Below are 72,089 nucleotides of genomic sequence, written 5' to 3' on the forward strand. Positions count from 1 at the left end.
ATCTGGGCCATTAACAGTTCGTAAGCCCAATTTAGAGCAACAAAAGTTTAAAAGAAATAAGTAAAACTACGTCGTATTGATGGTAATGGCATGATTATGTAATTTTTGTGCAACTCTAAGGGGTAAATACTATTTGTACTTCAGCCTTAATAGTTTAGATACATTTTACTATGTACATCGCCCATTTTGTTAGTCATTAAAAACATTTTAAGACCCATAAAGAAAAATGATAGGATGAAATAAAAAACATTATCATTGATCACAAAAATTTCAATGTGAGATTTTTACCATTTTTAGTAATTTATAGTCATTTAAAAAAATGTAGCATAATTTATACTTAATTTGATTTTTTTAATAATACAAAATCAAACAAAAAGTATAGAGGATAATAAAATTGTTATTAATTTTTATTATTCATAATCATTAATTGTGATATATATGTTAATAATATTTGGTAGTTCCGTATTTTATTTAAGAAAAAATAGATAATATTCTTTTGTGCACTACTAGTTAATTTGAAATTTTTGTTTTAAACACTGTTTTCATTCAATCCAAAAAAGTTTCAGAGTTTACAACCTATGAGAGCAAACAAACCAGACCAAAAGATCGGTTAAGACTGCTGCCACCAGGGCAAAGAAAAAACAACATAGGAAAAAAAAACAAAACAAGACACCACCAATATGCAGCATTCCAAGACGTCTTATCCAAAAAGGATGAAAAAGATAATAGGTCACTTTATTGCAGACTGTGGCAAAGAGTAAGGCAATGGTACCACATACCCTTTGGAGCTGAGAAGAGGTTAGCTTGTTGCTGCTTCTTGAACAAGCAAGTGGTGTAGCCAAAAGGATTTCCTGAATAACCACACGACTGCTAAGAAAGTCCTTAATAATATTCAAGGCAAACAGATGACGCAGTCAGATTCTTCTCACACTTAACATATTCCGTTCTCCAATTTTTGAAGTCCATAAGACTCTGGAGGTTCTGAAGAGCGAGAGTACCAGATGAAGGGAGGCAGTAAGACGCTTAATTTGAACTCAAGGGATGAATGAAAATTCATGAGTTAAAATCCTGAAAACTGCAAACTCTGCTTTTATCCACAGTAGCACGCAACATGATTCGACACCAAGTAATGAATTCCTACCCATTCAGATCAACGACACTAAAAACAGCTCCTCACAGAAATATCAGTCTCCAATAACACTACCATCAATCTCTGATAACAAAACCATCAATCTTAACACCCAAAACTTACTCTAGAACACCGACTTGAGAAGCATACTGCACGGAGGATAAACAAGAAACCCTTGTGAAGAAACTTCACCACCGTCAAACCCAACAAGAGATACGACGAACCAGCGAACAAACCGAGAAAAAACGCTGCAGTAACCAGCATGACGAACCATCGAACAAAACAAACATATAGAGAAACAGAACAGCAACACCATCTCCACTTGAAACACATAAAATCAGAGAGAAGGAAAAAAAAACTACCGTCGATCGAAAGGATCCGGAGCTCCAGACATCAGTTCAAATAGAAGATGAATGGATCGGAGACCCTAAGCCTCTCCTAATCCCATAGCAGCAACAAAACGTCAGACTCTGACTAACAAGAGAAGAAGACCATACTATCCACATCAAACAACGAAGAATAATAAGGAACAAGAAAAGAGAGACCAGCTCTGATGCTATTGAAGCCATCGGAGCCGGTCTCAAACAAGACCAGCTCTGATGCTATTGATCCCATGCTATTGACGGCTGTCTAGGGTTTTCGATGATGATTAACTTATTTATGTATATAATACGCAACAAAACACATAGTTGGTTTTTATATTAATTTGATAGTTAGTTTAATAAAAACATAATATATATTTAGATAGACCAACATATTTCTCTAGAATTCTGAGAATCATTATTATGATGACACGTGACTATAAAAAATGTTGTAATTCTCCAAAATTAATATATAGAAGATATATTTTGATCCGCACTTTTATTGCATGAGAGTTTTTGTTAGTTGATTAAATCTTTCATCAAATAAAATGGAACCGCTTGGATTTTATAAATCTAGTCTGCCCAGAAGAACGTAATATGTCATCGGTGCAAAAACAATCTTGAACTCTATCGTACTCTGAAAAGGTCCAACGCTGTAATTGGCTCTACCATATCAGTCCTAAAAAAATGATTTGACAATTATATGAACTCTAATAATATCTCTGAAAAGTGTTGTTTTTGTATGATTTAGAAAATTTTGTTCAAATCAACATGTATTCAAGACTTTGAATTCCCGTTTGACGGGTAGTTTATATATATAGAGTAATTAAAATATATATATATATACTTCGAGAAGTGCTCCTCCAATCTTTTTCTTTCGGAATGTCTAGTGGAGATAGATATGAGATTGACTATGGAGTCATGATCAACCCACCCCCACCTCTCTCCCCGAATCAAGTGGCAATTTGATAAATCGTTTATCTTTTAAGTTTTATACATGATTCATATTTAAATATATGTATAAAACTAGTCTTAGTTGTTTTTAGTGAACTAAATTATTGGCAGAGTTCATACATATTCCATGTATAAATTTTCTTTCTAATTCAATTATTTAATTTAAATAGAAATTGTTTTTATAACACTTGGATCCTCTCATTCTAATATATTGCTACGAACTAGAAGAGTTCATAGAGAAATTTAGATTTTGATTTAAAATTTGTAAATAATTTTTTTATTTTATTTTGGATGTCAAATATATGTTCGGTGCTAAACCGTATTATAACACATAATCATATTTGTTTTAAAAAAATTAAATATTATATTAGTTATCAGTATTATAAATTTTCATTTTATAATATCATGTTTCTTAAAATTTAACTATATTGCAAATTAATTTAATTTTCTTTATTGGTGTGTATATTTACTTAACTTTAGTTTTATTGTTTAGTAAAAACTAGTGTATCAGACTCTATTCTTACATTTTTAATAATAACTCTTTTATGGCTGAAATATGTTAAGTACATAAAACGAAAATTTCAAAATGATAAATTTGAATAATATGTAATCTAAAAAGAATCTGTGCATATCATGGTGAAGGATTAGCAGAACATGAAAATATATCATGTTAGCCATTTATCTATACTAATAAAAAAGGATCATCATAAAAATCTAGTTACAGAGGTTGTTACATTACACCTATTCATTAATACAATAATCTATAACTTGTTCTTAATATTTAAGTTATCAAAACATGAGCCGAAGCACTATTGCCTAATAATTAAGATTTAAAGGCCTTCTACATCTAGGTATGAAATTCAAAACCTAAACTATGTAATTTCTTGCAGATTACAGGAGATCTATGTTTCAAATCTCAGAAAAAAAGATTTATTAAATAATTATGCAGAAACGGAAGAAAAACTTACAACGATCTTCAACATGATACAAGTAAATCTGATTACCAGTGGATCTTAATAGGACGTAGGACGGCTTAATGTAGGCATAGATCCTCATAACAGATAGTATTATCGGTTGTCGAATCGTATATGTAATCTTTTTCATAATTGCAATATTACAATAAATCTGCGTTAATAAAAAAAGTTATCAAATAATTATTTTCCATTCATACCACAATTAACTCGAGATTTATTTTGTACTATTCTAATTTAATCAATATATTTTAGTTCACTATGTATTTTCGTTGGCTACATTAGATAACTAACATTGTTTTTGTTATTATTTTAATCTCACAATCTTCATTAAGTTTTAAATAAAACCTAAACCCACTACCAAAACGCCTAAACCCTATATAGGTTATATGTAATCTCGAACTATAATTTTGAAACTTAATATATCGATATATTTTCAGATTTATGAAATATTAGAGATTATACTTATTAGTTCTCATAGATTATTAATTCCTCAAAATAAATTATACTTTAAAATAAAAATATAATATAGAAATAAAATAAAAACATATATTTTCGTGATTATTATCTTTTTAAAAAATTAATCTACCGAATTGATTTTGTATCATATTAAGATTTTCATAAGCAAAATATTTTAATCTTTTTTAAGAAAAATAAATTTTATCTCTATCTAACAGCTTAAAAGTATCCAATCATATTTTGTAGAAAATATATATTAATAATATAATATTCTATATTTTCACTCAAATATCTATCAACCACATTATTTTAAGTGATTTCCACATGCAAATTGAACCGAAATTACTTTTAGAAGAAAGGTTTTTATTTTATATCGTAACTGTTTCGGATTTTCAATTGAAAAGAGAGAATTTGCCAAAGCGGAACAAAAACACATAATGGTTATTCCTTTGGTATAATATCATTTTGAGCTGTTCCTTTAATATAATTTTTTGATAATTCTAAAACTAACCCTTTATTAATCAAATTAGACAGAGTAAACATAATTAAAAAGTTAAATTGAATTTTAAACATTTTAAAAACTTTAAAACTTAAAAGCAAAAAACATTTATAAAACTTTAAAATTTAAAAGTTTTATTTTTTTTATCAAAAATTTTAATAAAAAACGTTTTACAAAGTTTTTTTTTATCAAAAACATTTTACAAAGTTTTATTTTTATCTTCTTACAAACGTTTTAAAAATGTTAAAATTAAAACATTTAATAAAAAGGAAAAAACGTCTAAATTTTTTAATAAAAATAAAAAACGTTTTTAATATATTGACAAGGAAAATGGATTAAAACACGTTTTAGAAAGATATAATATTTTTTAACTGAAACTTCCTTAATTTTCACAAAAACAGATTTTCTTGCTCGTAGAATGCATCTTCTACATTGTGTAGAACCATGACAAAACTCCCGAATGTAATTTCTATCTCATGTAGACGTTCGAGTAGTGTCTAAATCTCGCATTCCGAGAATTTTAGAATATTTCATAAAAGTAGAAACTGCACTCGAGAAGAAAGTAACAATTAATAGAATTTTAATTAAAAGTAGATGGTTCGTTCTAAAAAAATTAGATGAACTTGTTTAGTATAGATCCGTTTTCTGCTATCTTATTTTCCGTAGAAGACGAAATCTACTTTTAGTAAAACGTAATTTAATAATTTTATTTATCAAGTTTTTCAACCAAAAAAATATCACTTTATGTATATGGCTGTTTTATTTATTGTTTATATTTTGAGACCCCATAATTTTTTTGATTCATAAAACTATTTATTTAATTAAGTTTCAGAAATGAAAAAGGTAAAAAAGGAGAAAATTAGACAAATATTTTTTTATACCAAAAAGACAACCATGCTGAATATTTGTTCCGTTTTAGAAAATTTCTCATTAAGAAATGGGTAACAACATATACACTTTTACAACTAATCTATAAAATTAAAATGGTATCATGTTGATAGACATTTACCATTTATTTTCTGTCTAACAACTTACAAATATACCTACTTATTGTTAGATGCCGTTTAGACATGAGAATTGGCATGACAAATTCTTTCATTCTGCTGTAAAGTATATGAGGTTATAGCGATTGGATCATTGTCTGATCCTAGCTGACATTCTCAGAAAACCAATAAAAATACAAATTTGACAAAAGGTGATTGATAACGAGGAACTAAGGCAAATCAACATGATAGGTTTTTGGTTTTTTACCAAGTTTTATGAGGTTATTAATATCAGGTTTTAACTTATTCCAGAACGGATTATACACGGATCACCAGATTTACCTAGGGGTGGGCGTTCGGTTCTTTGGCTTGGTTCGGGTCGGTTCTCTCGGTTCTCGGTTCTTGAAATTTGGTAACCATTAAAAACCATGAAAATTTTGGGTCAGATTGGGTCGGTTCTTTCGGTTCCTGAATATTAAATTAGCCCAAACTACCAAGTAAATCTTATGTCTCGCTAACTATTACAAAATATACACAAAATATAAAGATGACAAAAAATGTATATACAAAATTTCAAATAAACTAATTAATAAATTTATAATTTTAATCAAAAATTCATTTACTTTCTCTATATAATACAACTTTCTCGATATAATACAAATTTCTCGATATACAGTTTTAACCAAAAATTCATTTATAATTTATTTTCTCATAAATCATAAGTCAGATTAATTTAAACAAAAATAATAATTTGCGGTGAGCGTGGATCGAACACGCGACCTTCAGATCTTCAGTCTGACGCTCTCCCAACTGAGCTATCCCCGCTTGATGTTTATTATGTTTAATTATGGTACTTGATCGCATTTTACATATTACTGACATAAACAATGCTAAGCAAAGATATCTGATATCAAATATATTTCCTCATTGATCATTGATCAACAACAAAACTCAAAAAGAGCACGATAAAAAGAGTACACTACAAAATTCTTACTACACATTTCACAAAGACTCATTAGCATTTGGTTGCTCTTTTCTTGGCGTGAGAATTCGCTACAAAAGAAAAAATATAAAGCTTCGTTGTGAGCTGGGACCAGGGCCGGCTTAGGTGGGGGACAAACGGTGCGACCGCCACGGGTCCAGTACGATATCCCCCATTTCTTAATAGTCAAGGGAGTCCGGAATTTAAAATATATATGTAGTTTTATGTTAAAGATATCTATAAAGGGGTTAAAATTGTGTATATATAAATATTTGGTTTCATCACAATTTTCTGAAAATATACTCATAATTTTTGGTTTTAAAAATAGAAATTATCAAAAACTTTGAACTAATATTAATTGAAGGATCCAACTTTTTTTTTTGCACTAGGGTCCGTAAAACTGTTGAGCCGGCCATGGCTGGGACGTCAGAGAACTTGCCATTTTATCTTCTTAGAGCTCCATAGTTCCTTGTAACCTACGTTTACAAATCATACAACTAAGTGAGCAAATATCATATGGTAAACAGGAACTTGAACTCACTAACGAGCCCGAAACAGCAAAGAAAATGGAAAAAATAGTATGTGATTATTCCGAGGCTGACATCTGTTTAGCTTCTTTTCAATATCTTCATCATCTTCGTCCTAGTCTTCGTCTTTGCTACTGAGTAGCCTATGAAGTGAACAAGAGCTTTCGTTTTATCTACCACGTTTTGATGTCCCGGTACCTCTACCTCTGCCTCTCTTACTAGTAGCTTGTCTTTTACGTCCTTTGCCTCTAGTGTTCTCCTCCTCCTCCTTTAATTGTTATAGAAACAAGAATCATGATGAGACGAACTAATTGCAGTGCACAAATGAATGACAATGTAGGAATTGTTCATACCGAACTGCTGTAACCTTTGTTAAGATCTTCAGGCTCTGCTTCTTCACTTGAAGGAGAATCTCTATCGTCTTCTACAATGGTAGAAGCACTTTTGAAGGAAGCTGAAGAAGATCTAACGAAAGACAGGTTTGTATACCTTATTCAGTTTCTTTGCTTTCTAGTTTACAAAAAAAACACCATTCATAGCATGAGAATAAGCTAGTTGAATGAATTACGTACGGAATTAGCATAATGGAAAGATTTCAGACTTTCAATACGTCACCAAGTCCTTTTTGGGTTATTACAAACTTCATGCTTTTTCTTCCAATGTTTGCTTCTTGTCCTTTCTCGCTACCAAAGTTTCATCAGGATCTAAGGCAGCTACGAGAGCGACTATGGCGTGGTGGCCTGACGGCGGTTTTGGATGATGATGACGATGACCATCATTTCTTTTGTTCAAGCTGAAGAGCCCTACCGCTTCTTCGACTTTAGGGTCACTTACGGCAAGGTCGCAATGTTTGAAAACGTTCCTCCATTTAGGGTACATTATCAACAAATGGCTACTTCTATTTTCTTATTATTATGTATATGTGTGTATTTATTTAAATTACACATGCAAATGGACATGCAGGTAATTCTAATAAACAGAAAATTTCCTGGACCGGAGCTTCGCTTAGTCACCAATGATAATTTGATCATCAATGTTCGCAATGATCTGGACGAGCCTTTTCTCTTGTCTTGGTATCTATTTCTTTACCTCTTTAGGTTAACCTTCTCGTAAAACATCATTTTTAACCCATTTCTCTTGTTCTTTTTAATTTGAACCCAATCCATATGAAATATTTCTACATTCATTTAAAAAGCAATGCAATTTTAACACACACACACACATATATATATATATATATATATATATATATATATATATATATATAAATGCATGTATATAAGTAATGGTAGAAGAAGGCCATTTGCATGCACATGTGCCGTTTGTCTTTTAAATTTCTCGGGTAATATACTACACGTCAATGTTTTCATCCTAATTACAATATCATAAAAAAATATCATAAATATGATAAACACAAACTTTTTTTTTTGATAAATGGAGGAACGGCTTGCATCTAAAGGGAAACTCTTACCAAGATGGAGTGTATGGGACGACTTGTCCAATCCCACCCGGAAAGAATTACACTTATGCCTTCCATGTCGGGGACCAGGTCGGAAGTTTCTTCTACTTCCCTTCGCTGGCCGTTCAAAAAGCCGCCGGTGGTTGTGGTGCCATCCGCATCCTCAGTCGCCCTGGCATTCCCGTCCCTTTCCCGCAACCCGCGGTAGACTTCACCCTCCTCATCGGGGATTGGTACAATGGGGACCACAAGGTATATATCTTAATTATTAACTAATCATGTTTGCTTAGCACAACGGCTGCAGGCTCAAGATTATTGTGGGTTAACACGGCGATTTTTAATTTTTTTTTGGATTCACATTTGATTTCTAGACCGTTTTATTAAATAATGTTTGTTATTTAAAAAGTATTACTATTAATCCACATGTAGAATTTAAAGGCACATTTGGATGGAGGACGCATGATACCTAGGCCTTATGGTGTTGTGGTCAATGGCGATGGAAACTCCGCCTCTACTTCTTTAACTGTCGAGAAAGGTTCATCTTTAAAACTCCAAACTTTAATACGTTAGTTACAAAGAAGAGCACATCTTCGCGATCTCATCACTTTCATGGGTTAATTAACAGGTAAAACGTACAGATTCAGGATATCAAACGTGGGGTTTCAACTGTCCCTAAACTTCAAAATACTATATCATATGTTGAAGCTTGTTGAGGTCGAGGGAACCTACGCAATCCAATCCATGTACACGTCACTTGACATTCACGTGGGTCAATCTCTTTCTGTCCTGGTCACCATGGACCAGCCTCCCGAAAATTATTCAGTTGTCGTCGACACGAGATTCGTCGACGTAGTATCTACATATATACTAATTCTTAAGTACTCCAACCCAAACAAAAGCTCTAGAACTAACCCTAATAGAGAACCAGACAATGATGTAGACTTATCTATTAAACAGGCTCGGTCCATTAAGACTAACCTGACTGCGTCCGGGCAAAGGAAAAATGCTCAGGGCTCATCCCATTATGGTCGAGTCAAGATTTCCAGGACATTAATACTTGAAAGCTCAGCAGGCGTTGTGAATAGGAAGCAACGATATGGCATAAATGGCGTATCATTCGTTCCTGCTGATACACCACTGAAGCTAGCAGATTACTTTAAGATCAAAGGTGTTTACAAAGTAGGAAGCATCCCTGATAAGCCTGGAAGAGAAGGGATGAGACTAGAAACAGCAGTGATGGGAGTGCACCACAAAGATTTTATTGAGATTGTCTTTCAAAACCGCGAGAAGATCGTCCAGACTTACCACCTTGATGGATACAACTTCTGGGTTGTCGGGTGAGAACAATAATGTAATCATATATACATTACGGCAATCTATTAAGACTTGAAGGTCATTGACGTACGTATGTGACTTCTCAACAGGATTGGTAATAGATGGTCTAAATGGTCACAGGCGAGCAGACGAGATTATAACCTCAAGGATGCTATTTCTCGCTCCACTACTCAGGTGACGTAAACTCTCTCCATATATCTATACGTTTTTGGATTTTTTTTGTCATACCACTCCCCGCGGGGAACGTACCCTCCCAAATGAAATTCGCACTAGAGAATCTAAGCAGCAGACCCTTTGGCATTCCTAAATAGTACCACCAGACTGGAATCATTCACTTGGTTCTTAATCAAAGTTGGAAATGTGTGTATATTATTATAGGTCTTTCCAAAATCTTGGACAGCTGTATATGTGGCATTAGATAATGTCGGGATGTGGAACTTCAGAACTGAGTTTTGGGCAAGACAATACCTAGGTCAACAATTCTACATCCGAGTTTACACTCCAGCTAACTCTATCAGAGATGAATATCCTTTGCCTAAAAATGCTTTGTTGTGTGGCCGAGCCTCCAACAGACACAGGCGCGACTTAACTCCCTAGCTCCTATTGACATGATGCCATTCATACCATCTTGAAGGAATTAACCAATATATTCTAATCAGTAATATGATATATCCACACTTTAGTTTACAAAACAAAAAATATCCACACCAAAAAGATAAAAGTTTACCTTTATTTTACACCCATAATCTTCAAAGTACATAGCTTCTGTCTATGTACTTCAAAATACAATTCACATTATGTTTGTAATCATTCTTATTGTATAACTAGATGATAATATGCTCCCTGTGTGGAGTGAGTTTTTTAAAGTATGTTGTATTTAAATACTATAAACAATATTAAACAATATGTATTTTGTTATCCGGTACCATTTTATTCGGTTAGGTTTTGTTCAGTTCGGATCTTTACGGATTTGACTCGAATCTTTGCAAGTTCGGTTTGGGTTTAGGTCCTGATAACTATCTAAAAAGAAACTTTAAATTTCTCAAAATTTAGAAAATAAAAATAATATATAACATATAAATTTTTAAAAATGTATGCCAAAATACTTAAACTTAACATTAAAATTGGTTTAGTTTAAATATTTGAATAGATAATCAAAACAAATTTTAAGTGTTTTGGTATTTTGAGTATCTTATAGCTATTTTAAACATGTATTTTTTACTATTTTTATATATTTTTAAGTATTTTTGATCATTTAAAAACATCTTATGCATTTTGTATATTCCCTTATATATTAAACTGAAACAAAATTAATATATTTAAGTATATAAATTTGGTTCGAATAAACTCGGATACCCGAAATATTTCAATTAGGATCAGATCAGGTTCATGTTCTCTAGATACCAAATTTTTAAATCCGTTCGGATTATCTAACCCTATTTTGGTTAAAGTTATATAATACTTTTTGGGATTGAATTTGGTTTGGTTATTTGCATTCGGATCTTTTTCCTAACCCTATTTTTTGTCACAAATTTTTAAACGAAAGTGATGATAGAATTCATATTTATTTGGGTATTGAAAATTTTTAAAACCAAAATACATTCTACTATGTACGTCGCTCATTTATTTATTATTATTAGAGATTGTTTAAGATCCATTAAAGAAAAAGATGCGATGAATTAAAAAACGTTACCATTGATCACAAAAATTTCAATGTGAGACTTTTACCATTTTTAGTAATTTATAGTTGTTTAAAAAAGTTAAAATATAACATAAAAGAAAAATTCTAAAACTTTTTACTATATGCTTAATTTGATTTTTTTTTAATAATATAAAATCAAACAAAGGGTATGGAGGATAATAAAATTGTTATCAAATCTTTATGGCAATTCTCTCAAATAGCACTTTTTAACTTTTTGTCACAAAAATAGCACTCAAAAAATAAAATGACCAAAATAGCACCTTTTTGTTTTGAAATTTTAAATTTTAAGTTTTTATTTTAAAAAATTTGAACACATTCCTAAAATCCAACCCTTAACTCTAAACCCTAAGTTTTAGATTAATTAACCCAATGATTATAAATGCATATTTAACTTTTAATAAAACTTCTTTTGATCATTTTTTCTCTTTGTGATGCTATTTTTAACACAAAAACTTAGTTTGGTGCTATTTTGGTCTTTTCAATTTTATAATTCATAATTATTAATTATGATATATATATTAATCTTATTAGGTAGTTCTGTAGATTTTATTTAATAAAAGAATAGAGAATATTTTTTGTGCACTACTAATTAATTTGATAGTTAATTTAATAAAAACATAATATCTGCTTAGATAGACCAATATATTTCTCTAGAATTCTGAGAATCATTTTCATGATGATATGTGATTATCAAAAAATATTGTAGGGCTCTAAAATTAATATATAGAGGATATATTTTGATCTGTCCGGAATAACGTAATTTGTCGTTGGTGCAAAAACAATATGGAACTCTATCGTACTCTGAAAAGGTCTAACGCTGTAATTGACTCTGACCATATCATTCTTAAAAAGTTGATTTGACAATATATGAATATACCTCGAGAGAAGTGTTCTTCCTATCTTTTCTTCTGGAATGCCTAGTGGAGATAGACAGGTATGAGATTGACTGTGGATTCAGGATCAACCCACCCCCTCCCCCATCAAGTGGCAATTTTATAAATTGTTTATCTTTTAAGTTTTGTACATGATTCATATCTAAATATATGTATAAAATTAGTATTAGCTGTTTTTAGTGAACTAAATTTTTGGCGGAGTTCATACATATGCCATGTGTAAATTTTCTTTCTAATTCAATTATTTAGTTTAAATAGAAATTGTTTTATAACACCTGGATCCTCTCATTCTAATCCATTGCTACGAACTAGAAGAGTTCGTAGAGAAATTTAGATTTTGATTTAAAATTTGCAAATATTTTTTGTTGGATGTCAAATATATGTTAGGTGCTAAACCGTATTATAACACATAATCATATTTGTAAAAAAAAAAAAAATTTATATATTATATTAGTTATCAGTAATATAAATTATCATTTCATAATTTTATGTTTCTTAAACCTGAACTTTAATTTTTGTTATTTGGTGTGTATATTTACTTAACTTTAATTTTTATTGTTTAGTAAAAACTAGTATATCAAAAAAAAAACTAGTGTATCAGACTATATCTTTACATTTTTTTTATAATAACTCTTTTTATGGCTGAAATATGTTAGTACATAAAACGAAAAACTTCAAAATGATAAATTTGAATAATATGTAATCTAAAAAGAATATGTGCATATCATGGTGAAAGATTAGCAAAAACATTAAAATATATCATGTATTGCCATTTATCTATACTACTATAAAAAGATCATCCTAAAAATCTAGTTACAGATATTATTACATTACACCTATTCATAAATACAATGATCTATATATAACTTGTTCTCGTTATTTAAGTTATCAAACACATGAGTGGAAGCACCGTAACTTAGCAATTAAGATTTAAAAATTTCTACATCTGGGTTTGGAATTCGAGATCCAAACTATGCAATTTCTTTTAGATTACGGAAGATTCATATTTCAAATCCTCATAACATATAGTGTTTGCGGTTGTCGAATTGTTTATGTAATTTTTCTTATAATTGTAATATCATAATAAATCAGCGTTAATAAAAAAAGTTATCAAATAATTATTTTAAATACATACCACAACTAACTCGCGATTTATTTTGTACTATTATAATTTAATCAACATATTTTAATTCACTACTAGATTTTGACCCGCGCAACCGCGCAAATGTTTATTTTCAGTTTACATAAATATATATTTATTTTATACTTTAGTGGTATACACTTTTACATTAATCATATATATAAATGTTTATATAACTATTTCAAATACAATAATTTTATCTTTTACATGTTTTAATTAATTAATTGTTTAAAACTGTGAACTGTATTTTTTGCTTCTTATTATATACTTATCTTATTGTATTTACATTTATTTATAGAACAAACTAATATATGTTTTAAACAACATATTCAAAATTATCTTGTATTAAATTTATGCTCATTTTGACCCGCCGGCCTTTAAAGCTGAATTTTCATTAGCAATATTTTTACGTTTATTAATTTTAGATAATATATTATTATATATACTAAAGTCAAAGATATGTTAGTTTTTTATACATGTAATATATGGTTTTCGAATGTTAAGTCATTACGTCATGGTATTATATTTTTATCATAAATATTCATATTTATGAAAATAAAATTTATAATATAACTTTATTTTATTTAGTTCGATATAATAATTTTATTTTAACATAAATTATTATTATAAGTTAGACAAAATAATATACTTTTTTTTTTCATTTTATAGATGATAACTGAATATATATTAATGTATAATAATAGGTCATGGCTAATTAATAAATTAGTTGATATATTTACATAAACTTTTTGAAAATCATGATATTGTTAAAATATTTTTCAAAAGATTTGTGAAAATAAATATTTATATGAAAATGAAAAGATATTATGATTTAAATATCATATTATTAGATTTAACGAAATACATGTTGATTTTCATACATGTACTATATAGTTTACTAATGTTAACATGTTTTACCAACGTATGAATGATTATGATTATACAATAGATAAAATATGATTAAACTTATATTTTTAATTTTATAAAATATAGTAATGTATAATAATATTTCATAACTAATTTCTAAATTAGTGAAAATATTTTCATATAGTGTCTGAAAATTAAGATCTTGTTAAAATCTCTTAAAAAGATTTGTAATATTTTTTAAATATATATTTTTATTTAAAAAGGAAAGATACCAAAAGATATTATGATTAAAGTAGTTAAAATATTCTATATAGTTTTTTTTTTGAACGTCTGGATCGATTATTATCGATTAATTATGCTATTACAATGATGAGAATATTACAAAGATGATTTTACAGCCGATAACTCTACCACCATGTGAGAATACACGCCTGACTGCACCACTCTGAGCCGTCCTATGACATCCATGTTCGATGGTACGCCCTGCACCAAGCTAAAGATCTCCTGTAACATGTTTCTCCATAATCTGCATAATTTGGTATTTTCTGGGGTTTGAACCCCAGACTTCCGGGTGTAGAAGCAATTGAACCCTTAGTCAAACCACTAGACCAAGGGGGCTTCCACATTCTATATAGTATTAGTATTAATAAAATACTAGATTTTAACCCGCGCTTTTAAAGCGCGAAATATTTTGCATTGTGAATACTCAATATAAAATTTGTTAATTGTTTTGTAAGAGATGCTAAAATAAGTAAATCCGTTCTATTTAAAAGTTTTTCATTTAGACCTTGAACCGTTAAGACCACTTAACTTTTTGGATTTAATAAGGTTGTCTATTTAGACAATGATAACTATATTGGTTTTTTTAGATTTGTTTATACTTAAAATAAACAAAACTCTAAAATTATTTTTAAAAAAATTTGAAATTACATTTAAACTGTATTTTTCTAAAATGTTTATATTTATATTGAAAATATGAAAAACAATTTGCAAAAGAAAAAGAAAAAATTCATGATAGGTGCCATTATTATTTTGAAATATTTTATTTTTGACATAATGATCTAGACTGGGGTTGATATAGATTTTATGGTAATTATAGAATAAGCATTCAATGGCTATATAAGAAAAACAATATTTGTATAATAAGTAATGATCTTTACAAAATCATAGGATTATAATTATGAGAACAAAAATCTCCATAAATATTCTGTAATAAATTAATAAAATAACTGCTCAAGAAATTTCTGATTATACGGAACACAATTTTGATTTTATTGTTAAAATATTTGAATTCATGGAGAAAAAAATAAATTTAGATAGATTATAATTATTTAGTTGAAGGTATCAGCGATTTATTTTTTTCTATTTTAGGTGACGTAACCAATTTATATATCTATCTAAATCTCAAATTGACTGAAGAACCGAAAAATCTTAGTTTTTAATTTTTGGGGAAACACAGATTATTTGTTGGATATTTAAAAAACCAAAATTCATATTATTCAAAATTTTGAACAATAAGACACTACAATTGATTTTTAACTCAATCACAGGTTTACTAAAAAAATATGCTGTGTATTTCATGTTTGCATGGAAATATAACAACGAACCTAGAAATGACAAAAATAAAATAAAAAAATAACAAAGAACCTGGTTGGATTTACTACCTAGATTTTTGGAAGTTGGGCAATATCTATCCTAAAAAAATGTATTTAAAATTCTTATGTGACTTATATTATTTAAATCTCAATCTAATTCATATCAACCTTTATGTCTCATATAGCTAACAAACTATTAACATTTCGATAATAAATCAAACATAAGTTTATTTGTCAAATTTTAGTAAATTGTTGTAGTATATTATGGTACACGTTATAGTAAATTGTTGTAATAAAAAAGCCTGAAACAATCTATTTGTGTAGCAATATATTTACATCTCAATCTAATTCATATCAACCTTTATGTCTTATATTGTTAATAATTATTGATATTGATGGAAATGTTTTGTTTTGGGGATAATTAACAAAAACTGGCTCTGGGGTTTGTGTACTGGGTTTTGATTTTTCGTTTAGTGTTTAGACAAATATATGTTTTTTTTCTCTTCCAGATGTTATAGGTGATACATGTAGTTTCAAAAGTATTAGACAGGCATTACTTTGTTATACATAAGTCACAAAATAGCATCATACATTAATCATGTTGCGGGTTTATAAGAGAGCTTCAATTATTTTGACATGTTTCTGTGTGCATAATGATGTATTGACTTAGATGTGAAATACATATGTTTGGATGATATATACATAAAGTATTCGTGTATAATATAAATGTTAAAAATCTTTTAAATATAATAGCTGATTTGTATTTTAGAAGTAAGATATATAATAAGGAAACCTTGTCGTAGATATAGGAAATTTAGTTGAATATATAGTTGAGAAAAATAATTAAAAATGTTCCAAAAAAGGTAATGGCATTCTAATGTAATTATCTCCAAAAACTAATGGCAGAATCCTATGAGGGATTCTGCTTTAATAGTATAGATATTTCATAAAAATTAAAGAATAGTCCAAATTAAAAAAAATCACACATGAAAGAAGTCATGACTTATGTTTTAATATATAAAACTAGATTCTGACCCGCCCTTTTAAAGGGCGGGTATATTTTATGTATTAAATCTTTTTGAGAAATTTAATTTTTTATATTTGTGTTATTTTTTGTAATTATATTTATGTTTAATATTAATTTAATATAATTTTTGGTAACTATATTAAATATGTCAAGTTCCATAACTATACATTTGTGATATATACATTTTAAAAATTATTTTTCAACTTTATTCTTAAAATTTGCAATATATTATATTTTCTTAGTGACCTAACATAGTTAGTCAAGAATATTCGTATCCAAAAGACCCTACTTGAAATCGACCCGGAAAATCAAAGTCTCATACTCTATAAGACCTGGCATATATACTCAAACGATTCTTAATGTGTTATATCCAAAAACTATTATCAAATCCAACATGCACTGAAAATTAAAATCAAATCCAACTGGCACCAAAAACCGAACAAATTTTTTGAAAATGTTTTAAATTTTTTTTTTTAATATTATGTTTTATATATGTAAATGGTTTAATATAGTCTTCACTAAATTTAAATAAAATCACATTTGAGAAATATTTTTTATTCGAATAATCTATTTAAACCCTGTTAAACTAAATGAATTTATATGAATATAGATTTGACTCCTAGAATGTTTTTGTTAGTTAAATATATACTCAGAATTTAAATTAGATATGGAACATATTATTAGGTAATAAATAGAAACAAAGAAAAAATACAAAAGTATAATTATCATTTTAAATATAGAAAAGCATATACGTAATACTATTTTCTTGGGATAAGCGTTGAAGTTACTATAATTATGGAGTAAAAAGATATATCACGTTATATTTAAATGCAGTTTGGCTATTCCACGTGGTATTAAGAGGTGGTTATTTAAATGCAGTTACATAATAGATATACACTAAATATATATCAATAATTAGAAGGTAGTTATAAAATAAATTGGACTTAACTATTATCAACCGGACATGTTCCAGATTTAATAGTATTGATTTATTTAAAACAAAAAGATATCAAAAGTATTATGATTAAATTAGTTAAATGATTCTATACAGTATTAGTTTTAATAAAATATATTTCATAAAAATTAAAGGATAGTCCAAATTAAAAAATCACATATGAAAGAAGTCATGATTTATGTTTTAATATATAAGATATTCAAAAATGTATATATAAAATTATTATACGATTAGGTCTCAATGTGATTTTGGTTTTGTATTAGCCGTCCGTTATGACTAAAATAGGACACCATATAATTCACGTGATTTATAAGTGTATTATATGATAACTTCACATTGTAAAATAAAGGTAATAATATCAAGCATAATATGTAGTTGTCGTAGATTGTTACTATAATATTCTAAAGATGTTAATGATATTCTAAAATAAGAAGTGCATATAGGATTGATATTAGGATGTTTATAAAGATTATTTTAGCTAGTCTTATTTTGTAAAGTTAATGAATAGGTCCAAACAACTTTTAAAGTAAATTTATTAAAACTCGCTCTCTGTGTATTTTTGTATGCTACATTAGATAACTAACATTGTTTTTGTTATTATTTATTCTCACAATCTTCATTAAGTTTTAAGTAACACCTAAACCCACTACGAAAACGCCTAAACCTTATATAGAGCATGACTGGCTTCTTCGGTACTACCCATAAACACAACTTTTCCAGTTAGTAGTGGTTGACAGTGTTTCAAAATAATCACACAAACCGCTATAAATCGCTTTAAACCGTTCTGAACCTTTTTAAATCAAAAATTGGTTTCAACTAGCATTTTCGTTTGCGGGCGGTTGCGGAGAGATAAATAAATATAAAATTAATTTTTAAAATGTTTTAAATTTTTAATTAAAAATTTAAAACTAAAAATTAAAAATAGAAATATTATAAATAAAAATATATACACATTTTATATGTAACTTTAAATTCACAAACAGTATCATATTTTTTTATAATAACAACAAACTAGCTATTCATTAGAATTTTTTTAAAATTAGTATACATACAAGTATAAATATACATATATATATAATGAAATAAAATATTCTTTTAAAAGTTTCAATATAAATCATCAAAAAAATTAAAATTATAACTTTCAACTAATGAAAAATAAATAAATAAACAAAATATTATTATTATTCATCTTATATTAATAACTATTATATTTTATCACAGTAGTATGTTTTTATATTTTTATAATGTTATAATATGTTTATATTGGTAATTTATTATTAAGCCGATGCAATATCTTATAATCAACCAGTCACAAATATCCCGCAAACGCAATAATTTCCAGACGTTTTGCCAGTCATTCAAAATGCTAAATAATGCTTGAAACCGCAATCACCCGCATCCGCAAACTCCCGCAACCAAAACCGCAACTGCTGAGTTTGAACCAGTCGGGCCCATATATTATACGTTATCTCGAACTATAATTTTTGAAACTCAATTAATCGTTATATTGTCAGATTTATGAAATATTAGAGATTATACTAATTAGTTAATTCCTCAAAATAAATTCTTATTTAGAATAAAAATATAATATATAAATAAATTCAAAAAGATATATTTTCGTGATTATTATCTTTTTTTTACAATTAATCTACGAATTGAATTTGTATCATATTGAGATTTTCATAACCAAAATACTTTAAATTTTTTTAAGAAAAAAAAAATTTCTCTATCTATAAGCTTAAAAATATCCAATCATATTTTGTAGAAAATATATATTAATCATATAACATTCTATATTTTCACTCAAATATCTATCAACCACATTATTTCAAGTGTTTTCCACATGCAAATTGAACAGAAATTACTTTTAAAACAATTTTTTTTAATTTTATAAAATAATTGGTTGGGATCTGCATTAGAAAAAAAAAGAAATTTACTAAAACGGAACAAAAAACAGCATGATTGTCCCTTTGGTATAATATCATTTTTGAGTTGTCCCTTTAGTATAATTTTTTAATATTTCCAAAATTAACTCTTGATTAATCAAATTAAACAGATAAAACATAATTTAAAAGTTTAATTGAGTTTTAGAGAGTTGATCAAAACGAAAAAAAAAACATTTTAAAAACGCTAAAATTTTAAAATTTTTTTTATTAAAAAGTTTAATAAAACTAAAAGTGTACAAATATTTTAAACTTAAAAAATAAACTTTTTAAACCTTTTTATAAATTTTATTTAGTGTTTTTTATTAAAACTTTTTATAAAGTTTTATTTTTATTTTTATAAATTTTATTTTTATTAAAATTTATTTAAAACATTTTAAAAAGTTTTATTTTTATTAAAAACATTTTAGAAAGTTTTATTTTTATCAAAAAAAATTACAAAGTTTTATTTTTATCTTTTTACAAACGTTTTAAAAATCTTAAAATTAAAAAGTTTAAATTTTTTTTATTTAAAAGTTTAATAAGAAGGAAAAAACGTTTTTAAAAAAGTTTAATAAAATGAAAAAAAAATCTTAATATTTTGAAAAGGCAAATCAATCAAAACACGTTTTTGGGAAGTTAGAATATCTTTTTAAGAGAAACTTCCTTAATTATCGCAAAAACATGTTTTCTTGTTCGTAGAAGGCACCTTGTAGAACCATGACAAAACTCTGGAATGCAATTTGTACCTCATGTAGACGTTCGAATAGTGTCTAGATTTCGCATTCCGAGAATTTTAGAATACTTCATAAAAGTAGAAACTGCATTCGACACAAAAGTTTATATCTTTACAATTAGTATATTTCGCATTCTCCATATCTAGAATTTTAATTAAAAGTAGATGGTTCGTCCTAAGAAATAGATGAACTTGTTTAATCTAGATTTGTTTTCTACTAACTCTTTTTCCGTAGAATACGAAATTTACTTTTAGTAGAACGTAATTTAATAATTTTATTTATCAAGTTTTTCAACCAAAGAAAAATACAAGTTTGTGTGTATGGATATTTTATTTATTGTTTATATTTTTTATACATTAATTTTTTGATTCATAAAACTATTTATCTAATTAAGTTTCAGAAATAGAAAAGGTAAAAGAATACAAAAATGGTTTTAGACCAAATGGGTAAACATGCTGAATTTTTGTTCCATTTTAACAATTTTCCCACTAAAAATGGGTAACAACGATTAATCTATAAAATTAAAATGGTATCATGTTGCTAGACATTTACTATTTATTCTCAATCTAACAACTTACAAATAAACCTACTTATTGTTAGATGTCGTTTAGACATGAATATTGGCATGATAAATTCTCTCATTCTACTGTCAAGTATATGAGGTTATGAGGATTAGATCATCGTCTGATCCTAGCTGTCATTCTCATAAAACCAATAAAAATAAAAAAAAAATCAAATTTGACAAAAGGTGTTTGGATAACAAGAAACTAACACAAAACAACATGATAAGTTTTTGGGTTTTTACCGAGTTTTATGAGGTTCATTAATATCAAGTTTTAACTAATTTCAGACCAGATTATATACGGATCACCAGATCTACTGGTTCGCCTGCAAACTGGATCAGATATGAAAACAGTGTTAAAACTATTAAAAACCCTGTAAATCTATTAAATTAGCCCAAAATCTACCAAGTAAATCTTATGCCTCACTAACTATTACAAAATATACACAAAATGTAAAGATGATGTATATACAAAATTTCAAAAAAATACTAATTATATAATTTTAACCAAAAAAATCATTTACTTTCTCGTTATAATACAACTTTATAATTTAATAATGTAAATCAAAACCAAATTAATAATTCATATCAAACATTTTTATTAACCCAAAAGAACTCATACTTTTGAAACTCAAATCAAAATCTAGTTTCTCATAAATCATGAGTAAAATAGTTTTTGAAATAAAATAGTATAAGATTAAATTAAACAAAAAAATATAATTTGCGGTGAGCGTGGATCGAACACGCGACCTTCAGATCTTCAGTCTGACGCTCTCCCAACTGAGCTATCCCCGCTTGATATTTACTGTGTTTAATTCTGGTGCTTGATCGCATTTTACATATTACTGACATAAAATACCAATGCTAAGCAAAGATATTTTGATATGAAATATATTTCCTCATTGATCAACAACAAAACTCAAAAAGAGCACGATAAAAAGTACACTACAAAATTCTCACTACACATTTCACAAAGACTCATTAGTATTTGGTTGCTCTTTTAAGTCGCTAAAAAAGCAGAAAAAAAGAAAGATATAAAGCTTCGTTGTGAGCTGGGACGTCAGAGAGCTTGCCATTTTATCTTCTTAGAGATCCATAGTTCCTTGTAACCTACGTTTAGAAATCATAACACTAAGTGAGCAAATATCATATGGTAAACAGGAACTTGAACTCACTAACGAGCCCGGAACAACAGAGAAAATGGAAAAAATAGTATGTGATTAACATACCCGAGGCTGAGATCTGTTTAGCTTCTTTTCAATATCTTCATCATCTTCGTCCTCGTCTTCGTCTTTGCTACTGAGCAGCCTATGAAGTGAAGAAGAGCTTTCGTTTTTTCTACCACGTTTTGATGTCCCGGTACCTCTACCTCTGCCTCTCTTAGTAGTAGCTTGTCTTTTACGTCCTTTGCCTCTAGTGTTCTCCTCCTCCTCCTTTAATTGTTTGTTATAGAAACAAGAATCATGATGAGACGAACTAATTGCAGTGCACAAATGAATAACAATGTAGGAATTGTTCATACCGAACTGCTGTCAACTTTGTTAAGATCTTCAGGCTCTGCTTCTTCACTTGAAGGAGAATCTACATCGTCTTCTACAATGGTAGAAGCACTCTTGAAGGAAGCTGAAGCAGATCTAATGAAAGGCAAATCACGGACATGACATTAGCTAGCTAGTGATGCCAATCAATGCCTTGCACGTCCCTGAATCCTACCCGAAATTGGTTAAACGTTATGACAGAAAAGTTTTACCTTTGAGACTGGCGCAAACCAAGAGAACCATCAAGAGTGGTTTGCTTCATCGCACTTGAGGCCTTACCTCGGCCTCTTCCTCTGGTTGGGGCTTTAGCTCTACCACGGGATGGAGCAGTGGATGAACCTCTCCGTCCTCTAGTGGCAGGCACTGAACCAGAGATCTGTGTCGTGTCTTCATCATCACTGAAAGAAGCATTCGCGATGCCACTGCTCCTTTTCGTCAAATTCTGTACCAATCCCAGGTAGAAAACAACAGCATGACAGAGGTGAATGTATAATCAGAAAGTGCAAGGAAATTCTAAGGAGAATATGAACCTCTGATGTCAATCCAGTGGATAAAAACTGCGAGGAGCCACTGGCTCGAGTGGACCTATCTTTCAAGCGTTCCTGCACAAAAAAATAGTGCAACTCAGGTCGATATTTTATCCCTTCCCACAATCTACGAGGTAAAAAATAACAGAAACTAAAATTGGCTTGCCTCTAAGCACTCTCCCACTTTAAGAATCAGATCGTCCTCCTCAAATTTCTGGGCATTTGAATCTTTTGCAAGTTTACCCTGCAAAAATAGGAAGAGGATGATCATAAAACCAACAACCACGAGAATATCATTAAAAAAACAATCGTGCTACATCCATACGCAGACCTTAGTTTTCAATGGTGAACGAAAAAAAAAAAAGAAGTACATACACGAGTCTCTTGAAGATTGTACTGAACGCACGAGTAGAAAGCTAGTTTATCATCCTTGTTCACAAAATTTTGAAGAGCAACGTCAAGATCGTTAACTGGAAGGATCTCCATTTTCTGCATAAGAGGATAAGAGTGATTGTTGCACAAAAAAAAAAGGATAGGAGTGATTATCCCGTTGTGTATTCGAGCACATTTCGTAAGTTATTCAATCAAGTCTATATCACTCTTTGGTGAAAGTTCAACAAGGGTGAAGTCAATAACACAATCATAAGGATAGAAGGTTGTGGGATGTACCAGGTTGCTTTCAGCTACTAGTGCTTCTATATTTTGCTGGTTTAGTTCTTCTGGACGGAGCCGCTCAGAATCATCGATGGTGCCTGTGAAATGGAAGATAGAAATATATGATAACTAAATCACATTAGATAAAACGCAACAATATTGTCCAACTGTGATAGTCGAATGCCCCCTACCTTCGCGTTGACCTTTCTTAGAAGCTTTGGAGAATATTAAAATGTCCTGGGGATTTGCAACCTGTAAATGTTTCAGAATTTGTCACAAGTTAACCAAAACATTGAAGAAAGATGGTGAACATCAAGTTATACCAACTAATTTTCAGGTACCTTTCCCACATATTTCTGTCCAAACCTTTGAGGATTTATCGTCATAAATCCAGAGTAATCTACCTGAAAATTGAACCTGATCTCAGTCTTTTTTTGGTCATTGAAATGTAACGCTAGAGTATGAGTTTGTGGTTATGGGTGTCCATGCCTCTACTTGTGTTGGACAATAAATGTTTAATTATGTGAGAGTTGCTAGAACTTGCAGCAGTGTGAAGGAAACTTGGAAGCCGGAAACAAATTACCTTGATTCGAACCAATGGGAGCTGGATATCTGATCTGTTGACAGCTTTTTTGCTGGCTTTTTCTATTAGATCTCTGACCTAACGATTTTGTAGATATTATTACAGGCACTCAGTGACTTGTTAAACCTAATCAGAAAGGAGGCAGGAGAAAAACAAATATCCACACAAAATACGAGAAAAGTGAATAGTTACCACTTTATCCAAGTGTTCGAGAATTGAGTTTTGATCATTTGGATCAATATCATCTTCATCCTTCAAAACAATCTGCACTTCGAAAACATGTAAGCAAAGAAGTCTGCAACCGCATAACATACATGGAAAATAATTTTTTACCTCTGTATACTCAAAAGGCCTCACAGATGTCAAAGGTATCTTCGTAGGACGATATTGATTGCCCTGAAAGTCGTACATTTGAAATTACTTAGGTTAGAGCAAAACCCCAACTGAAGCAAGTAGATTAAGTAATACGATAAGTTTCAGATTGTTTGCTGAGGAACCTTGATTTCTAAGAGAAGAACATGCTTTGGCTTCGATTCCCCATCAATAAGTGATGTTGCCACAGAAGATCCTGGTTGTGTGATGTGGAAGCCCATTCCAGATACCTCCTTCAAAAGTTTAAGCGGTTCTATCTCAGAGACAAGGCACATTGTGCCTCACATTTATTTAAATGCAATAACTCCAAGAATCAACGGACCTGGGGGTCGATAAGGCATTCATGCTCATGGCCCCACACAATGAAGTCGAGAAACCGTGGAAGAAAGTGTTCACTTATTGCATTTTTGGGGTTTGATTTCACCCTGCAAGTCATAGAATATGAGTATAAAACCAAAAATTTCTGATATAGAATCTAAAACATACTATTGCAATGGGATCAACCTATTTTGATGAAGCACAAGAATATTGAACCAGTCAGAAACGTCACATCCTTCTTGAACTTCAGGCCTCATCCACTGGATAGCGTGTGGGGTCTGTAAAACCAACAAGGCAATAAATACTAACACAGTAAACAATTGTATAGCAAAAGGTGAGGAATCCTCTGGATTACCTGAAACATTCTGTTGAGACGTTCATCCCTGATGTTTCCTAAACCATACAGAGCCACAGTTGTTGAACCCTGAATATTAATTTGATTAAATGTTAATCCAAGAAACCAGAGAGGGGCCAAGTGCCTAGGTTACAAATTCTTTGTACCAACCTTTCTCATAAGTATTGGGTAGAGAGTAATCTGGCCAACACCTGAGCCACCAAGATTCATCTTTCCAAAATAATTCACGAGGTTACATGCTGAGAGAATATCAATTGCAGAAAGGTTGTCCTGTTGCCAAATGCCACAGAAAAGAAGAATGAAATAATATGCTTAATGAAGAAGCTCAAGTTCACGAAATAAACAAGTTCCATACATATTCAAATGAATTTTCATAACCAAATAATGAAAATGTAAGTTATGTACCACTCCAGCTGGATCGTCATGGTTTCCATGAATACTAAACACGGGCAAGCCTACATTGAAGTGTGGATCCTCATAATTTACATGACCAAAACTGTAGCAAGAAAATTAATAGATTCATATACATGTGAGTCAATGTGCCAAATCAGCTCAACATGTTTCCTGATATGATTAGACTAACAGCAAAAGAGAAGAGTCTCACGCATTTTGAAAATTAACAGTCTGGTCGCTGACCACTTGAAACTGCACCGGTTTATCATTAAGGCAATGGCGACGAAGAATCTCAATGGCCTTAACTAGCGTAGTTCTAGAGGGTTTATTCTCATGAAAAAGATCACCTCCAAGGAGTAAGAAGTCCACCTGTTTGAAATAATGAGAAAAAAAAAGAAGAAAAAATGAAAATAGTGTCGACGGAAAGGATGAAAATGAAAACCTGTTTATCCTCAGCAATAGAACAAATCTCTTCAAAAGCCTTGAAGGAATCGTGGCGCCTTATTTCATCCTTCTCCATGTATCCCAAGTGGCAATCAGTTGCGACAAGTATCCGAAGAGTATCACTCAAATCCTCTCTGTCGAACATACACTTAACACACTCAGTTCTAGAAAACAAGAAGTAACAGTTGATGTAGAGATGCCAATATGTATATGTATATGTATATACTACACAGCTTAAGAAAATGGTAAGAGAATAAATAATGTTTAACAGCATCGAAGTCAAGCAATCATTTTTGGTTGATACAGAACATGAAATATCTTACTGTATAGTCAGTACGCTTTTAGTGTGCAGCTAGCATACACAGAACAAAGCCAAAAAAGCTCACCTAGACATGATGGGCAAGCACTTGCAGTCCTGTAAACCTGAAAAAAAATACAAAAAAAATAAAATTACATGATCTGTTCACACTTTCATAACAATAAAGAAGTTAACAAGGAAGGCCTCAGTGAAGAATGAAACAACATATCAATGATTGAATCCATTATTGTGATAAGAAAAACATAGTAAGGGGTCACTTTCTTTGGAGGTCGTTCAGCAAACTCACTTCTAAAACCCTAAAAGACAGTGGACCTTGATAAACCCTTTATATTATTTAAAAAAAAATTGATATTCAATAAACGAGGTCCGAAATTGATTATAAGCAACCAAAACTAAGTTTAAAATCAGTAGAATCGTTTCCAGTGTCGCACTTTCTCAGCAGAGTGGAAATAGAACCCTAACCTGGTCTTCGAGAGGAATAAAGTGAAGCGACGGAAACGAGACTGAGAATTGGAGTGACAGAGTTCGGAGGGAACTTTAAAGCCCAGTAGCGAACGAGACAGAGAATTGACCAATTTAGGGAGACGACGACGACGACCAAGTGTTCTTAAGTATAGAGGACCCTTAATGGGCCAAGTTGTTACTCGGTTTGGGCTTTATAGTCTTTACACGAAGACAATTCTATCGTTCCCTAAATTGGATGAAATAGAAAAAAGCCCAAACAAACCGAATAATAACTTCGTGTAAAGACTAGACTATAAAGTTCCCTCCCTGGTTCTGTTTGGGCTTTTCTATTTCATCCAATCTTCAAAATGGTCTTACTGTTTTGGCCCATTAAAGCAGCGCACGAGTTTCTTTTACTTCTACACCTGAGGGTTTAAATATTTGAAATGATTGGTTTTTGATTTTCTATAAAATCTTCAAATTCTGCTAGTGCCACTGCTGCTACCAAAAAAAAAATAGAGGGAGATTTTAGTAAGCAAAGATATGCCAAGGAGAATATATGTCGACTGCAAAATAATAATAAGATCTGTAAATTACAGCGAATATGTAGAACAACGGTCTGAAATATTTTAATATGATGAGATAAGAGTATATGAGGTGGGATACGGTAGAGAGTGATAGTTAGAATTGACATATGCAAGATATGTACATATTCTCAGAAGTGACAAATGAACATGTTGGAATCTAGTGAACAAGGAAGCTCAATTACAGAAAATACTTTCTTATACTACCCAACAAAAATGAACACTTCATGTGACTCTAGCCAACACACATATCTTCTATCTTCCACTTTTCAATTATCGACTCATTCTCAATTCTGAAATAAACTACCCCATGTTTAAGAATTTTTGGTTAGAAGATATATCTTCAGCCTTAACTTAGAATATATTTTCGTACCTAATATTTATCTTCTATAATTATTCTACTTGTAGAAAATAGAGGTTGTAGAACTTTGTATTATATATATTCTGACCCAAAAAAAAACGGATGTATCATCCAATGATCAGTGAGTAAATTAGAGGGTAACAAAGAACAATATATACAATGAGCCGAATGCCTACAAGGCGCTTATATATGCAGCCATTATAACAACACATATTTGTTTTACCATTTCATCTACGAGCATAAGAACCAACCAGCGGAGAGAGAAAGAGTAATGTATAATTTGTGTGTGTGTGTGTGTGTCCACTGTTAAAACCGTTATTCTATTGTAATTAGCGTATCATTATATAGATACGCACACATGCATAGTACTTATTCTCGAATTCATATTTTCTGACATTGTCTTATCAGCTTATGGTACAATTCTTTTTTTCTTTCTTATGGTACAATTTTGTTTTGTTTCAATCGTATTCCATTTATTACTATTATAACGAGATCTATTATTTTACTAATTTAACAGGATCAATAATGCTTCATGTATTATTGAATCGACAAGGATATATATATAGTCGCCATCTAAATGTTTTGTTTGCTTCTAGTATAGTACAAAAAACTCTGATAAAAAGATAAGAGAATTTTACACCCAAAAAAAGATAAGAGAAAAAAAAAATCAAGAACAGAACGAAAAGAGTTCAAAATTATTAAGGGAGAAAATTTTGATGACGGAAGAAAGTATTAAGAGCACCTCCAACAATAGGTTAGGAAGAGTTCTAAGTATTTAAGAAAAAGTAAAAAAAAAAAAAATTAAGCAAGAAAAGATGAAAAATTCTAGTTTTACAGATTTTTAGAAACTGTTAGTATACCTAAGAAACGTAAGAGGTAATTAATGTTTTTATTGAGTTTAGAAAAATAAAATATAATTGAATAACTATAATACTATTATTTTTTTTCTTTTAGAAACTTATGTAGTTTCTTATTGTTGGAATTTATACCGAATGTTACATGTTTGTAACTATAATTGCGACCTACTAGTCAACTACGTCGAAAAATGCAAGATATTTTTCTGCAATATATTTATCTTTAATTAGTTGTTTTTGATGCCATAGTAAGTGTATAATCTATAAATAACATGCTTAAATAAAATTATCAAAAGAAAAATGCTTAAGTAAACTATAACAGAAACAACCAGAAAATCACAAGGGTGCTAATGCTATGGTAAGTTAAAGTAAAAATTAAGAATATCCTCTTTTCTATAAGACAACGTATCTCTCTCAAAAAAAAAAAAATCATTGTAGAACTTCGCATTCTATTAATTTATCACCGCTCTCTCTCTCTATCTCTCTTGCATGCTCTAGTACTCCCCATGGCAACCGAGCAAGAATTCACACGTGCGTCACGCGTCTCACGCGCCTCAAGCAGCATAGGATATTATTCAGACGAAGATTACACGACGGAGGAAGAGGAGGACGAAGAAGAAGAGATGGAAGAACTTGAGGAAGAGGAGGACGAAGAAGAAGAGACACATGTGGGGGTCACGTGCGGAATAAGAAGAAACGGGTCATCGAGTAGCTATAATAAATGGATGATGTTGGGTCGAATACTTGACCCGAGATCCAAATTGGTTCAAGAATGGAACAAAGTCTTTCTCCTTGTGTGCGCGACGGGCCTTTTCGTAGACCCACTTTTTCTCTACACCATATCAGTGAACAATACATGTATGTGTCTCCTTGTAGACGGTTGGCTCGCTCTCACCATCACTGCCGTGCGCTCCATGACCGATCTTTTGCATTTGTGGAACATTTGGCTTCAGTTCAAGATTGCTTGTCGGTGGCCTTATCCCGGTGGAGATAGCGACGGCGATACTAACAAAGGAGATGAGACACGTCTCCGTACGAGTAGAAGAGTTGCTCCGCCTTACGTTAAGAAGAAAGGGACGTTCTTCTTCGATCTCTTCGTTATTTTACCATTACCTCAGGTTAGTAAACCAATACGTTGTACTCTTCTTTTCTACCCACAAATAAATATTATTACTTTCCCCGTGAATACGATAAACTAATCTTAAGTAATTACTTAACATATAGTTATAATATGCAGTAACTAATCATAAACCAAGTAGGTCCTTTATATGATATCTTTGTTTTCTGACAGTATTCTAGATAGTATGTTAGTCGAGGCACAAACATATCTTTGTGGAACATTTGAATTCAGTTCAAGATTGATATACTCTTACATAACTAAGCGAGATTTCTTGTGAGTTCATAACTGGGACAATTACCAACTTTGGTTTAAAGGCACAAACATAGTAATCGAATCTAGAACGGAACTAAAATTGACTAATCTAGGAAAAAATCTTATATCATATGGTCTGAACTTGACTAAGCTGAGAAAAAATCTTGGATAATTAATTATATGGTCTGTAATAACTCTAACTTAGTCTAACCTAATCATGTTCGTGTGTGGACCAAATGAAATGATACATATTCGTTTTCAATCTATCTTTTCGTTTGGTACATTTTTGTTTTTTTTGTTATAATTTAGTAACCATTATTTTTGAAAATGAGAGCAGCTGGTGTTGTGGGTGGTGATACCTTCTGTTCTAAAGATAGGCTCGGTGACTCTGGTGGTGTCAGTTTTGCTTGTATCATTCCTCTTCCAATATCTACCGAAGATCTATCACTCCATTCGCCATCTCCGTCAAAATGCTACTTTATCAGGTTACATATTCGGCACCGTCTGGTGGGGAATAGCACTCAACATGATCGCTTATTTCGTCGCTGCTCATGTAAGTCTTTTGATAAAACATGAACTATAAATTTCAATGATTAAGATCAAATATAACTATGTTTAACAATTCCTAAGTGAATCAGCAATGTCAAAAATTATTTTTCGGCTAAAATTTTTGAGCAGTTGTTTATAAGTCTAACTATATACTTTTTATTCATTTTGTTCATCAAAATAGAATACAAATTTCAGTAATATAGTAATGCATGTTTACAAATTTTGTCTGCATATGTTTGTGTGTGTGTGTTTGTGGGTAGTTTCTTTAAATTAAATTACTCATATATGGAAAAGGATTGATTTTTCAGGTGCCAGGTAATTAATTATATGTAATTAATTATATGTTATATGATTTTGGTTGTCAGATTATTTAAAATGCTACCTAAAGTATTGTCACATGGACCTTTTCCATTTCTGTGGGAGTCTTCTTTTGAAACAGAAATATTTCAGAAAATGCCAAAATAAGAAAAGATTTGTTAGGAGGAAGGTATGATTCTCTGAATCACAAAGTCGCAATCAAATCATTTAATGAAATTAGACACAAGTTGCATAGGCTTTTACGTATGATTAAATAAGAAAGACTAGGTTAGAATAACAAATTATGCAATCATGAGCTCCCTTTTCCAAATACATATTTCACATTTTCACTTTTGGTTGTCCCTCAATGACTCATCACACCTTTTAGCTAACATCGTATGAGAATTTATTAGATTTTCCAAATCAATCATAAACGTATTAAGTTGTAATTAAATATCAACTAAAATCGGCAAGAAAATATATTAGCTTGCCAATTTTAGGGGTGTCAAAATTGAGCTAGCTCGCTCAGCTCAGCTCAGCTCGTAGTAAGCTCGGCTCTTTCATGAGTTAGCTCAGATCAGCTCATTTATTATATGAGCTTCAATATGTAAACTCGTACTCAGATCATCTAGATCATGAGTTAAATGAGCTAACTCGTGATCTAACACAAAATAATTATAACTATATTAAATTAAACATCGATAAAATTACTTCTATAGTATTATTCAAAATTTAATAAAACTATTAATCATAAATAACTTACCGTGAGTTCTGAGTTACGATAAGCAAAGTGAGAGGAGACGTATGTCAAATTTGAGATCAATGAAATTTCTGAGAGAGATGATATGGTTAACGTGGGTTTATATAGAAGATTTTGATAATTTCTAAACAGGATAGTCTCTTTTTTCTTTCTTCGGAAAAAGTATAGATAACTTTTAAAAGTTTTATTCCTATATTACTTATGTATATTTTATATTTTAGTTTTAAAGATAAATATGATAAATATAAAAATTATCTTTTTCCATAAGAAATGAACGAGCTCATGAGTCAGCTCATGTTCATTAACGATCGTTCATATAACTCGTGATCTTTTTTAAGCTCGATCATTAAACTCATTTATTAAATGAGCCTAAAATATAGTGATCATACTCATGAAAAAATGAGCTGAGCTGAGCTAACTCATGAGTTGTAACTCACTCATGAGTTGTAACTCATTTTGACACTCCTAGCCAATTTACAATCTTAATCACTCTTATATATATGATATACAGGCAGCAGGAGCATGTTGGTACTTGTTAGGGGTCCAAAGATCTGCTAAATGTCTTAAAGAACAATGTGATAACACAATGGGATGCGACCTACGAACGCTGTCATGTAAGGAACCAGTGTACTATGGCACGACCGAGATGGTCCTTGACAGGGCTAGACTGGCTTGGGCACAAAACAACCAAGCACGATCCATTTGCTTAGATATCAACACCAACTACACTTATGGTGCTTATAAATGGACCATTCAACTTGTGAGCAATGAAAGCCGGTTGGAGAAAATTCTTTTCCCTATATTTTGGGGTCTCATGACTCTCAGGTATTTCACAATTCACATATTCCACTGGCATAACCCTTTCCTTAATTATGTATGTATATATAGAACTACCAATAATGAATATATAAGAAACGTTCAATTGATTTTTGATCGATATAATTAATCAGCACGTTTGGGAATTTGGAGAGTACAACAGAGTGGTCTGAAGTTGTCTTCAATATAATAGTTCTAACAAGTGGTCTTCTTCTCGTCACCATGTTGATCGGTAACATAAAGGTAACTGCATTAGCTTTTGTTTTCTTACCATTTATTTCAAAATATCCTTACTTAAGGAATTAGAGTTTGTATTCAATATCCAAATGTAGGTGTTTCTGCATGCAACAACTTCAAAGAAGCAAGCAATGCACCTGAAAATGAGGAACATAGAGTGGTGGATGAAGAAGAGACAATTACCATTAGGGTACCAGCAACGAGTCCGCAACTATGAGCGGCAGAGATGGGCTGCTATGCGTGGTGTAGACGAGTGTGAGATGGTTCAGAACCTTCCAGAAGGTCTTAGGAGAGACATCAAGTACCATCTTTGTTTAGACTTAGTCCGGCAGGTCAGACTGGTCACTACAGTTAATTAATAATATAAGGAAAAAAATATAATAGATGATAATTGATATCGATGAGTATTTGCATTCTTCTAGGTTCCATTGTTTCAGCATATGGATGATTTGGTACTCGAGAATATATGCGATCGTGTGAAGTCACTTATTTTCACCAAAGGAGAAACCGTAAGTAATTTTAACCCCATTTACGGATTATATATTTCAGTGTCGTGAAGGCCATCTAGTTAGGAAAACCATGCACAGATACATCTGACCCTTCGTAGCAATTGCATCATGATACCAGACATAAAAATCCCAACAAATAAAAAATTTCCTGAATTGTTTGAATTATTACCCACAAAATATATTTTGTTTGTTAACGTGGAATCCAAGAAATGTCTCAACGATGAACACGGTTTTTTTGGTTTAAAAATAATATTTTTGAAAGTGCAGATCCAGAAAGAAGGAGATGCAGTACAGAGAATGTTGTTTGTAGTGAGAGGCCATCTTCAGAGTAGTCAGTTACTCAGAGATGGTGTCAAAAGCTGTTGCATGTTAGGTCCGGGTAATTTTAGCGGTGACGAGCTTCTCTCGTGGTGTCTCCGACGACCATTCGTGGAGAGGCTACCGCCGTCTTCGTCAACGCTCGTAACGCTCGAGACCACCGAAGCGTTTGGACTCGACGCTGAAGACGTTAAGTATGTGACTCAACATTTCCGTTACACTTTTGTCAATGAGAAAGTCAAACGTAGTGCCCGCTATTATTCTCCTGGGTGGCGAACTTGGGCCGCGGTTGCGGTTCAGCTCGCTTGGAGGAGGTACGTCTCATTACTTGAATATATGAATTTCCCTCTTTAAAGTTGAAAATCATATGCCAATTTTGTTTTTTTTTATTGATGATGTAGCGAAGATGAGCTTTTCAATCACTATAAAAAACAATTTTTTTAATTTTAATATGTTTTTCAACTTCATAACAAGTCCAAAAAAATACTGCCGCATTAAGAAATATAAATAAATACACAATATTACAAATTCAAAACCTTTTCTGACTTTGGGTTTAATTTGGAGATATGTGTGAATAGATTTTACATATGTTCTTGTTAATGTGATAGGTACAAGCATAGGTTAACGTTGACGTCACTGTCGTTCATAAGGCCGAGGAGACCATTGTCGAGATGTGCATCACTTGGAGAAGATAAATTGAGGCTCTACACAGCAATCTTAACCTCTCCTAAACCCAATCCTGACGATTTCGATGATTATTAGTTGATACTATTTAAATTACATCGATCTACAATTACTCTATCATATAAAATGATAAAAAATTAGTTTCTATTTTTACGTTCAGCCTAATATACTCCCTCTGTTTCTATATGTAAGTAGTTTTAGCCTAAATTTTTTGTTTCATAATATAAGATGTTTTCACAATCTAAAAAAACTTTTACATTTATTATATATTGTATAACTAATCTTATAATCCATGCATTTTTATTACTGGTTGAATTTATATATTAAATGTTGTTTTCTTAAAAGTAACAATTTTCTTAATATTGACACTTTTAACTAAAACTACTTACATATAAAAACAGAAAAAGTATTATTTTAGTTGATACTTCCTCCGTTTCATATTATTTGTCTAACTAACCTTATGCACACAGATTAAGAAAATATTTAGTTTTACATATTTTTAAAATAAAAATACTATTACCAATACACCTAACCATATATCAACCAATAGAAAAATAAAATAGAGAATATTGTCAATAAATTTTGCATTGAAAACCGAGAACGACACTTATTTTAAAACAAAAAATTTCCTCTAGAATGACAAATAATTAGAAACTGAGGGAGTAACATTTAGTCCAATATTAAATCGATGATAGAACCTTTCCAGTTTGAAATGAGAAACCATTTTTTTAGAATAAGACTAAGGGCTTTTTGCAAAATTGACTCAAAACTCAAAGTCAAATACAAAACTAACCTATGCTTTTTTGAAATTTTCTTTTGTCCTCTTCACCCCACAGGTTCACATTATTCACGAAAATGCCATTAATTTTTTTTTTCTTTTTTTTTTCTTTTCGAAAGTGACATTTTTACTCTCTCAACCTCATCATCTTCAAGTATTTACAAAATTACCATTGCCATCAATACCCTAACCACCATGAACAACCAATTTGAAGCTCTTAATGCATCTCAAATCGATTTACACTCTCTTTTTCCCAATTGTTATGAACTAAAAACAACATTTCTTTCACTTTTTCTCCACATTCATCCAAAAAACTCAAGTTTTTGATTATAAAATTTTTATGGTTGATAGAACCATTCAAGCTTATGATTCTTAGTGGGTTACTTTCGTTTGAGGTTCTATGTGGTTGGAGAAGACTTATGTGTGATAAAGAAGTCATCTCACTAATTTAAGGTATGAAATTGATTTTTTTTCCAGATCTGTTCGCCTTACCCGTAAATCTTCTGGCTGTAGAAGACTTAAGGGTAAGTCTTCTGGTCAAACTGGATGACTTACTTGTAAGTCGTCCAGTTTTGTTTGTTAAAAAAAAACTCTAGACGACTTATAAGTCGTCTAGGATAAACATGTTAGTTTTGTATTTGACCGAATTGTGTCAGATATTTGACTTTTCTTGGACGACTTACTTGTAAGTCGTCTATGAGAAAACAGAAAAATCAATATTTTATTATTTCTAGACGACTTAAGTCTTCTCAGGTTAGTTTTGCAATTGGAAAATAAAACTTAAATATTAATTTTTTCCTAGACGACTTACTTGAAAGTCGTCCAGTGAGACGACTTAATTTAAGTCGTCTAGAATTTTTTTTCTGAGATTCTGGTCAAACCTTACTTATCTCAGACGACTTTCAAGTAAGTCGTCTAGGAAAAATTAAATATTTATGTTTTATTTTCCAATTGCAAAACTAACCTGAGAAGACTTACAAGTAAGTCGTCTAGGAAAAGTCAAATATCTGACACAATTCGGTCAAATACAAAAATAACCTGTTTATCCTGGACGACTTATTGGTAAGTCGTCTGGAGTTTTTTTTTTAACAAACAAAATTGGACGACTTACAAGTAAGTCGTCCCATTTAAAAGTCAATTGCAAAAATAACCTCTCCAGACGACTTAATAAATAATTTTTAACATTTTCTTATTAATTCATGTATATTAATCAATATTAGAGATACTTAATGAAATTTATAACATAATTGGTGATATATATGAGGTTACCAATATTCATGTTACTCAAAGTTTCTAGCTAATATGTTTTTAACTCATACATGTTCTATCTTTGTTAATGTGTTTTTATTTTGAATTTTTGCAGATGACACGTTAGATACATGCATTATATGGAGAATAAAAGCATCCAGATGTTGCGTATAAAACAATACAAGTCTGAAGATTTAACAATTACAGAAGACTTACCAGTAAGTCGTCTGATAAGTCTTATACACAAAAGATTTACCAGACGACTTACTGGTAAGTCTTCTACAAAAAAAAAATTTCAACACAAACTTGTAAAAAATGTGATATGCTTTGACTAGTTACTATTATTTTTTTCCATCTCTTAAGTATTTTTGTTATAGAAACCAATGATGATTATTGTTATGAGTTGGAACAATGGTCTTAAAATGTTGTATCAGTAAGAAGCTACCAACATTCTTATTTATTACATACATTACATTTTGGGAAACATTATTAATGATTTTACAAAAATGTCACAACTAAGGGAGTACACATGTAAATCACAAAACATACCACAAACAAACTATTATATATCATTTCTCTACAAAGACAAGCTTAGACTCCACTTAATATGGAAGAAAAATTCTTCAGAAGTCATCTAGGAGGTCCAGACGACTTCCAGGACGTCCAGACGACTTCTTGGAAGTCCAGACGACTTCCATGAGGTCCAGACGACTTACAGGAGGTCCAGACGACTTCCAGGAGGTCCAGAGGACTTCCAGGAGGTCCAGAAGACTTCCAGAAGGTCCATACGACTTCCAGGAGGTCCAGAAGACTTCTAGGAGGTCCAGGCGACTTCCAGGAGATCCAGAAGACTTCCAGAAGGTCCAGACGACTTCCAGGAGGTCCAGAAGACTTCCAGGAGATCCAGAAGACTTCCTGGAAGTCGTCTGGACTTCCTGTAAGTCGTCTGGACTTCCTGGAAGTCGTCTGGACTTTCTGTAAGTCTTCTGGACCTCCTGGAAATCGTCTGGACCTCTTGGAAGTCGTCTGGACCTCCTGGAAGTCGTCTGGACCTCATGGAAGTCGTCCCAGAAGTCTTCCAGATCTGAAAAACCTGCATATCCAGATCTGAAAAATCTGCACATCCAAAAACGTTCAAATGGCTTAAAAACATAGAAAATGAGTGGAAGATTAAATAGACATACTTATATAGAACACACAACGTACATATCCAAGTGGAAGTTGAGAACCATCTGATTAAACACCTGCAAAAAGATAGATATTCAGAAAGGCATGAGACAAAACTGAAAAATTCATATAAAGTTTGGTGTTTTCAAGTCTAAGAGATTAGAGTGGCTTTGGAGAGTATTAGTTTGAGAAAAAAGGTAAGAACTTTATGCAACAAGAAGTTACAAAATGAAGAAAAATGAGACATAAAAAATACATATCTAAAATTAATAGATCTACCTTTAAATGAGTGGAAGATGAGAATCATGTGATGAAAAACCTGCAAAAACAAGATAAATTAGTGAGAAAGACATGAGACAAAAACAATCAATTGATATAAAGCTTGGTGTTTATAAGTTCAAAGAGATTAGAGAGAGGTTTGAGAGTTTTAGAATGATGAACATTACATTTTTGTTGCAGCCATTTGAGAGGAGGAGAGAGAATGTGTAAAAAAAATTTTATATAGGGAGACCAAAAATCCAATTAGGTTAAATATTTTGGATTGAGAAGACTTTCAAGTAAGTCTTCTGAATAGAAGACTTCCTAGACGACTTACTTGTAAGTCTACCAGAAGACTTCAATATTTTTAGCGGGAAACTCAAATATTTTTAGCGGGAAACTAAATACTTTCACTCATCTATGTTGAAAACAATCACTTTTATTATATCTTAATTTATATCACTTATAACATATGTTAATTACATGCTTTCAATTTTTCACTTATCAAAATATTTTTCTATAAATTTTATAAATTAATTTTAAGATCAACTATACCAGAAGACTTACTTGTAAGTCGTCCAAACCCTAAATTTAACCTCTAAACTAAATTGACTAAAATTAACTAACTAAACACGTTATAAAATCAAATTAAACTTGCTTTGTGTTTACTATACACATAAATAAACACATTTGGGTAAATTTCATATTTTTCAAAAATATTTTTATACTTTCCAAAATCTAACCCTAAGAACACATACAATACTACAACATATGTTGGCAAAACCTAAACCAAAGAATATCATGACTCACTACTTTCACTCATCTATGTTGAAAACAATTCACTTTTGTTATATTTTAATTTATAACACTTTTAACATATCTTAATTACATGATTTCAATTTTTCACTTATCAAAATATTTTTTAAAAAATTTATAAATTATTTTTAAGATTAACTATACCCTCTGTTCTAAAACGCGGGCGTCTAGCCGCGTAATCGCACGCGTATACGTGAAACGTGAGGTTGCCGTGGCGAATTAGTCCAATTCGGTGACATTATACGGTGCTCCGATTTTAGGCCGAGTAGCGCACTGAATTTGATAATGCGGCCGCCTAATGAATAATACAGTTGATTAAAAGTTGTTTGACCCAAACTATTTGGCCCATTTAGATAAAAATTAAAAACCTTATCTCTTTGTCCCGAGTATCGATTTGGGGTTTTTTCTGAATTTTCACTCTTGTAATTCTTATCTGTGATTTTTTGTTGTCAATCGAAAGTGAGACAGAATGAATCAAGAACTCATACATGTCTGATCTTCATTTCCACCCTTACTGAAGTCATTTCTCGGTAATAATCTTTTACCAAAGCTTGGTTATTTGTGAAATTTGTTTAGGTTGATGTTTATAGATCGTGAATCAAGAGCCGATAAATGTTGTGAGCGAAGCTTCGTTGACGTGTGGCGGAAGCTTTGTTGATGATTTTAGTTATTGAAGCTTTTTCAGTTTCGTACTTTTTTTGTTAGCTTTTTTTGATTAAAATTAAAATCTTAATTTAGAGCTTCGTATATCACACACCAAGCTTCTTACTAAATTGTCTGGTTTCACATCACCTGTCCTAGAATGTCTGTAAGAAGGTTCAAAAAATCTCTTTTTTTTTTGTTAGAGTTTCTAGTGTTGTCTTTATAGTTCAGTAAATAATTTTTAATAAGGATAATGAAACTTGTCCTGTAGTGATGTTTGTATGTTGGCAATCAAAATTTTGGAAGTGTTGTCGTGAGTCATGTTAATAATCATTTCACTTTCTATATATTTTTTCTCGTAATGATGTTGAGTTTTTATTGTTGTTTTAGCTTAGGAAATAATGGAAATCCAGCAACAGATAAAAGGAAACTCAAATGATGTAGACTGGAAGTATGATTGTTATGTGATCCACGACTTTCAGAAAAAAATGAGATGTAGGTTATGTGGCTAAGAATTTTTTGGTGGCAACAGAAAAAGTGTGATGTAGGTTTTGATTTTGTATATTAGATGTGGTTGAAAAAACAACAGTTGTGATATATGATCTAACTTGGAATTTGATGAATTTTTGTACATTTAAACTAGAATCTTATTAAAACTAGGCTCCGCGTATATTCCGAGTTTATCCCGAGTTTTTAGCAACTCGTTAGGCCTAAGGTAGCCGCACGGATAGCGCGTAGCGCGATTCCGAACAGGGACTATACCAGACGACTTACTGGGGTTAAAAATGTAAAAAAAACTGTTTTTTTTGTTTGGTCATAAGAGACTGGTTGTAATTTCAATAGTTTTTAAGTTACTTCTGCATTTAATTTAAATTTGGGTATACTTTTGCATTTGAAATCAAGTTGCGAGTTGGCAATTTTCACTACGACTAACGTTGTTTCCAAGAAAATGATGGGGCTGCACAACGATGGTGTTTTCTTCGAGTGGCGTTTCCAAGAAAATGATGGGGCTGCACAACGATGGTGTCTTCTTCGAGTGGGGCCTATTACAAAATGTTTGTTAATAGCTTAGATCACTGGTTCGGCTCTGTACCCTGCCGAGATTTAGACTAACCGGTTCGGTTTACTAAGCGGTGAAAAAGAGAGTTAGCTGAAAGATTCGCTGACCTGTCATAGATTCATTTGGGACGTGTCACCCAATACTTCCTTGCTTTCAAAGCAATTAACAAATTCTCCAAAGGACAGAAACCTAAAACTTTTACAGCTTTTGCCACCAAACGACCAACAATCATTTATTTTAAATATACCAGAGAACAATTAGCTAAAGACACTTGTTGCCGCCTTTGTCTCTTCACCTCTAGCCTGTAATATCATTCCTCCTCCAATATTTCATTGTTTCTCTGAACATTCTCGCATTTTCTTGGGGAAACATTTCTAATCTTTTTTGACTTGTTTCTCCCTTTTAGGTGAAGAGGCGTCGGGAACTTTCTCTTCCTCCGATGGCGCCTCGTCTTTTATCTTGTTTCGGCGTCAAAGGATCCTCAACTTCCACCACCGGAAAAGGCATCTCAGGACATAACGCTGCCGTCGTGGCTGCGGATGTTCCCATTGGTGACGGACCTGTTCTCGTTCAGCTCTTCTCGTCTCAGGGATGTAAGACTTCTCCTGAGGCCGAGATGCTCGTGTCCCGCCTTGGCCGTGGAGATTTCAACGGTCAGATTCGTCGTGAAGGTGGGTCTGGTTCTCCGGCTATGGTTCTTGTTTTCCACGTTGATTATTGGGATTACTTGGGGTGGAAGGATCCTTATGGGTCGAGCCAATGGACGGTGAGACAAAAGGCTTACATCGAGGCGTTGAATCAAGATACGATGTTCACTCCGCAGTTTGTGGTTCAAGGTCGCGTCCAGTTCCTAGGCAATGAGGAAGAGACTCTGCTCAAGTCCATCGTCGAAGCGCCTAGGTTTCCTTCTCCGGCGTTTCAGGTGAGTACTTACATAACATTGCCATGTTAATTAATCTATAAGTTGAGGCATCATTAGAATAAGTAATTCAGATGTTAGAATCCTCCATTAATATAAATGTTTATGGAATAAGTCTCACATTTTCTACTATATGAATCATCCATTAATATAAATTCTGATTTTGTCATACATGAATGTTAATGGTTTGGGATCAATGTGTGCTTGTAGCATAACATAACTATATGTATCAAAAGCATTACATCTTTGTGTGTTATTGCATATCAGTTTTTGTCTCTCTTACCATAATATAAATTTGATTGTGATCCAAGTTTCTTATTAGGGTTTTCGAGATAAGTTTCGACTCACCATCGAGAAGACCTAGGAGTTGAAACATTTTTGTATGAAGTAAAAACATAATTGGTTATAAGATCGACACACTAACCCTCTAGATGTGCTTTTAACTACATTGTAGTCAAGGTCAGTGAAATTGTTATTGGTTTTTCTTATATACCAGGCTACATTCCAAAGACCAACCTCAGAAACCCTTCAAGTATCTCTAACAGGAGCTTTGAGGATGAAAGTGGACTCGAGTGGGATCGATATAATGGTGGCGTTATACGAGAACGGAATAGTGACTGATTGCCCTCGAGGAGAGAACTCGGGAAGAGTCTTGTCCAATGACTACGTTGTAAGAAAGCTAGAAAAGTTATGCACCGTTAAAGATTTAACGGCCAAGAAAACGGTCTCGGAGACGGCGCATTTCACGGTATGGGATGGGTTCAACAGTGCTAAATGTGGAGTCGCTGTTTTCCTACAGAACACATCTCTTCAAATTTTTGGTACGCAGAGTTTTCAATTGCCTAATGAGATTTGACCAAAAAAGAACAAACAAAAATTGTGAATCTAAAGGACATTTTCCCTTTCTTTGTTCGTTCATATTTGTTTTATTAAATCATATGACTTTTTAAACTGCTGAGTGAAGAACATAGTGTTTCCGATATGTCTTAGTTCGATGCTCTCAACGAAAAATATTAGTTTTAATGCAAAGTTATAACTCGAAAGATCAAATTTGAGTCAGATGTCCATGACATTGTTATCCTACTAGTTCGTGTTGCATTACCACTCGGACTTCACCTTCTGCATGTTGATTCAAAAAATCTATATTCTTTTGTCAGGATGTAGTAATTGAAATAATACATAGTGCCATATCTAGAAAATTATTGAAACGTTAGAGCAACCTTATCCACTGTTACCCACACAAGTGTGGCCGAATGGTAAAGCGGAATTGTAAAAGTGTTAAACATTGTGAATTCAAAATCTACCATTTCAAATATGTCCACTTGTGTGTTCATACGACATTGATATCAGATTTCTATTGCGATCATGTGAGTGTCTGTTTGACATCAGTAAACCCATTTCTATAAGATTAATCGATTGTGACTCATACTCCAAACTAAAAAAATCTCTTTATCCACTATCAACGACGAAAATGACCTTTTCCTTTCTATGTCTTTTTTTTTTTGTCAACAATTTGCTTCCTTCATAAACTAAAAGATATCACACAATGTTTTGCAAAGACAGAGAAGCAAGAGCATCCTTAGCAAGACGATCTGCTACAACATTTACAGTGCGAGGAATTAACACAAAAGATAAGGTAGTGAAGAGAGGAATGAGGTGGCTGATATCAAATAAAAGCTCCGCTATCTCGTTCAGAACCGACCCTGATCGCAGGGCTGAAACTAGGACGCTTGAATCCGACAATATATGTAGCTTTGAGACTCCCTTCCTTGAAGCCTCTTGCAATGCCTCCCGTATGGCGAGGGCTTCCGCTGTTAATGCTGATCCGATAAACCTGCGAGATGCTGCACCTTGAAACTCCAAGTGATTCTTCTTGTCCTGAAAAAACCAACCAAATCCAGCACAATATGAATCAGCATTCCAAGCTCCATCTACCGAACATGTCGGAATATCTTGCTTAATAGCTCCAAATTTGCTTTTTGAAGGAAGCTCATTTGTTACAGGTTTTTCCTTTGCTAACTCCCATTCTTTAGCATCTCTAACAGCCTTTGATAGGATTTTCTCAGCTGTGTACACTTTGCTTTCAAAGAGTCTCTTGTTCCTTGCTGTCCAAATGTTCCAAAAGATCCATGGGGACAGGGGAGAACAAGTGAGGCTTGAAGGTGGTAGATTAATCACTTTTGGTAGTAGAGTGAGCATCTGACGGAGATCGCTTGGGGGAAAGGCTTGAGCATGTGTTCCCGTCAGGAAGAGAGGCGCCTGCTCCCAAGTCTTTTGCGCAAAAGGAAGAGGAAGAGCATATGAGTAATCGTTTCCACCTTTCCACAAACTTTGCATTCTGGAGCCACTTCAATTCCTCTTCGGAGCAGGAGATCCGCAACAAGGAGAGCCTCATTCAACGCCCTCCATAAGAAGTGTTGTAACTTCCCTGGTGTGTCCAACCGCCAGACATGCTTAACCCATTCAAAGCCAAACGGTAATTGGTGCTGCTCAATGAGGTTGGCCATTTTATAGCCAGTCTTTGTTGTGTAGTTTCCTTTGCATTCTCCTAACCAGACCATCTTATCTGGTGGTTTTAGAGCACTGGGAATTAGTTGTCTGATAAGCTCCTCATACTGAGGTAAATGCAATCGCACCATAGGCAATTCCACTCGTTAGACTCTTGAAGGAGGAGGTCTCTCACTCTGAGCTGTTGGTTTTCAAGTGTTGGCGGACCAATGGGGATTAGGGGTTTTGATATGGAGAGCCACGGGTCATACCACCCCGAAATATTTTCTCCATCCCCTACCAAATAGCCTAACCCTTTTTTTAGGACTTCCTTGCCTTCCATTATTCCTGTCCAGCCATGCGATGCGGTTTGCTTCTGCGTGCTCTCCATAAAGGAGCAGTCTGGAAAGTACTTGCCTTTTAAGACCTGTGAAAGTAAAGCTTCCGGATTGTTCATGATACGCCATCCCAATTTAGCTAGTAAGGAGTCATTGAATGATTCCGAATCCTTAAAGCCTAATCCTCCAACACACTTGGGTGTGGCCATTCTGTCCCAGGAAACCCACGCCATCTTGTGTTTATCAGGTGTACTATCCCACCAAAATCGGGTAACACTACAAGAAATATCAACATTGTTAGCTCACGATAAACGCTATAGTAGAGATTTCATAGCGTTTTACGATCTGCTATGTCATCGGCAGCCATCATAGGTACCCCTTTTACGATAGCACTTTTCAGTGACGCTATTTAATGTTTCATACGATAGCAATAGTTTAATGCTGTTATTTATTTTAATATAACATTATTTTTTTGTTACAAATTGATTAGGATTCGTATAGTTGTGCTATGATAGATCTTTATATAATAAATCAAAAAATAATTATAATAATAATAAAATAATTGAAAACTAAATCAAAAATTAATTTATACTGAAAATGAAATAAATTTTATTTATAAATTAAAAATGGGTTACAAATTAATTTGGGTTTACATTACTAAACCAGAAATTAAAAATAAACTTAGACCACTACAATTTCCCTAACCCGGTTTACACTAAACCAAATCTAAAAGGAAAAAAAAAACTAAACCTAAAAAACTAAGACTGCAGCGGCCGCCTCCTCCACGGCCTTGCAGCCCTTTCCCCTCTTCCAACAGCCATGAGTTTACCTCCTCCTGGCCGCCGTCCTCAAGCCGCCATGAATCTTGCCTACTCCAACCACCATGATCCTTGAGTCCTCACCTATCTTTACCAAAAACAAAATAAAATCAGATTCATAAGAGGAAAACAGATACGAAAAGGGAGAGAGGGAGAGAGGTTGACAATGGTGGTGGTGGTGATGGGAGGGCGAACGTGGTGGTGGTGGTGGGAGGGAGATCGCGGTGGTGGTGGTGGGGGTGCGATGCGATGGGAGTGATGGGAGACGAAGACGATGGGAGAAAGATGGGAGAGATGAGAGAGGCGCGGAGAGAGATAGGAGTGATGAGAGAAACAGTAAGCTTGGAGAGAGATGGGAGTGATGAGAGATATGAGATATGAGAGATGAGAATGAAGAAGAAGATGGAGTCTCAGATCTGTCGTGGAGAAAAGAGAGATAGAGGGAGAAAAAATAAAAATTAAAAGGAATAAAGTTCAACCCTTAGATCTAATTTAATCCAACGGTTCAGAAGTGTGATCCGTGTATCTCAATCTGATTGGTCAGAAAAGTTTGTTTTTTCTGTTTCTATTTTTGTTTTTGTTTTGTCCTTTAATATTTGATAATTTGTTTTGCAAATAATTTCTTTAGTTATATCTTATTTCAGAATTTATATTCTGTAGGTTATAGTTTAAATCTAAAGTTTATTTTGAACATAGTAAATTATTATTTATTTACGAATTGATGTATAATTAAGTTTGAATATATTAGATTAATATCAAAATTATGATTTTGGTCATCATTTTTAAAATTTATATGCTTACACAGAAATCTGATATATAATTCATTTATAAATTTGTTTGTTTGATTCAAAAGTTGAAATTTTTTAAATTTAGATTTTTTGGTTTATAAAAAACATTATGATTAAGAAAAGTTTAGTTTTGTGATTTAAAGTTTGGATGTTGGAAATGAGATTTAGGATTAAAATTTAGTATTTTGGATTAAAATTGGAAAATAATAGATTTGAAGACTAGATACAATATTTATAGTCAAATATTTAACAATCTAGATTTTAGGTTTATATTTAGAGTATTGAAAGTATAGTTTATGTTTGAAGTTTGAAGTTAGGAGTTAGGATATAGAATTTGATTAAAGATTAAAGATTTGTGTTTAAGAGATTATAGTTTTAAGATTAAAAATATTAAATTTTGAGTTTAATTTTAAGATTTGAAGTTATAATATGAAAATATTATATTTATAAAGGTTGTCTTAAGAGTTTAGGGTTTAAAACCATGCTTAGAGTTTAAAACATGTTTAGGATTAGGAGTTCGAATAGCTTTTCTTAGCATTATAAAAATGCTATTACATGTTTTTGATAGCATTACTAAAGTCGCTTCAATATTATCTTTGGCGCTTGAATCTCATTTCCCGGTAAATATTGACGGAATCGATGACTTTAAATTCCCGCTCAATTAATTTTTAAAATAACATTAGTTAAGTGTCATTTTAGGTTTCGCTCTACCATAGCGTTTATCTAACGCTATTATAAAATACGAAAATATTTAACTTATCTACGATAACAGTTCAGTAAAACGTGCTATAATAATCTGCTATCAATGTAGACTTTTTTTGTAGTGTAAGGACCGATTGAATGCGCTTACACAGAGATTTTGGGATCTTGAAGCTTAACATGGAGTAGTTGGGGAGCGCCGAAAGAACGGTTTGTAGTATGACATGCTTCCCCGCTCCTGACAAAAATTTAGTAGGCCAAGACTGAGCTCGTTGGCGGATTTTGTCCACCAGTCCCGTAAACACATCCTTCTTCTTCCTCCCAAAAGTCTCTGGAAGCCCTAGGTACTTTCCCATTCCATCCTCTTTATCAATTCCTATCGGTGCTTGTACTCAGCTCTTTATCTCTGATGGCGTCTTGGAGGAGAATGAAACTGTCGATTTCTCCAGGTTAATACACTGACCGGAACATGCTTCATATTTTTTGAGGATCCTCATTAGAGAGGTACAATTCCTTTACACTGGTGCCACTAAAGAAGACTGTGTCATCACCAAACAAAAGGTGGTTAATGAAAGGGCATCCTCGTGCGACTTGCAAACCCTTGAACCGTCCCAATTGTTGCTCTTTCATGCATAGACCAGTGAGGACCTCAGCACATAAGATGAACAGATACGGGGATAACGGGTCTCCTTGGCGCAGTCCCCGGTGTGGTTGGACCTGACCATAGGGTTCTCCGTTAATGAGGTACGAATAGGAGACAGTAGTGACACACTCCATCACCCAATTCACCCATACTGGATCAAATCCCAGTTGCAGGAGGACCCTCTCGAGAAAATCCCACTCTATCCGGTCGTACGCCTTGCTCATATCAGTCTTTACAACCATGGCACACCGTTTCATTGCTTCTGAGATCTTCAGGTATTGTAGGGTCTCGTGTGTAATCAGGATGTTGTCTGTGATAGATCTTCCCGGGACAAACGCTGACTGCTGCTTGGGCACAATGAGATCGATTGAACCGTTGTAGGTGCAGTGTGAGGATCTTTGCAACAATTTTGTATCGAACATTGCAAAGCGCAATGGGACGGAACTCAAAGGGGCTCTTTGCACTTGGAACTTTAGTGTCCATCTTCCCCGACAAGAAGAACTCTCTGACCTCCCAGCAGATATCCTCCCCTATCACATTCCAGAACGAGTGGTAGAAACCTGATGAGAACCCATCGGGTCCCAGCGCTTTTTCCGCATTTATATCCAGAACTGCTCGATGGATCTCAAGATCAGACATGATGACAGTAAGAGCTTGATTAGTTTCTTGCGAAATGCATCATGAGATGACTTCCCCCACTGTCGCTAACCCCGTTGAACCAACAGAAGTGAATAGGTTTGAATAGTAATCAGCAAAGACCCCACCGATTTCAGCCTCCTCATGGAATGCAACTCCCATCTCATTCTCGATAGTAGTCAGCCGATTATATGATCTCATACACTTGGTGACCGCATGAAAGTAATCGCTGTTGCGATCCCCTCCTTGCAGCCACTGTACTCGACTTCTTTGCCGCCAAAACTGCTCTTCCTCTTTATAGGCTTTACTGAACTGTTGAGAGATCTCTTAAATTCAGCCAGGAGAAGGTTCCCCTGAGGAAAGGCGCTCCTCTAAGCTAGTCTGTAGCTCCACAATCGCTTTGGCACTATTCTCCTTTTTGAGTTTGAACCAACGAATCAGTTCATTACGACAGTGCTTTATTTTATCCTCCACTTGCTCCAAGACCTCCTTTCTCCATGCTTCCTCAATTATCCCTTTAGCTTCCGGCAGGTCCTTTATGCTCCGATCATATCGAAATAAGCGTCTTCGTTTTTTCTTGGAGGTATCTAGGAAGGTGACCAAAGGGCGGTGGTCTGAGCCCTCAAACATGCGGTAATCACAGCGGCCTGACGGGAATAAATCTGTCCAAGCGCAGTTTGCTAACGAGCGATCAAGACGGGTCTTAATGAAGTGGATACATCTTTGACCCCTCCAGGACAGTGGATTGCCTATATGCTTCACATCCCATAAGCCATTTTCAGAGACGAAACCACGAAATGGGATGAAAGAGCCCTCACATCTTTCTCGTCCTCCCACCTTCTCTATGTTATCCAGGATGTCATTAAAGTCACCTGACAGTAGCCAGGCAGTATCTCTATCTCTTCCAATATGGGAGATTGATTTCCAGAACGCAGCCCGGTGCTCCTATTGTGGCATTCCATAAATTAAAGTTATATAGAAGTCGACTTTCTTTACCTTCAGTTTGGCATCAATGAAGTGAGGAGTTGCTTCAAGGATGTCGAGTGAGAAGCCTGATTTCCAGAATAACGCTAGGCCTCCGCTGAGCCCAATTGGAGGGACTGTAAAGTGATGTTCATAACCGAGGAATCGCAATTCCGAGAGCACAAAGTCATCTTGATTCTTGGTCTCCATAAGAAAGAGAATGTCCGGGGAAAGTGTCTTTTTAATTTCCCGGATCCTTGGAACTGTCAGATCTCCTCCCAGTCCTTAACAGTTCCAGCACACGAGTGCTAAGGAATCGGGTTTTGCGGATTTCGAAAATCCGCACGACGCTTCCTTATTGCCGGAACCTGCACCATAGCCGGTGGATTTTGTGCCCGAGAACCAGGTAAATTATCAGTCGTCTCTCTTTCTACACAGAGCCGCTTGCGTGCTTGATTCGCAGACCGAGTAGTCATTTGTTTAGACAGTCTCGTGCTTTGAAGAGGACTTCTGTTGAATCTGGCTTTAGGTGCCTTCTTCGCCTGAGTTGCTGGTTTAGCTGGGTTTTTCTCTTCACTGCCAACTTGCCAGTAGCCTGCTTTTTGCTCGCAGAAGCTCTTGGTGTTTTTGTTAAAGCCCCTGGCGGAGTTCCAATACGCAGAGTCGCAGGAACCCTCTGACATGAGCTAGGGTTCTCCTCTGGTGATCTCTGAATTCTCTTACTTCCCGAACTTCCTTCATTTAATTTATTACGAAGGTCTTCTTGCTCATAGGTGACCTCTACATCTTGCAGACGGGCTAAGAGAGAGCTCGAGAGGCCTCCCGATCTCTGTTGTTCTTGTTGAGGGAGCTCCACCCTTTCAAGTGTTGATCGTCGTTCCACAGACTGACTGGTGACTTCACCACGTTCTGAAATAACCGGTAGTTCCAGCGGGGTTCTAGGTGGGTTCGGGGGAGGGGTCCTTGAGGATTGAGAGTAGTGAGACCTGTCAGATGGAAGATGATGGTCTCTAGAGGAGCGTGTAGGGGAGCGGTCTCGAAGCTCTCTCCTTTCAAAGGAGACTCGCTGCTGATGGTGCCTTTGACGTGATTCAGATGCCCTCTCTGCTGGTCTTGTATCATATGCAGAGTGGTGTCGCGTAGCTTCGTCATACTGTCTCCTCTCCGAGTACACAAGGCGAGAAGTAGCTGATCATTGTGAGCGGGGGAGGTCCTCTCTCTGGTAAGCTCCAGAGTGCCTCGTTTGATTAGAGGAGGTCCGCCGATGATCCTGTATGCGTCTATGATCTTCAATGCTCCTTAATGTATTTTGTTGACTGATTCCCAAAGAGTGGGTAGAGTTGCGTTCTGAAGCTGGCTTTGTGGGGCAGTCGTCAACCTCATGGAAGAGGGAATAGCAGTAGAAGCATTGTTTCTGCAGATTTTCATATTCCAAGTCCACAGTAAAGGCCTCTCCCGACTGAAGTTGGACTGGTAGATGTATTTCTAGGCTGCGAAGGCATTCTACATCAATACGCACTCTGCCTTGAGGAACATCTTCATCAATTCTGGGGCCTATCTCATTCCCAAGAGTTTGTAAAACCTGATGAGTCCAGAGGTGGAGAGGTAATCCATGGATATTAATCCAGAAAGGAGTGTGCTTGGGGAAGGAGTTGGAGATTATCGGCTCCCATCGCTGCAGAATAACCATCCACCGCTTGTAATGGAATGGGGTTCGCCTCATGACCGATAGGATGGCTTCCTCCGTTTCGAACTTGACTTGGAAGAGGTCCGGTCCGAGAGTTCTTCCTGTGACAGCAGTTTCTAGGTTCCAGAATTGTATGAGCCAATCTAGAACCCACTGAGGTTTTTGTACCGTGGGCTTTGTGACCCGACCTAAGAGAGTGAGCTTGTTATCTTCTATAAGATCCGAGTTATCGCTTGCAGGGAGCAGAACAGGGGCTCTCCGACCTTGTGTAGAAGATTTCCGATCCATGGATTTAGAAGCCTCTGGTACCCATTTTCCTTTCTCGGATCTTGAGTATCGATGCGCCATGCCGGAGTGAGCAGTTGACCTTTGGATGACTGAGAATAGAGCCTTACCACCAAGGTAGGATAATCGAGCGTCGCAGTGTAGACTGAGACAGAGACTTCCGAAGTAGATAAAGCAGCTTCACCACAGTAGTAAGAGAAGGCGTCGTTGAGGTCCTCAGTATCGAGGAAAGGAAGAAATAATTTTGCTTTAGTTTGAGATGTCGCTTCCAGAGAACACCAGATCTACTGAAACTCGTACTCCAAACGCCATTTCTAACACCGTAGAACTAGTCACCATGAGACGGAGATTGTAATCGGTGAAAATCTTCCTCTCCGGTGGACAGGTACGGTGGTCACAGGCGTAATTAGGCGACAGAGCTGCGGAGGAGGGGTGTAGATCTAAGCTTTTGAAATTACTTCGAAAAACGTGCCTGCGAGAAACTTTCGCCGCACGTGCATCTCACCTTCATTCAACAAAACTACAAAAGCTTAGTTTATATTTTTTTTTCCTTTCTGTGTCTAAGAATAATTTATGGATGGGTAAAAAAAGTTAGATAAACGAACCATTTGAATATATATTTCTTTTTTTTGTAGCCGCATCAATCAAATTATTTCCTGAATCACGCAAACATTTTGTTTTTGTTATAAAATTCAAACCTTCGGTTTAGAAACCGAATTATGTTTTTCGTTTGGCGGATCTAGCTACGCATAAGCGAATTTTGTTGTGTATCTGGTCCAAAATCAGAGCAATTCTTTATGTTTCATGTGTTATCTCTGGGTTTTGGATTGAATCAAATAAATCTCGGGTCTTAGGGAGCTATTCTTTTGGTCTCCCTTTCGTGTATTTTATTATATTCCGATTAGTTTGAATTGGTTTATCTTTGTCATAGGATAAGCTTCTGCCTTTTTCCTTGGATATCAGTCTTCACTGGACTTTGTCTTTGCCGGTAATGGACTTGTAGTAAAGCTGTCATGTTGGAAAGGATGGAGTTGATGATGGGTTAAAATTCGATTGATTCATATAGGACTCAGTAGAGTTGGCGTCCTTATGTACGGTCCGACAAAGAATCCTACACCGAATCTGTCACATCCCGGTCCGCCGGTATGTGGGTTTCCTTGTTTTATTAATTTGGTCCAATTTTTTTTAAAGAAGAATGGACTTCTCTACGGTCCATTAGGGTCAAGACCTAGGGGTTTCTTTCTTATAAATAGGAGACTTTCCCTTCTTCTTTCTCTCATTTAGAAATCAGAGCGAAACTCTACAGATTTCCAGAGAGATCTGAAGGCCCTAGCCGTCAACGTTTCTTCTTTTCTCTTCTCTCTTGGCTGATCTCTCTCTCTCTCTCTCTCTTGTTCTCTCTTGGCTGATCTCTCTCTCTCTCTCTCTCTCTCTCTCTCTCTCTCTGAAGGCCGTTGGAGCCAAGCCATCAAAGATCTCTATCAAGTCAATCTCTTCTGTTGTCTAGATCTATCTTGTCTTCTTCCTAGATCTGGTCACTGGTGATGGTAAGTAAGCCCTTGTTATCTTTTTCTTCTTCTCCTTCTCCTTCTAGCTCATACTGTTAGATCTCTCATCTCGGATCTCTGGTGGTAGCACCAATCCTTTATCTTGTAGATCTGGATCGATGAAACCCTTCTGTTGCAGATCTACTTCTTCTCTCTTTTCCATTCGCAGATCTAAGGCTAAGGTGAGGACTGATGTGATCTCTTCTTCATTCTTTCATTATCGCTTCATAATAATAGTTTCTAGCTAAACCATTCATACATACGTGTTATCTATAAGCATACGCGTAGTTGTTTGATAAGTGAACTATATCATATATATACACCTATATATTGTATTTCAATGTGTGAACACCTAGATTTACTCATAGGTTTCTAAATTGAATATGGTTGAATGATGTTTTAGGATTGTATGTAATGATTGTATTGATTGGGGTTATGATATTTGTGGGTGATGTATATGTGGGAGGTGTAAATGAGTTAAGGAAAGGCTTAAGGCCTATGTGTGCCGGTGCAGCGTGGTGGAATTATGTATATGTATGTCTCGAGCGTTGCATCGTTTCTTGTTGAATCATGTGGCAATCGCGTGAGTTGGCATGATTCATCGCCGGAGCGGGCAAAAGGCGTGCCTGTGTATGAAGTAAGAACGTAATAGCGTGATTTCGTGGAGACAACGTGAAACGTATGAACATGGTGGCGGATCAAGCGTGAACCGCTGTCGGTAACTTGATTGCGTGAAGGCGTGAGACAGCATTATGTCATGGAGACAGCGCGATATGAGTTCTCACCTGATAACATGAGGAACGCGGGGACCGAACAAGGTGGCGTGGTCTCATGTTGGCACCGTCATGGTTTATCCTCGTTTCTTGTTTATTGCTCTTGTTTTACTGGATGCTCTAGGTAGAGCTTTTGTTATGTTGTGTGGTGAATGTTGGGTGATGATTTCGGGGCTCCTAGAGCTTACCTTGCTGAGCTTTTGTCGAAATGCTCACCCCTCCTCTTTCTTTTCAGTTTTAGGTTCGGTTCATGTTGGTGGGTTCTTGTCAAAGACGTCATGGGATCATAAAGACATGCACATTGTTTCAGTTTTGTGGCTGGAGACAAGTGTCATGATATCACCGATAATTTCAGCTATGCTGGGTCGAGGTATCACATAATCGATCTGAGTAACCTCAAGGTTATAATCCGGAGATGCAAGATGATCCAACAATGGCGTCGGTGGAAGCAAAAGGGGATTCCGGTGAAGCAGGAAAAATTCTGACGGCGACGGCGTTTCAACCAAAGCAGAACTGGTGTTTCGTGTCTTTACTTCCAAACTCGTGTGCAATAAAGTGGATGCGTGTCATCATGTCTGATAGCGGTGGGGATACGTGGATTAGCTAATCAATCAGTATAATCCGGTCGGTTATTGGCCTAAATTTTAAATTGTATTCGGGTTGGATAGACTTTAATATTATTTCACCATGTAATAGCCTTTGGGCTTTCCATAAATGAAAAATGTCGACAAAAAATGCTATATAGTAATATGGTATTACTTAAAAGAAAGTATATAGTATTACTTCGAATAAAAGAAATCTTGAATCATGCTTCCCAGTTATACAAAATGTTGTCAATTTGTCATACATAAACTTCTACATGAAGAAAACTGAAAACAAAAAAACGTTCAAAAGAACATTCAACAAAATGTGTAATTATGATATTCGATAAATTTTAGTCAAAACAAAACAAACGTTCAAGAAAAACATTCAACATGTTGTGTAATTATGATATTCGATAAATTTTAGTCAGCCTACATTATTAAGATAAAAATGGTCCAAAGACTCATTAGTAATTAAATCAAACCCATATGGCTGAAAAAAAGAAAATACAACCCATACAACCCACTCCTTTTAGGGGTTAATGGACTTATATTTGATATTTCTCGTACGACCATTTAAAGTCTACTAGATTTTGACCCGTGCGATCGCACGGATATTTATTTTCTGTTTTTAGTTTTTTTTATTATTAAATGATGTATTTGTAATATTTGATAATAAATTTATATCGAAAACTAATTTTTGCAGTTATAACAAAAATTAAAAATTTAATAAAATATTTTTATATAAATTCAGTTATCCTAATTAAAATAGTATAGGTGTGGGTCATAATGCTTTCGAATTCCAAATATTTGGAATTTATATTAATATAAATTTGTTAAAAAACAATCACACTCGGTATTTAATTTTAAATCTTAATTTGGGTGTACTAAATGTTATATTTGTAAATGTAATCATATTAAATTAAGTAATTTTATATTTTTGCGTTTAACGTAAAATGTATCACCGACACTGGAGATCACCTAAACAAATCTAACATTTATATGATTAGATGTATGTGTAAGATATATAACAAACAAATTTTTTAAATGATAAGTATGAAAATACACAATATGGTTAGTATGCTATTAAACATGATACATTACTTATAAAATTTGTAAGAATAAATAATTGTTAGACTTTTAACAAATTTGTGACATATAAAAATTAAGATTATAATTTGTAAGAAAATGAAATGTAATATAATATATATTTGATCTAACTGCTAATTCATTATAAATGGGCTTACGTGTTCAATAATTTTCAGATTGAATTTTGACAATTAGTTTTCATAATTACTGTAGACTAATGAGAAAATCAATGGAAAATAATTTTTTGAAAATAAATAAAGTGATTCAGTTTCTATATCTTGTAGTAGAGATGGGCGTTCGGATATTCATTCGGATTTGATTCAGGTCTCTTTGGGTTTTAGATTTTTGGGATGAAAGGTTTTAACCTCATTCGGTATTTATAATTTCGGTTCATGTTCTGGTTCGGATAACTCATTTGAATTGTTTAAAAAAAAAAAAATTCTTAAAATATAAAAGTAAAAATTTATATAACAAATAAATTTAAATAACGTATGGCAAAAGCTTAAACTTAACATAAAAATTGTTTTGGTTCAAATATTAAAAGATAGTGATCTCCTACCATATCATATGCTATTTTTATTATCATTAAATGTGGTAAATTTAGAATTAGGAAATGTATTTATTAAACTGAAAAGACAACATTAATAAAATTTTAAATAATTTCGAAATTTATTTAATAGAAAAAGAAAATTAAATTTTATATTAGGATAACACATTAACTCAACTGAAAAAGACAACATTAAAATAGGTAACTTAATTTATATTAGAACAACACATTAACTCAACAGGAAAAGACAAGCATTAAATTAGGTAGTTTAATTTAATTCTCAGTGGCATTTAGGCGTAAATACTGTACAACTTGTAGGGTTAATCCATATGTGTACTTCTGTTTTAATAAAGTAGATTTACATAAATCTTTGTTTTATTGGTTATAATATTCCGTTCTGATTATCCAAACCACCTCATAAGCGTGGACATTCGGGATCCCAATCGGGTTTCAATTTTATCCAATCGGGTTTCGTTTTTTCGGGTTTATCAAAATCAACCAAATTCGGATTATTTAAAAGTTCGGTTCGGGACCGGTTAGGATTCTATCGAGTTCGGGTCGGGGTTAGTTTAAATCTTCATAGAACCGGTACAACCCAATTTACTTTCGGGTTCTGGTCCCAATCAGTTTTTCGGTTTAAAAATATCTGATTTATACTTATTTTGTAACCAAAACATAAGTAAAATTGGTTGTTTTGGTTTTGAATACCTAATTTGTACATTTTTGTAACCAAAACATAAACAAAATCGATTTAAAAATAAGAAAAGAACATCAACCATAATCATTTAAAATCAAAACAAAGGGAAATCATAAAACGAAAACTACAACCTCATGGAATGATAAACATGTTTTATTGAAAACAAAATCTAAATCTAAATATTTCAAAATTCAACAGTCACGTTTAATCATCAATCTTCATGTATTAGAACCACCAACATTTATGTAATAGATAAATATTTCAGATGTCCAATATATTTTAATGTGTTTTGAATACATATTATGAATTGAGATTATGTTTGGTATAGATCTTTTGGGATTTTGAATGTTTCGGGTTCTATCGGATATCCATTTAGATTCGGGTTCGGTTCAGATAATACCTATAATCCGAAATACCAAAAAACAAGATACATTCGGTATTTATAGCGGGTTCGGATCGTTCGGATTCATTTTTATCGGATCGGATTTGGTTCGGATTTTCGGATTCGGTTTATTTGCCCAGCCCTACCACCTCAAATTTAAGTGGTACAACGTTCATTCGTGATCAGAAAAAACTAAGATTTATATTCGGTTTATTAAAAGTTAGTAGTACTTACTAAAAATGACAGTTTTGCGAATTATTTGCTCTATCCACTTGTTACTTGTAAACAACTTATAAGTTATTTAATATTCGTTAGAATTACAAATTATTAAAAATTCTCTAATTACTTTTCTAATGTTTTAGTCAATGTTAAAAAATAAAATATAAAAAGGAAATTTTAAGATAATTTTATAAATATCTCATTTATATAAATTTCATAAACGAACTATTCACCATAATTAAGAAAATTTATATATTTTTGTTTATTAAGAAAAACAAATGACATGGAAAAATACCAAGTTGTTATTTCTTTGTTTCATTATTTAATACTTGATTTGTATTTGATGTTTAACTTTCTCAAACCGAATACCTGATTTTACAGATCAAGTATCGACCAGATATCAAGTGTAAGATTATGTATACGAAGTAGAGTTCAATGCTATCCATTTATTATTAAGGATTCTATATATAGATTTATATAGTCTAACATCAAGTACAAAACATATAACTATGAGAGCGTAACTTGTTTGTCGAGTGCGTGTTATATTGGCACGGTCTGCCAATCTTGAATAAAGGTCGATAAATATAGTCAGTCCTCAATTTCAGATTTTATATATTTAAAGTTCAAACATGTTTAAATAAAATATTGTTTTTAGTTAATTCAAATTTCAAAAACTATTATAAACTTAAAACTAGAACTCTCATAATTTTTTTTTTAAAAGGTATTTTCATCTATACATAATTTCAATTTACACCTATGAGGAAATATTGCACAAAAATAAAAATTTAAAAATATTCACTAACAATCGTAGATCAAAACTAGGCCAAATTTAATATTTAAACCAAATCTAATATTTTGACCAAATACGAACCAAAAAGTCCAATTTCAATCTGAACCATTTAAAAATGATACTTGAATGAAGCTTTAAAAAAAAACTACTTTGGGGTTTGGTTACAATATGAACCAAACTGAAATCTAAACCAAACCGAAATCCAAACTAGTATCTAAAAAATCAGAAGCTATTTAAATATATTAATCAATCTATTTTTACATATTTAGGTTAGATATTTCTATAGTATTATTTGAAAAATATATTTTCTCACAACAGTTAATTACACAAATACTTTTAAGAATTAAAATTATACCTTATTGCCATTAGCCCATTACTAACAATTTATTTCCATTTTTGTAGCAAAGTTATTATTTTCGAGTTATTTTCTAGAAAAACATAATCATAAAAAGGAAATATTTAGAAAATATACAGATTTATGTAAAATGATTTTTAGTTTATATAATATATATATATATATATATATATATATATATATATATGTATATATATATTAAGGTTTTATAAATTTTAAACAAAATAAAACAAAGTAAGTTTATTTTTATTTAAATTATTTTGTAAAACTACGTTGTTTTTATACCAAATATAAAATACTTTTATAAAATAACTATACATATTGGCTAATACCAAGGACACGTACAGCTAAAATATGCTTAAACATGTATAAAATTAAAAAAAAAATTGAAATGAATATGTTCTACATAGGCAGACTAAACATGTATAGGAGGTGACAACGGATTAGATGGTACATGAAAAGCGTATTAAGTACTAGGATACGTTTTGAGTGCGGTTTGTGCAAGAAATACATATATTGCGAGACGATTGTGATTTGTATAATACAAGCGATTCAAAAAAGTATGTGAAATTGTGAATGATAACAAAAGTAATATGCAGTGCAGAACAAAGTTTTGAATGGTGAACATATATTAAATAATGTGGGATAAATATAATATATTTGCATCCTTGAAATGAAAATAGGGGAAAACCTCCTAAAATATCATAAAATGATTTTTTTTAATCATCATACAAGAAATAAAATGATGAAAAGATATTTTTAAATTTGAAAAAAGAATTTATAGTCCGTATTTTACTCTATCTCTTTTTTTTATAAAATACTTAAATAAAATGATCTTTAAAACTTATCACTCGTTTTTGTTGCTCATCCAAAATAGGTGCTAGAAAAAAACATTACTACACTATCATGTCAATATTATATAGGAAAATATAACATTTTATTTTATAAAGAGAAATTTATTATTTACATAAGTAAATCAAATAAAGTATATAGACCACAACTTTTCTTATGCTATTCTCTTTAATATGCGTTCCACTAGGAAATATATTCCATACTCTTGATTTTTGTTTTATTACATATTTTGTATTTATTTTCTCAAAATAAATTATCAACTCAAAATTAAGTTGAATGGAGACACATATCTGGTTCGTTATGTTTTTGTTGGTAGTCCGCAATAAACATTCATAGCCATAGATTTTAAATGGTGACAGCGGATTGGATGGCACCGAAAAACAGATTAGATACAGCAAGTACATTTTTAATCCGGTTTGTGCAAGAAAAACGTGGTTATTATAAAAAAACGATCACAAAATTATGTTAATGGTAACAAAATTAATATGCACTGCGGAAAAAAGTTTTAAAGATGAAAATATAATGTGGGATAAATATAATGCATGTATATCCTATAAATTAAAATAAGGGCAAATCTCCTAAAATATCATGAAATGAGTTTTTAATCAAAAAAGCACACAAGAAATATATGATCAAAAGAAGTTTCATTAAAAAGACAAAAACACTCTTACTTTATAGATATATAAATATAAAAATATTTAACTATATAATAAAAAATAAAAACAATATTTTAAACTTTCAGAAAATTTAAATTCAAACTTTTTAATTTTTAGAAATTATGTTTCAATTTTTTTTTGAAATCCAAATCTTTTTAAAAGTTTTTATTTTAAATTTTAGATAAGATTTTTTTTTAAAACTTAAATCATAAATCTAGATTAGTTAATCATATGGATATAACTATCTTTTGACCTGTCTAACAAAACATTTTGGTTATTTTTATATTTGTATATTGTATTTATGAATGAGGACAAACGAACTATAGTTATGATAAAAAGCTTTTTTAAATGTTATCTTAAATTTGTTTCCTTAATTTAACTTAAGGGAAAATCTACAAAACTAACCGGAAAATATTTATAAAGTTGAAAAAATGAATTTGTTACCTGTTTTTGTTGTTCACCAAAAATAGTCGCGCGAAGAAAACAATACCACACTCTTATGTAAATATTATATAGGAAAAATATAATATATTTTAATTGGTTAAGAGAAAATATATTATTTAAGTGCGTATTAATATATTTTGCTTGTATAGTCTAATCCTTTAGGAGTTCACAATAAACCTTTCATGCTTGTATAGTCTCATCCTTTAGGTTCTCTATTCTTTTTAATGCGTATTCTTTTACCTTGATAATTGAATTTCACATTCATCAAAAAATAAATTTAATATGCGTTCCACTAGGAAATCTATCCCACACTCTTCCTTTTGTTTTATTACATATTTTTATTTAATTTTTATATATAAATTATCAAATCAAATTGAGTTCAATGGAGATACTTATTTGGTCCATCATGTGCTTATTGGTAGTCCGCACTAAATATTCATTGCCATAGTTAACAAAATACATAATATAGTACATATTGGTTACCAAAATAAAACACTCTTTATTAACACTAAACCCTAACCTGGAAATGTTAATCTACATCCGAAATATAAATAATTTCTCCCGTTTTCAAATAATGACAGTCACTAGGTTCCTAATACTATACTATATGATAGATATACTATAATACTTTTAGAATGTACGGGGAACTAAATTTTAGTTCTCTTTAATAATTCAGGAGACTTTAGTGAAACTCTTTCAAATGATAAAACTATATCCTAACCCGAAAATGTAAATTCACATCCAAGATATAAACAGTTTTCCCCTGCTGAGAAATATTGACAATCACCAGATTATTACATTTTTAAGAAATAATATAGAAATATGTCCCAAATAGTATGGTAACCTTACATAAATAGCTACAATAAAGAATATATACTATACTATTTCGTTCACCGAATATAGTATAGACGACAAGTTCATTCTTCTCTTTTCAAACGTGCTGATATACATTCACTTCGTTCACTGTCGTTATTCTTCACCACCATATAAAGATCATCTTTATCTCTTCTTTCTTTTTTTCGACGCATCGACGCCTCCGCCAGTCCGCCGTCGTTATTCTTCACTATTGAAACTCACCGTCTAAACACAATAACAGAAACAAAAACATAATATAAAAAATAGAAACATAAATAGAAATAGAGTATAAACACAAAAACAAAAACAAAGTATAAAAATGAAAGAGTTGTTGTGTTTTTTTACCGTCTACGGCTTCATCGTTGTCCTTCTCATGAGAAAAAAATAAGTTCAAGAAGATGTGTGAATAATGAAAGACCGTGTTCATCTTTATCTTCTTCAAAATTGTCTAGTTATCTTGAAAGATGAAAGTGAATACAACTTGGCCACATATTGTCCTTGTTACATTAATTAATTAATTATTTTATTGTGTTTGGTAGTAGGTTTCACCGATTGCTTTAAAAGGATAATATGACTATTTTTTATAATGTGGAGTTGATATATTGATGAGTTAGGAGTTTTAGATATGAAGTAAATTAACTTTTGTTCGATGGTTGTTGCGTTCAATTTCCCTTACTTTTTTTTACCGTGTACCAACAAAATGTTAAAATCAGAAGGAAAATAGGAGAAAGTGTTATCCATTTTAATAATGTCAAATCGATAGCTATATTTTTAATATTGATCCTAAAATTGGTCAGTTGGCAAATTAACCCAAAATTAATTAATCGGCCACATAACTAATAGATCGTATTGTTCCAAGTAAATGGTTAACTCGATTCTTGTAGTTGGATTTATCAAAATTGCAATACGGTTTGACGACCGACGCAAAAACAAATTATAGCATCACGATCTTTTCAATGAGTAAAGATACGATGACAGATTTTAATTTGCAAATGGCCATGACAGGAGAGCTGGGTGCTGTTAGGGCAACTTAGTTTTAGATTGAAATAAAATTAAACAATAATCACCAACACCTCACGTATATACAAAAGTAATAATAATATTAACATTATTCATCATTTAAATACTTTTTTGGGGTATTCAGTGGTTTAGGACAGTAATCGTCTTCGTAGGCTTAATTAACTAAACAGCTGTTTTATAAGAATCAACCCATGTGGTATGTCTATGATTATTATATTGAAACCTGTTCTACATATACATAATTATTTCTATTATTAGCCTGTCGATAATTACCTCTATGGTTATATTTTTTTCTTCTCTTCAGATTTTTTTTAAAGTAGACCAGAGAAGAATTTATAATCTTCTTAAGGGAAATAATTGATATAAATGGATTCTTAAAAGGATTTGGTTGTATTATATTCATCTCATTCCATTTCTTAAAAAAATGTCATTTTGATATATCACAAAGATTAAAAAAAACTGTATAATAGATTAATATATTATTATTTAATGTATATTTAATTAAATAAAATAATTTAAATAAAAATCTATTAGGTATTCAAAATGGTAAAAGTATATTTAATGTATAAAGCTACACTAAAAATGTAGAAAGACACCTTTCGGAAAAAAAAAACTGAACTGAAATTGTTTTAACGAGAATATTTTTTTTGAACGAGAATTTTTTTTTGAACGAGAATTTTTTTATAGTAACTAAATGAATATGCAACTTCAATCGAATGTGATATATATGAATGAATTGAAGAGGCACAGGCACATTGAAGGCCGGTGCAGGCCGTTCGCTGCTAGTCTACAGAGGTGAGTCATAGCTCTTGTCTCGGTTGTCTCGGTTAATTTAGAGGTGAGTCTTTACATACTGTTACGTCAATATCATCGGTCACGTTTAGCAGCTGTGTTTTACTACTAAACTTTGACGACTTTAAATATAATCTTTAAAATATATGCACTGTCATATGATTATTTTCGTTCTTTTTATTCCTTCGATGGCAAAAATTTAAAAAGCTTTGTCCCTATATGCTTCCAACGTGCATTAATAATGTGTTGGAAATTAAATAATACTACTGTATATCCAACTCATATTAATTAGTTTTATTAGTGGTTAAGATTTTAGTTTTCCTCTTGTCTCTCATTTTAATTTATCTCAAATCTATTGATATGAACTTTATTACATATAATTATTTTCTAAGTAAAAAAAGATTTGAACTTTATTCGAAAACAAAACTAAGTAACCAACATAGTTTTGGTCCACTGGTGAACTTTATGTGGAAATTCAGGTTTTTTTCCGGATCCAATCTACGTTAAGAATTTTTTTTTGTTAAATACGCTAAGAAAGAATTAAACAACCAGTTCTTATATTTTTTCTTAAACAACTAGTTTTTATCTTTAGTTATGAAAAATTAGTTAGATCATAAGATCTAAATTACCTTGCGATCTACAAAGAAAAAAAGCTAAGATTAAATAATTACACGCTATAAAAGTTGAATATTTTGTTTGAGATAATACCGTTACAAACGAAATGTTCTTAATTCAGTTATATATATATATATATATATATATAATTTTAGTCATTTCAATTTTCATTATGGTACTACTACTAGTCATATTAATAACAATAATTTAGGTCAAAATTTATTGATAATTTCTGATATATCATTTTCCTCTTATATGTACATCTAATTGAAAGCTCTATGCCTCTCTGCGTATGAAACAACAGAGCTATTGTAGTTCCTCATAATAATACTGTCTACCAGCATGTGCATATGCTTTCCATTATACTAGTTTACTAGGCACGATTTCTACAATAATTAAGACTAGCAAAAACATATTATATACATCGAAGTAACATCCTAGTTAGTTATTAAATTCAACCAAACAATTTTATATCCTAAAAAAATATCATATTTTATGAAACCTTGTTATCAAACCTGTAAAATTAGTGAAAAATCGTAAAACAAAAATTATAAATAACTCCTTAAAATTAAATTGTCATACTTGATTATCGATTTAATTTACTTTACTTTGATCTTTATAATATTATTTGATAAGTTAATTTTCTATGTGTCTCACTCATGTTAACTCTCACGATGATTAATTACACGGATACCCTTAATGAATTAAAATTATTACAGTTTAAATATTTTTATTGATTTTTTTTATTTAGTTTCCTTTATAAAATTTTCCAAATAACATATATAATAAAAAGGAAACATTTAAAAAGTTTAAAAGCAAATTTAAAAACAAAAATATATGCCTATATGATATGAATTTCATTAAAAAGGAAAGTTCACAAAATAGTAATATTCCATTTTAAAAATAACATAAAATATACTTTTGAAATAATAAATACTTTATTTATATCTATATTTTCATAAATGAAAAAATATATTTGTATATACTGTGATTTCACAAAAGAAAATTTCACATAGACAATCTTGATATTAGAAAAATAAGTATTATTTATTTTTAAACATAACTTTAAACAATACAATTTCAAAATAATAGAAATAATTTTATTTATCTATCTATTTTCTTAGATGATTACATAAAATAATTAAGTAACATAAACAAATTTATGTTTAACTTATTAAAAATAGTTTATAATTAGTATTATTGAAATGTTTTATTTATTTTCATAAATTTATTTGACTATAATATCTTTCAATTACAGCAAAATATCGACAAATTATATTTTACTTATATAATATAATTTCTAAAATGCAATCACAATTTTTTACTGTTTATTTTTAAGAGAAATTAGAAAATGAAGAATAGATTTTAACAGTAAACATCTTTTGATCAAATAATTACAAAATAGTTTAGATTAAAACAACCCGATATGCTTGAACAAGTTAGATATATTATATTTTATCATTACTAAAATTATATTTTAATATTAAATTTGCTTTTAAATTTTAGATTTTTATGTTTCTGGAACTTAACATAACCATAATCAAAATATGAAAGCAAATCTTAATTCAAACTTTTAACATTGTTTAAAATAAATTTTAGTTTACCATTCAATAAATTAAATCTAAGGCATAAAATTATTTTGAATTTATAAAATGTTTTAATTACTGTAGATATAGATATGTGTTCATGAGTTTCTAAAAATATATCAGTTACTTATGTATGTAACTTCATATTGATCATTAATAAATATATGAAAATACATGCACATTAAACGATATTTCCGTTTGAATTTGAAAGAATATATGCAACTTAATATACTCATAACATGAGTAATTCGATTAATCCAACTTATATCTAATAGCATATATTAAACTACAATAAGAATATATAATTTTATGGTAATAATTAATTTTATAAATATAAATTATAAGATGATTCAATATATATTAACAAATGAAAATAAAATATTAGCCAAATGTTACAATTTAGTTATTTTGTAAAATTTATATATGTGGGCATGAGACTTCATAATATCATCGTTATATTAATTTATTTAATTTGGAATTTGACACTTTAGTTTATCTTTTACTTCATTATAAACACAATATAATTTAATTTATAAATAATCATCCTAAAATATATTTACATAAAACAACCAACCAACGTAAATGCAAATACAAAATTAATCAAAATTTTAATATATTTAAAATAACAAAATTATAATTGAACTCAAAGAAATAAATGCAAACTAATATATCTAAATGATAAATAAATCAACTGTAAAAACAAAAAAACTGACAACCTATAACATATCTAAAATTGTATGTCTAAATAAAGTAATATAATATTATTAATATAAATTATGCATACAATTATAAATCAATATAATATTAAAATTAAATAACAATTAATTATTATAGTATATTTACTTTATAAATATTTATACACAGTGCATGAACACGGAAAAATCATCTAGTTACTATTTTATCTTTGAATCTAACATTTTAATGTAATAACTAGATTTTGACCCGTCCGATCGGACGAGTATTTATTTTATGTTTTTTAATTTTAAATGACTTATTAAATGATGTATTTGTAATATTTAAATATAAATTTAAATTGAAAATTAATCTTTGCAGTTATAATAAAAATTAAAATTAAATTTTTTATAAAATATTCTGATATAAATTTTAAATTTCTAAATTAAAATAATATAGAAGTAGGTCATAAGTTTTTCCAATTCAAAAATATTAACATCCCTCAAAAACAAAGAAAATAAAATTATAAATACATAAAACATATAACCATATTTGGAACTATAATTTCCATTAAAATAAATTTGTTAAAAAAATAATGTTGCACTGTTTTTGTTTATTTATATAACTTGGTCCGTGACCGTATAAATATCTTCTTTCACTTTAATTTTTTTCTCTGTACTAATGGTATACTATATATATTTGTAAATTAAAATGTATTACATAATTTTTAATATAACATTTTAAAACACAACTAAGTAATGCCATAATCATATTTTTTTAAACTAAAATAAATAGTTAAATGATGTTTTTGCTTTTGTATCACTTTCCCCTTTGGGTATTTCTATCAATGAAGTTAAAAAAAAATGATGTTTTTGATTAGTGGAGAAATAAATGGTACGAATTAAATATACGATCGTCATAAAAGGAAAAAAGGGTTTTTAGCAAATCTTGTAAAACAAAACGAAATTAAATGGAAAGAAAAGAAAACATTAAATGGAATTAAAAATCGTTGCGGTGCGTCTTCTCCCTCCTCGCTCTTTGGCAGCAGTACAATAAACATTAAAACAGCTTTCTCTCTCCTCTCTCCCATTACTCCGATCTGACTCTCTCTCTCACTACTCAACCTCCCATTGGCCGAGCCTGTTTGATTATCGGAAACCCTAATTCCTCAAACTCGGAAGCATTAGCAAAGTCGAATCTCACAAACAGTTGCGGGGATGGTGAGAAGATGCTGCTAAAACAGTCAGTGATTAAAAAAATGATGATGACGAAGAACGGACGAAACGACGTCGTAGACGAAGAAGAAGATAACGACGATTGTTTCTACGAGTCACTGGATCGCGTCCTCTCTTCCTGCTCTTGCTCAACTTCCAACTCAGACTACGACTCCGACAACCCCAACCCCAACCCCAACATCCCCGATCCGATCCACGATCCGACTCCGTTTCCCCTCCCATCCGGCTTCGAGCTGTGGAAAACGGAGCCCGAGTCCGTCACCGAGAGACGAACCAGGCTCTTACGCGGTTTGGGACTCAGCGACGAGCCGGATCTCCCTCCCGCGACGAGCCACCGTAGAAAAGCCATCTGCAGCTCTCATCTCGCCAGATCAGACGTCTCGATCTCGAAGCGTAACGGCCGATTCGACAATGTCGATTCTGGTAAGCTTCGAGGATCTGTAGATAAGCTCCGTACGCGTAACAAAGAGACGATAGAGACTGTAGAGAAACAGAATGGGAGGAGAGATGTGGTTCTAGAGGAGCAAATGTGCACGATTAGGAATCTAGATACTGGGAAAGAGTTCGTGGTGAATGAAGTGAGAGAAGACGGGATGTTGGAGAAGTTGAAGGAGGTAGGCACCGATCGTCAGTTGACTCTGGAGGAGTTTGAGATGTGTGTTGGGACATCACCGATTGTTCTCGAGCTGATGAGGAGGCAGAATGTTGAAGATGATGTTAGTAAAGACTCTGTGGATTTGAGTGTAAGTGTGAGTGGGAGTAGAGTAACTAAGCATAGACGGAGAGGGAGTTGGCTAAAGAGTATAAAGAACGTTGCTAGTAGTGTGGCAGGAGGGTACAAAGAGAGACGAAGTACTGATGATAGAGATTCACTGTCAGAGAGAGGAGGAGGAGGAGGTCAGAGGTTTAGCTCTGCAACTGATGATAGCAGAGACATGTTGTTTCATGACCCTGAGAGAGTTAAGGTTAGGCAGTACGGGAAGTCGTGTAAAGAACTCACAGCGCTTTTCAAGAGCCAAGAGATTCAGGCTCATAAAGGGTCGATTTGGAGCATTAAGTTCAGTTTGGATGGGAGGTATCTCGCTACTGCTGGTGAGGATTGTGTTATTCAGATTTGGAAAGTTGTTGAATCGGAAAGAAAAGGGGAACTCTTGTCGATGGATAAACAGCAAGACGATGGGAGCGTAAATTTGTTCCTTTTGGCAAATGGATCTCCAGAGCCAGCTTCAATGTCTCCCATGAGAAGAGGGAGGACATCTTTCAGCAGAAAATCAGTGAGCTTGGACAATGTTCTGGTTCCAGAAACAGTCTTTGGTCTTTCAGAGAAACCTGTGTGTTCCTTTGTTGGGCATTTGGATGATGTACTTGATCTTTCGTGGTCAAATTCTCAGGTTGGTAGCATTTTGTTCTGTTATTCCCAACCACTATTCTCTTGGGATGCAAACTTCCTATGTGTATTTAGTTTAACTTGCTAGTGTTAAGTATACGCCTTCTGAACTGTTATGTGAGGATCTGCTTCCTTCAGCTATTCTTCTTTAATACTCAGGCATTGTTTTTGTTTCCAGCACCTGCTTTCCTCTTCTATGGACAAGACTGTTCGTCTATGGGATTTATCTAGCAAGTCATGTTTGAAAGTCTTCTCGCATAGTGACTACGGTAAGTGAATATAGCCTCTTGTACCGCACCAGTGACCATACTTTACTTGTTCTCCTAGTCTGTAGGAAACTAAGCATACATCGCAATGAGAATAAATTAGCCGCTTTGAGTGTGAACTCTGATTCTGGAAAGATTCGTTTTGTCAATATATTTGTGATATGAAATTTTAGACTCAAGCGGCTCTTCAATTTCACTGCAACATAGGAAGAAAAGATAACAATATATACGTTGGTTATGTAACATAAGATTTTCTCTCGGCTGATTTTTTTGTTTCCTGGTCCACACAGTGACTTGCATCCAGTTTAATCCCGTGGATGACAATTACTTTCATCAGTGGATCCTTAGACGCAAAAGTTCGTATATGGAGCATTCCTGATCATCAAGTTGTTGACTGGAATGATCTTCATGAGATGGTCACAGCTGCCTGCTATACACCGGATGGTCAGGTACACCATTGAATTATTTCTATTTTGGGCTAAAATTAAAATAAGTACCTTAATGAAGCTCTCTTTGGTTTGTAAAGGGTGCATTGGTTGGTTCATACAAGGGGACTTGTTGCTTATACAATACACATGGTATATAAACTCATTAACCTTGTCTCTTTCTTAGAAGTCTAAATTGTTTCTTCATTTTTCGAAACTTAATTTATTTTGTTATTTCGTTATTTAGATAACAAATTGCAGCAGAGAAAGGAAATCAATCTGAAGAACAGGAAAAAGAAATCCAATCACAAGAAAATCACTGGTTTTCAGGTAGAAAGCTAAAACAAGAAGCTAACAACACCGTTCTGTTCTTTTGATTTATACTTGCTAATGTCGGAAGCTCTTACTATTCTCATGAAACCAGTTTGTGGCGGGAAGTTCATCGGAAGTACTTGTCACATCTGCAGATTCACGGACTCGTGTTGTTGACGGTGTTGACCTTGTTCACAAGTTTAAAGGTAAACAATACTAACCTAAGAACTCTCTTCTTCGTTCTTACTCGGAAATGGATAACCTCAAACTTCTTGTGTGTTCTGTTCTCTTCTTTGGTCTTAAAACGAAGCTAAGCGTTTTTAGCAAATTTTGGTATTGCAGGATTTCGCAACACAAACAGCCAAATCTCGGCCTCACTTACACCAAACGGGAAGTTTCTAGTCTCAGCAAGCGAAGACTCCAATGTATATGTATGGAACTACGACTCAGACTCTCGTGCTGGAAGAAGCAAACGTGTCACAGTCACAAACTCATACGAACACTTTTACTGTCGAGACGTCTCTGTAGCCGTACCTTGGCCTGGAAAAATCAGTAACAGCAACAGCCCTGACGAGTCTCCCATGACAGCCAATAACCCTCCAACACCTGTCAACGATCCAATCAACAACAAAACCGTCACCAACGGTATCATTTCGAGCGCCACAAACCGATACTTCTTCGATAGGATCTCGGCGACATGGCCCGAGGAGAAACTTTTGCTGGCTGCAAAGAACCGGGCAAGAACTAGCCCTCGCGTGAGCGTGGACATGTCTAATGGACCGGTTAGCAGAAAACCGAGTGCTTCGGCTTGGTCTATGGTGATTGTGACTGGCGGTTTACGAGGCGAGATCAGAACATTTCAGAATTTTGGATTACCGGTTCGTCTATGAAGCCACGGAGAGAGTTTTACAAATCAGCAAGCCCAAGGCAAAAGTGAAAAAAAAATTACTTAGTAAAAACACCTTCTCGAGTCAATAGTGTATAGATTGAGAGAAGGTTGGTTCTTCCAATAACTCTCTTTTCTCACCATCTTTAATTATTTTTTTTTACATTTGTTATCTTTAAAATTCAGATCTCTAGCAAATATATATAATTATTTTGAAAGAAAATTCATATACCATAGTATTGGAGTTGTATATGAATCAGGAATAGAACTGAGTATATGGCAATTCACACTTTGTATTTGCTACTAGGCTTATCTATACATGTAAGTAATTTGTGTATAAGTTCATCATTTCAATGAATAAGTTTATCCTCAGAGCAGATTGTCCATAACAAATTATGGCATATTTTTGTTCCATAGCTCTTCTGCCATACACAGAGATGGAGAGACCCATGAAACTTACAAGTAAAAGTATGTACCGAGAGGAAATCTAGTTCTCGTATTCTCATTGGCTGTAAGAGTATGACATGGCCGAAACTTCAGCTATAGATAATCTTAGAGCATCATTATGAGTGGGACGTCCTTAAAATCTTTTTCTTTTCTGATTTCTTAAAAAAAAAAAAACCAATCGCGAGTCGCCACGTGTCGTCTGACCCGCGAACAGTATCTAGAACGCATGAAGGATGTTTCTTATATTGGGATTTTTGGGCACAGAAATTGAGAAAAGTGGCGGGGCACACACCAAAAAAACTAAGGACTTCCATTTGAGACACTGATAATGATGCTCTTAGTATTACATATATCCTCGGAAAAACATCTGCGGGGACCGCCCTTCACATGTCCCGACTCGTTTAGTAAAATCATCTCCAGTGGTTACTTTCATTTTTACTTTCAAAAATTTACCTTTTTAAAATAAAAAAATGAAACAATATTCACTCTAATTGTTTGCTTTATTTCTTGATTATAAAATAAATATTCCAAGTATGTTTAATCTTCAATTTATCATTAATTATTACTAGACACCTTATATTTTTTATATTTACTTATTTTGCGCAAATATTTTATTTTAACAATATTCCAACATAGTTATTATTTTATATAAATTTAATATTTTCATATAATAAATTTATTAAACATGAATAAACAAACACAAAACATCATAATTCGTATAAAAAAGACACCATACATATAATTTTTTTCTACAATTGATTAACAAAAGTGTCTAGTAAGAAATAAGCTTATTTATCTTTGACTCTTTTAAATTGAGTTACAAAGTTCTTAAAAATACATATTCATATGTTTTTGATATAAACATCTAATTAGATAAAAATAATAGTTGAAATTTTATAATTAATTAGATTATATTAAAGAATATAATTTATTTTGGTTAAATAAATAAATAAAAAGTTAAATACTAATTTACAATGAAAAAATTTATCTTAAAAATAATGAAGATATGTACCGTAGATCTTCAAAATTGAAGCAACACCGTCATTGTTTTATTTTGAAATAAAACTGAAATAAGGTTGGAAAAAAACTTACTTCAAAACGAAACAAAAAAAAATGAAGTGGGGTTAAAAATAAAGTGAATCTATATAAAGGCACACAAGCACAAACATTTATACAAACATTAACATTTACTCTTTAACGTGACAATGGCCCTTCAAGCTGCTTCTTTGGTCTCCTCTGCTTTCTCTGTCCGAAAAGAAGTAATTAATTCGCTTTTTACTTTTATTAATCATCTCCCTTAACTATATTCCGTCTTATAGACTAACTAACATATTTTGGTTGCAGGGAAAATCAAATGCTTCATCATCAACATCATCATCATCTTTCAAAGAGTCTAGTCTTTTTGGTGATACACTTTCAGACCAAATCAAAGCTGATTTTGTCTCTTCCTCCTTGAGATGCCAGGTACATTAACATAATCTCATTACTTGTAAATGTGTGTGTCTCGTTCGATACAGTGAAGGAACAATAAGATTGCTTGCAGAGGGAACAAAGCTTGAGGAACAAAGGAGCAATTATTCGAGCTCAAACAATCGCGACTTCAACCCCATCGGTCACACAATCTACCTTGAATCGCAAGAAAACCGTTAGAAAAAGGAAATTTATCGTCACTGGAGTTCATCAGGGCTAGTGTAATGACCCGATTTCGGCCACAGAGTTCGTTAGCATGCTAACGCCCATGTACTCACCCAAAGGTCTAATATTTGTCTATAAATACCAGCTCATCTACTTTGTTTTCTCCACCAAGTTATCAAGAAAAGTTTTGAGAGAGAGATAGTGAGTGGAGTTGTGATCCTTTTGCAGAGAGAGTCGCCTGAGGTCGTCGCCGGAGCCACCGTGTCCAGTGATCTCGTCCAGCCAGTCACCACCGCTAATCCCCTTAGGTAACGCCGGAAACCCCTTGCATTTTAGGTTTAGTTTCGGCCGTTTTAGTAAATCAACCATAACTCCCTAACCGTTGCGAATTTCTTGTATGAAAGACCACCATCGCGTTCCTCTCGTCGAGACGAATCCGTAGC

General features: G+C 32.5%; 6 protein-coding genes, 1 long non-coding RNA gene, 2 other non-coding genes and 1 pseudogene across 13 annotated transcripts; 6 read left to right on the forward strand and 4 right to left on the reverse strand.

Annotated features, from left to right (window-relative positions):
- Positions 1-6,109: 6,109 nt before the first annotated feature.
- Positions 6,110-6,182, reverse strand: TRNAF-GAA (transfer RNA phenylalanine (anticodon GAA)). The gene has a single exon. It is a non-coding gene; the product is annotated as a tRNA-Phe (tRNA).
- Positions 6,183-6,755: 573 nt separating this feature from the next.
- LOC108848716 (double-strand break repair protein MRE11) lies at positions 6,756-27,170 on the reverse strand. Of its 3 annotated transcripts, none has more exons than XM_056995154.1 (23): positions 27,027-27,160; positions 26,632-26,668; positions 26,244-26,379; positions 26,013-26,170; positions 25,814-25,904; positions 25,559-25,678; positions 25,409-25,477; positions 25,240-25,331; positions 25,058-25,160; positions 24,861-24,968; positions 24,697-24,759; positions 24,556-24,627; positions 24,364-24,441; positions 24,122-24,184; positions 23,972-24,032; positions 23,796-23,878; positions 23,502-23,615; positions 23,293-23,370; positions 23,130-23,201; positions 22,812-23,041; positions 22,584-22,695; positions 22,291-22,494; positions 6,756-6,815 (listed from the first exon to the last, which is right to left on the reverse strand). In XM_056995154.1, the coding sequence occupies exons 2-23, from the start codon at positions 26,637-26,639 to the stop codon at positions 6,783-6,785; spliced, it is 2,148 nt and encodes a 715-aa protein (XP_056851134.1). In that variant the 5' UTR covers positions 26,640-26,668; positions 27,027-27,160; the 3' UTR covers positions 6,756-6,782. The 3 variants fall into 3 exon arrangements, with proteins under 3 accessions (XP_056851134.1, XP_018477648.1, XP_018477649.1); XM_018622146.2 differs by lacking the exon at positions 6,756-6,815 and adding an exon at positions 21,939-22,171 and having other exon boundaries at positions 27,027-27,170; XM_018622147.2 differs by lacking the exon at positions 6,756-6,815 and adding an exon at positions 21,939-22,171 and having other exon boundaries at positions 26,569-26,668.
- Positions 7,594-10,393, forward strand: LOC108852981 (L-ascorbate oxidase homolog; annotated as a pseudogene).
- On the reverse strand, positions 21,784-21,856 carry TRNAF-GAA (transfer RNA phenylalanine (anticodon GAA)). Its single transcript has one exon. It is a non-coding gene; the product is annotated as a tRNA-Phe (tRNA).
- A 2,056-nt stretch (positions 27,171-29,226) lies between the features above and the next one.
- On the forward strand, positions 29,227-34,640 carry LOC108855708 (cyclic nucleotide-gated ion channel 4). Its single transcript, XM_018629585.2, has 8 exons — positions 29,227-29,925; positions 30,517-30,732; positions 32,297-32,610; positions 32,736-32,844; positions 32,934-33,170; positions 33,261-33,347; positions 33,615-33,979; positions 34,274-34,640. Exons 1-8 carry the CDS (start codon positions 29,314-29,316, stop codon positions 34,425-34,427), a joined length of 2,094 nt encoding a protein of 697 aa, XP_018485087.2. The 5' UTR covers positions 29,227-29,313; the 3' UTR covers positions 34,428-34,640.
- A 4,123-nt stretch (positions 34,641-38,763) lies between these two features.
- LOC108826412 (uncharacterized) lies at positions 38,764-42,195 on the forward strand. Of its 2 annotated transcripts, none has more exons than XM_018599797.2 (3): positions 38,764-39,146; positions 40,725-41,240; positions 41,734-42,195. In XM_018599797.2, exons 2-3 carry the CDS (start codon positions 40,758-40,760, stop codon positions 42,091-42,093), a joined length of 843 nt encoding a protein of 280 aa, XP_018455299.1. In that variant the 5' UTR covers positions 38,764-39,146; positions 40,725-40,757; the 3' UTR covers positions 42,094-42,195. The 2 variants fall into 2 exon arrangements, with proteins under 2 accessions (XP_018455299.1, XP_018455298.1); XM_018599796.2 differs by lacking the exon at positions 38,764-39,146 and adding an exon at positions 40,288-40,622.
- Positions 42,196-43,827: 1,632 nt separating this feature from the next.
- On the reverse strand, positions 43,828-44,295 carry LOC108824702 (uncharacterized mitochondrial protein AtMg00310-like). Its single transcript, XM_056994722.1, has one exon. The coding sequence runs from the start codon at positions 44,293-44,295 to the stop codon at positions 43,828-43,830; it is 468 nt and encodes a 155-aa protein (XP_056850702.1).
- A 7,730-nt stretch (positions 44,296-52,025) lies between these two features.
- Positions 52,026-53,591, forward strand: LOC130499777 (uncharacterized). Its single transcript, XR_008938637.1, has 3 exons — positions 52,026-52,128; positions 52,217-52,310; positions 53,137-53,591. It is a non-coding gene; the product is annotated as an uncharacterized LOC130499777 (long non-coding RNA).
- A 12,472-nt stretch (positions 53,592-66,063) lies between these two features.
- On the forward strand, positions 66,064-69,860 carry LOC130499971 (uncharacterized). Its single transcript, XM_056994609.1, is given in 8 exon segments — positions 66,064-67,679; positions 67,854-67,944; positions 68,232-68,269; positions 68,271-68,390; positions 68,468-68,519; positions 68,614-68,696; positions 68,791-68,884; positions 69,021-69,860. Coding segments are annotated over 8 exon segments (2,424 nt in total). The 5' UTR covers positions 66,064-66,281; the 3' UTR covers positions 69,569-69,860.
- Positions 69,861-71,202: 1,342 nt separating this feature from the next.
- Positions 71,203-71,716, forward strand: LOC108853075 (protochlorophyllide reductase A, chloroplastic). 2 transcript variants are annotated; one of them, XM_056995127.1, is made up of 3 exons: positions 71,203-71,270; positions 71,356-71,475; positions 71,555-71,716. In XM_056995127.1, exons 1-3 carry the CDS (start codon positions 71,217-71,219, stop codon positions 71,699-71,701), a joined length of 321 nt encoding a protein of 106 aa, XP_056851107.1. In that variant the 5' UTR covers positions 71,203-71,216; the 3' UTR covers positions 71,702-71,716. The 2 variants fall into 2 exon arrangements, with proteins under 2 accessions (XP_056851107.1, XP_056851108.1); XM_056995128.1 differs by having other exon boundaries at positions 71,203-71,240.
- The last annotated feature ends 373 nt before the right edge of the window (positions 71,717-72,089 follow it).

Source organism: Raphanus sativus, chromosome 9, assembly GCF_000801105.2.
Source record: "Raphanus sativus cultivar WK10039 chromosome 9, ASM80110v3, whole genome shotgun sequence".
Classification (NCBI taxonomy): domain Eukaryota; kingdom Viridiplantae; phylum Streptophyta; class Magnoliopsida; order Brassicales; family Brassicaceae; genus Raphanus; species Raphanus sativus.

Excerpts from the sequence above, each read along its gene's own strand:
- LOC108848716 (XM_056995154.1), bottom strand. Across the intron at positions 25,161-25,239 it reads CTTGTGCTTCATCAAAATAG|GGTGAAATCAAACCCCAAAA; the intron begins GTTGATCCCATT and ends TATGACTTGCAG. Across the intron at positions 23,042-23,129 it reads CCACTGGATTGACATCAGAG|AATTTGACGAAAAGGAGCAG; the intron begins GTTCATATTCTC and ends GGATTGGTACAG.
- LOC108855708 (XM_018629585.2), top strand. The coding sequence starts at position 29,314 with ATGGCAACCGAGCAAGAATTCACACGTGCGTCACGCGTCTCACGCGCC. Across the intron at positions 29,926-30,516 it reads TTATTTTACCATTACCTCAG|CTGGTGTTGTGGGTGGTGAT; the intron begins GTTAGTAAACCA and ends AAATGAGAGCAG. Across the intron at positions 32,845-32,933 it reads TGTTGATCGGTAACATAAAG|GTGTTTCTGCATGCAACAAC; the intron begins GTAACTGCATTA and ends ATCCAAATGTAG.
- LOC108826412 (XM_018599797.2), top strand. The coding sequence starts at position 40,758 with ATGGCGCCTCGTCTTTTATCTTGTTTCGGCGTCAAAGGATCCTCAACT. Across the intron at positions 41,241-41,733 it reads TTCCTTCTCCGGCGTTTCAG|GCTACATTCCAAAGACCAAC; the intron begins GTGAGTACTTAC and ends CTTATATACCAG.
- LOC108824702 (XM_056994722.1), bottom strand. The coding sequence starts at position 44,295 with ATGGCGTGGGTTTCCTGGGACAGAATGGCCACACCCAAGTGTGTTGGA.
- LOC108853075 (XM_056995127.1), top strand. The coding sequence starts at position 71,217 with ATGGCCCTTCAAGCTGCTTCTTTGGTCTCCTCTGCTTTCTCTGTCCGA. Across the intron at positions 71,271-71,355 it reads CTTTCTCTGTCCGAAAAGAA|GGAAAATCAAATGCTTCATC; the intron begins GTAATTAATTCG and ends TTTTGGTTGCAG. Across the intron at positions 71,476-71,554 it reads CTTCCTCCTTGAGATGCCAG|AGGGAACAAAGCTTGAGGAA; the intron begins GTACATTAACAT and ends GATTGCTTGCAG.